General features: G+C 45.2%; 3 protein-coding genes across 4 annotated transcripts; 1 reads left to right on the top strand and 2 right to left on the bottom strand.

Moving 5' to 3' along the window:
* Window positions 1–15002: 15002 nt before the first annotated feature.
* Window positions 15003–29504, bottom strand: DARS2 (aspartyl-tRNA synthetase 2, mitochondrial). The gene is made up of 17 exons (XM_054285905.1): window positions 29330–29504; window positions 28177–28276; window positions 27372–27438; window positions 27017–27118; window positions 25834–25929; window positions 24330–24453; window positions 23088–23134; window positions 22298–22404; window positions 21479–21548; window positions 20762–20941; window positions 20307–20414; window positions 19069–19131; window positions 18748–18900; window positions 17680–17898; window positions 16637–16747; window positions 16345–16420; window positions 15003–15310 (listed from the first exon to the last, which is right to left on the bottom strand). Exons 1-17 carry the CDS (start codon window positions 29397–29399, stop codon window positions 15123–15125), a joined length of 1881 nt encoding a protein of 626 aa, XP_054141880.1. The 5' UTR covers window positions 29400–29504; the 3' UTR covers window positions 15003–15122.
* Window positions 29505–29656: 152 nt separating this feature from the next.
* On the top strand, window positions 29657–33594 carry CENPL (centromere protein L). Its single transcript, XM_054286080.1, has 4 exons — window positions 29657–29791; window positions 29910–30161; window positions 31124–31666; window positions 32550–33594. Exons 1-4 carry the CDS (start codon window positions 29657–29659, stop codon window positions 32619–32621), a joined length of 1002 nt encoding a protein of 333 aa, XP_054142055.1. The 3' UTR covers window positions 32622–33594.
* A 214-nt stretch (window positions 33595–33808) lies between these two features.
* On the bottom strand, window positions 33809–67521 carry KLHL20 (kelch like family member 20). Of its 2 annotated transcripts, XM_054285714.1 has the most exons (12): window positions 67441–67521; window positions 65471–65531; window positions 58233–58806; window positions 54054–54212; window positions 52906–53000; window positions 51604–51719; window positions 50639–50822; window positions 49223–49366; window positions 48851–48984; window positions 40994–41202; window positions 38348–38454; window positions 33809–36786 (listed from the first exon to the last, which is right to left on the bottom strand). In XM_054285714.1, exons 2-12 carry the CDS (start codon window positions 65491–65493, stop codon window positions 36702–36704), a joined length of 1830 nt encoding a protein of 609 aa, XP_054141689.1. In that variant the 5' UTR covers window positions 65494–65531; window positions 67441–67521; the 3' UTR covers window positions 33809–36701. The 2 variants fall into 2 exon arrangements, with proteins under 2 accessions (XP_054141689.1, XP_054141688.1); XM_054285713.1 differs by lacking the exons at window positions 65471–65531; window positions 67441–67521 and having other exon boundaries at window positions 58233–58838.
* Window positions 67522–70838: the final 3317 nt, after the last annotated feature.

Below are 70838 nucleotides of genomic sequence, written 5' to 3'. Positions count from 1 at the left end.
CAAGAGGAAAAGGAATGGTGGAGGCTCCTGTGGCCTCTGACTCCACATTCCCTGAGTCTGGGCCATATTCCTGGAGATTTATCCTAAAGAGCAAGGGATGAGACTTCCTGCCAGCCATTTCTGTGACATTTCTGTCCCTTTCCACTCACATTCTCTGTCCTACTTAAACCAGGTTGGAAATCCAGCAATGCCCAGCCTGGGAAATGGGAACTCCAGGGATTTTCAGACAGCCCTGCACTTCAGGGGTCTTTCAGCTCCAGAAATCACCATGTGGCACTGCTGGGAAGCAGCACAACACTGCTCCTGTTTGGCTTTGAATTTGTCACCCTGGGGCTCTGGGAAAGCCCTTTAAGGGCTGAACTGGGCTCACAAATGGCAGCAAAGTCGTTCCTGTGGGGAAATCAAAAGGCAAAGGAATTGTGGAGGCTCCTGTGGCCTCTGACTCCACTATTCCCTGAGCCTGGGGCCAAATTCCTGGACACACATCCTAAAGCAGCAAGGGATGAGACTTCCAGAAAGGATGGTGACCCAGGGCTTTGGTACCTGTAGCCAAGTGAGAGGAATGGTGGATTTGTCTTTACAGACAAGCTGTGAGTCTGCTGGGAGATAAAACCAGCACTGGGAGAGAAAAGAAACAATGGGAAGGATTCCACTGATTGATGAATGGATAAAGATATTTGCTTTTGCAAATGAACTTGAGGTTTGCTGCTAAGTGAAATTAGATGCTGAAAGATGAAAGAAACAATGGGGAAGGAAAAAAAACCCTAAATTCCATGAGAATTAAAGATTAAAAGGGAGGGTTGGAAATTAGAGGGAAATCTTTGGAATCAGGCATTCTGGGAAGTCTGAACCTCTCAAGTACCTCAGAAATGGGGAAAACCCCCTAAATTCCATAAGAATTAAAAATGAAAAGGGAGGGCTGTACATTAGAGAGAAATCTCTGGTATCAGGTGTTTTGGGAAGTCTGAACCTCTCAAATACCTCAGAAATGGAGAAAGAGAGAAGGGAAATGCAGCTGGGAAATTGGGATAAAAAGGAGGCTGCGTCCTCCAAAAATGTGAGGGACCCCAGAGGAATGCTCCATGGCCTCTCCCTTTATTGGAATAAAGTAAAAGGACTCCTCTGTCTCCTTTTTGGACACAAACCTCTGGTGTTTGTGGGTTAATTTTCCTGACATAAGGGCAGCACTGAGCACAGGCACTGGCTGCAGACAGCAGGATGACTCCTGTCCACCAGAACTCCAGCCTGGGAGGTGAGAGAGGCCACCACAGCACAGACTGAAGGCTATGACTGATATGAGGTGGTGTTTTCAAATACATGGGGACAGAAATTGGTTTTTTGAAACATGCAAGGAAATGCTCTGCAAAACACGAATCCCCTGAGAGCATGCACAGTCTCTGGAGAAGGCCTTTCTTGCTAAAACATCACATAACAGAGAAGTCTCTTGGGAAAAGACTCTCTCCTAACATAAATGCCCCTGGGAGCAACTGTCTCAGAAAAAAAAAAAATAGAAAAAGAAGTGTTCTAAGAGCTGCTATTGATTCTGTATTTACCCTCTCTGCAGCAGCAGCACACAGAGCTCAGAGGTGAGCCATCATCTCCCATGCTCCTTCCTAATCAGGGCTGAGAAGGATCCAGCAGTGATCCTGCTGCTCCCTCATTTCCTCCCCATCACTCAGACCTGCTCACTGTGAGCAGCAGCTCCACAAAATCTGTCCTGGGCTCTTCTGTGCAGCGCCACAACGGGGCCATCCCATCTGCTGCTGTTTGTTCAGCCCTCGCATTGCCAGAGGAACATCTGGGAATGCTGCTGAGCCTCTGCTCAAAGCACAGGGACACGTGGGTGTCTCCCCATGGGCTGTGTGACCCCAGCACCGTTTGGCAAAGAAGGAGAGGCCAAGAACCAAGTGGTGCCTGCTAGAATTAGCCACTCTCGTGATGCTGGCTGTGAAAAATGCGTATTTATTATTGGCTTTTCGCAAATATTCAAATGAATATTATATGTGTTGTGTTAGAAAGTCATGCTGTATTAATTCTCTTAAGTACTGTGTTAAATATAGTTTTAGGCTATAAAAATTTTTAAAATAGAAACTATGCTATGTAGGATACTTTTTTTAAAGAAAGGACTTGCACTGGGATAGCAGCCACAGGACACCTGAATCTTTCAGAGAAAAAGAATTTATTGCCCTTTTATCAGAAGAAACAAACTTCGTCCTGCCTCGAAGGCACTGTCAGGATTCAGAGGACGAAGCTGACACTGCCCAGACAGAATCCTGTGTTTGAATGGAATTTATGCATCATGTCTGAGGTGTATGAATATGCAACAGGCTGTTGCTTTTAGGGGTTAATCCTCTGTTAACGTGGGTCCTTTTTCAGGCTGGTGCTGCCCAGAAAAAGGTACCTGGATGTCTGTAACTCTTTGTATTTGTTGTCTCATATTGTCCCAATTCAAATTATCCAAATTATTATTACCCTAATTGTATTACTATTTTTATAACCATTTTATTACTATTAAACTTTTAAAATTTTAAAAACAAGTGATTGGCATTTTTCACACTGGCCACCATCCAGGCACTTGGCCAAACACAATCCAGACACTCTGACCCTGAGGATTGGCTGCCATGCCTGGAAAACCACGTGCCAGCTCTGACTAAGCACCTGCAGGTTAATTTATCTTTCACATTTCCATCGGTGTAGCTCAGCAAAACCCAGAGCCACGCTGGCAGACAGCAGAAAATTCCTGACAAACAGCCATGAGTGGGGAAGGCCTGAAAATTCTCCAGGAAATATTCATGGAGCAACTGAACACTGAGGATCTGCTGTAGGGGGCATTGGAGACCAACCCCTCTGCTGCTGGCAGGAAAGGTTCTTTGGATGTCTTTAGGAGAGGAAGGCAGAAGCATTCTAAAGCCTGGTCTAGCAGCTTGTTAAAACCTACCTGTCCTCACTGTGGTTTAAGGCATAAATCTGTATTTATTGCCCAAATTCTACATGTCCTTCAGTCCCCTTTTCCATGAGCAGATGTGTGCAAACAAGGTGACCCCCAGAGAGGGGGTTATATTTCAGGGTGTTCCATCACCAGCAGGAAAATGAGGTGTTCCTGAGACAGCAGGAGTTGATGCAGATCCAGTCTGAGCTCAGACTGATTGCAAAGACAGCATGGATGCAATTCCCAGGACTTCAGGCAACACCCACAGAACACAACAAGGTACTGTGCGAATAACATCTCCCTAAAAATCCAGTTCTGGTGACATGGTCATCCTCTGGGACTGTATGGTTAAAACCAAAATAAACAGGCAATGAGATCAAGGAAAAATTAATACTGGACTTCCTCAGCTACCTAAGCATGAGCATCTCTCTGTCTGGGAAAATAGATGGACAGAAATGGAATAGAAATGGACTAAAGAAACTAGAGTGGTCACAGAGTGTCACAGCACCTCTGAGTGGCCCAGGGCATCACCATGCACAGCACCCAAAGAAAACCCCATTTATTCACCCACATCAGTCTCTGCCTGCCCTGCTGGCAGGAGGAAGTGTCACCACATTTCTCTTCACAGAGAAAAGCAAGGCACAACTTCCCAAGAAATTCCTGAGATTCACATTCTCTGAACCTCAGGGAAAGAAAAACAAGTTCTTGTCTCATTTACTGCTTCTGTGTTTGTTCACAAGTAAAATACATTGTAAAAGATTGTTTACCTAAAAATAATTAGTAATTAGATTATTCTGGTGTGAGTATTTTGATTCAGTGACCAATTGAATCCATGTGTGCATGCTGGGACTGTCACTGACAGTCACGAGATGCTGTGCAGTACAATTGAGTGCTTGGCAGATTCAGTTTAGATCTAATATAATACAAAATAATGTAGTATAATAAAGTAATTAATTAACCTTCTAATAAGATGGAGTCCTTCTCATCATTTCTCCCTGCCACAGAGGTCAGCTTGTTCCGATAATGTGAAAAACACCAATCACTTGTTTTTAAAATTTTAAAAATGTAACAGTAATAAAACTGTTATAAAAATAGTGATACAATTAGAGTAATAATAATTTGGACTATTTGGATTAGGACAATATGAGACAATGGAGACAAAGAGTTACAGACATCCAGGTACCTTTTTCTGGAGAGCATGAGCCCTGAAAAAAGACCCACGTTAACAGAGGATTAACCCTTAAAAACAACAGCCTGTTGCATATTCATACACCTCATACATGATGCATAAATTCCATTCAAATACAGGATTCTGTCTGGTCATCAGATTCTGTCAATCCTAACAGTGCCTTCGAGGCAGGAAGAAGTTCATTTCCCCTGATAATGGAGCAATAAATTCTCTTTCTCTGAAAGATTGAGGTGTCCTGTGGCTGCTATCTCAGTGTGAGTCCTTTCTTTTAGAAAAAAGTATCCTATATAGCATAGTTTCTATTTTAACATTTTTTATAACTTAAAACTATATTTAACACACTATTTAAGAGAATTAATACAGCATGACTTTCTAACACAACACATATAATATTCCTTTGAATATTTGCAAAAAGCCAATCATAAAATACATGCATTTTTTTCACAGACAAGGAAGCAGCTTTTCTGTGCCAGGCTGCAGCCAGGCACAAGGCAGCAGTGAGCAGCTCTGCTCTGGCCCAGGAGGGACTGGGATCAGGGCAGTGTGCAGGGTCTCCTCAGGACAACAGCCCCAAAATGGGGAATTCTGTCTGAGAGCAACAGGAGGAGCCAGCAGTGCGTGTGTTTTGCTGTCTGCAGGGCAGCTCACACCCAGCGTGGTGTTTGCCTTTGCACAATGGGCTCAGTTTGTTGACTCGTGTTCAGCTTGTGACCCAGCAGCAGCAGCAGCAGCGTCTGCTGGCACAGCAGCTGATCCTGCTGGGCTGCTCCCTCTAAACCCAGCATCTCACACTCACTGAGAGCTTTCCATCACCATTTCTCAATTTATCAAAGCTCAAAACACTTCCTTAGGTTTTAGGAGAAAACCTACCTTTAGGAGGAAACCTACCTTGAGGAGGAAACTTACCTTTAGGAGGAAACCTACCTTTAGGAAGAATCCTACCTTAGGTTTTAAGTTTTTCTGTTCTGCTTTGGAGTGCAGCTTTTAGCTTTATATTCAGTGTTACTGGGATCTTTTCACAGGGTGGTGAAGACAAAACAATCCTCTTCTAGCTGGAGACTCAAGGAAAATCTCTTTAAACTTCAGGCCCAAAGCCTAAACAACGTGAGAAGAGAAGGGTGGGCAAGCAAGCAAGGAGGATGAAACTTCGTCATTTGAAGCTGTTAATTGGACAGTTAACTCCTATATGCAAATGGATTAAAACTTATAAAAATGTGAGAACTTGTGACCTCTTTTGCTTCCATCTTGGAGCCATCTGGGCAAATCCACAACCAGAGCCAGTGGCTCTGGTACTGCCAGGGTGTGACCTTTGAAGGCACTATATATATATTTTTTTTTTATATTTATATATATATTTATATTTATATTTTATATATATATTTTTATATATTTATATTTATATATCTATTTATATATTTATATAAATATATTAAAATTTATATTGTATATTTATATATTAGGTAAATATATACATATATAATTATTTAAAAAAATATATATAAATAAAGTTGAAATAGAAATTTTAAAATATACAACAAATATAATATATCAATATAATAGATTTAAAATAGTATAATATGTAAATAAAATCTATTATTTCTATATATTATATAAATATAATTATGCTTATAAATATAAATATATTTTAAAATATACTATAAATATATTATATAAATATAATATATAAATATATCTAAAATTATAATATGTTACATATAAAGAAAATATGTTATTTATATATTATATAGATATAAATCTGTAAATATAAATTAATATTTATATATAAATATATAAATGAAGTGAAGGAACTTCAATAAATATCCATTTTATTCCTCTTAACTCCATCTAGCCTTTGTTCCAGCTCCTTAAGGCATCACACTAGCCTATAGATTCTCAAATTTGTACTAGTTTGCTCACAAATATAGGAGACAACATTTTCTATTCACCATCTCAAACTGAATTAAAGGACCTGAAAATACCCATTTAATTTACCTTCTAGCAGCCTTCTAGTACCTAAAAGGGGTTTACCAGGAGCCTGGAGAGGGACTTTTCACACCAGCACTTCCCCAAAACAACCACATGGTTTTACCTGCCCAGCACCTTCCAGACCTGTGCTTTTTTTCAGTTTTTTTTTGTCCTCCTGCAAGTGAAAATTAAACTGATCTGTAATTACCCAGGTCCTCTTTTTTCCTATTAGAGCCAGGTACTGAGTGAGATTTACAGCAGTCAGGTTCCTCACCTATCCACCCAAATTTATCAGAAAGCACCATAAATTATTGTGAAATCACTTCAAAGCTCTTTATTGAAATTCCTGCCACCCAGGCAGCCTGATTTCCCAAGAGCCCTCTTGAATGTAATTTTTTTCCCCTCTATTCCAAGCAAAGCCCTCACTATTTGTCATTATCACCAGCAGTGCTACTCAGCACTTCTTTCTCTTGAACTTTCTAACAATGACAACTATGAAAAATAACCATTTTGGCCTTCCTGACATTTTTTGATAGTTCTTTGTGTCCCCAAGATTATCCCACATGGACATTAACAGCCTGAGGAGGACCTAGGGAAATGCTGACCTCGTTTGTTGTGATTAGCAGGACCACTGAAAGGAAGGGCTGTCACAGTCAGAACAAGTATTTCTTACATTAATGGATCATGATGAAGCAAAATGCATTTTTCCTGCAGGTTTAGAGAATAAAGCAAGCCCAGGGTTGCAAAGGGGAAGTGTTTTTATTCACTGAGTAGTGGCACCTTTAGGTCAGTGTCACAAAAAGCTCATTCCCAACAGCCCAACACTCCATCTATCGTGAAATGTTATATGGCAAATTTATCCAGCTCCAGGGAGGGAGAAAAACCTCCAAACAAACCTGCGTCAGTTCAAAAGGAAAGCCAAGTGAAATTCAAGCGTTGCCAAAGAGGTCGTTATTCAAATTGAGCTCACTTAGAAACATCCCAGTGTTTTTACAGCGTTAGGTTCAAGTCCTGACTGTGGACAGCAAGGTGAGTGAAGCATCTCACCCTCCTGAGCACCTAAATCCTCTTTTATGATGGACACAGCCCCCAGCAGAATTCTCCTCCTCAATTTTCCTTATCCTCCTGGTATACTTAATAAATAAATGAGCACCATACATCCACTACTACATAAAATGACATTTCCTGATTATGAATTTGTTAAAATTACTACAGTTTTCTATAACTGCATATTACATGGTGCCTTTTCTTCACTATAGGATGCATAGTAACACAGAATTTATATATTTACACACAATTTGTGTAGATTTGTAGCTTTTAGTTCCCACTTCTGTGAAAGACTAAGGAAAAAAACCAGCAACCTCTTTTAGGATTTCAAAAGGAACAGTAACCCCCAGGAAAGCACACAAAAATCTTCTGTGTCACTGGCTATTTAAAGAACAGCTTCAGTATTTCCTACTGTTGCATAATAGATTCTGATTATTTTGACACTTTTCAGTATTTTTAAATCTTTTTTAAGCTGGAGCCATGGGGAGGCAGCACGAATTAGCTGCACCTTATTTTATTCCTGTCAGCTAATTTCTAGATCATCCAAAGCTCAGTTATTTAGTCCTTTTCCTCACCAGAACTGCAGCAGCTGCTTTGGGAAGCCATGCAGTGTTCTGGGTCCAAAATCTGGTCCTGGATGAAATAATGAAAGGCTGCTCATCAGGCACCCCTCAGATGCTTTGATCAGTGCTGCCAAAGAAGCAGTGAGGAGCAGAAAAAAGGCATGGGAATGACCTTGATGTGAAGAAAAAAATGTCTGCAGGCTCCCAGCTTCAACAGCAGGTTTTTTAGGTAGCATTAACCAAATTATAAACTCACAGAAATTGCCTTTTCAGAAAGCATCATTCCAGCAGAACATTCCTGACTACAAAGCACATTAATTCAGTCAGCACAGTTATTTAACTGGTGAGTCTACATTTAATAGGTGTTTATATTCATTAATATTTATCTCATCTTCCACAAATGAAATTAGTAACAGCATGCCAGAGATTTTCTCCACATGGCTCCTGCAAATGCATTAAACCCAGCTATCTCCAGAGGCAACTGTGGGCAGAGCTTGGCCCTGTGTGTTTCTGTGGCAGCTGTGCTAAAATTATGCTCCTCCCATTAAAAGAATCCTTTTTTTTTTGCTGGATCTGGCTTCTTTAGTTATACAATATTAACAGTGAAAATAGGAGCTGAGAATTCATGGCTTCATATGCTTCCAGTTTAAATTCTATTTAGAGAATTCTCGGGATTTTATGAGACATCTTAAACATCCAAATCAAGCTCTCACCTTCCATAATTGCTTTGCTATGAATCTTTTAATAATTATTTTGTTGTTATTATTATTAATTTATTATTTTAATAATATAACCCTTTACTGTGAATATGACAGGGTAGCTTTTATATAAACTCTTGCCTCGAAAAGAAGCATGGGAGGTTAGAGATGAGTGAGATTTAAAGTACTCAGAGAAGGAAATGTATGGGTTGGGAGGGATCTTAACATCTAATCCCACCCCCTGCCATGGGCAGGACACCTTCCACTATCCCAGGTTGCTCCAATCCCCATCCAACCTGACCTTGGACACTTCCAGGGATCCAGGGGCAGCCTCACAGTGCCTCCTCACAAGGAAGAAAGTTCTGGAAGGCCACAATGAGGTCTCCTCCCCAGGCTGTTTCTGGGATGCTCCCTCTGGGACAATACCTGTGGCACCTCAAGCTGCTCAGCCTGTCATCCACCCACGTCTCCTCATGGCTCTCTGGCAGCTTTGTACAAAGCTGCAAAAAAGGCAATTCCACAGTTAGCAGGGCTGTGTCATCCTCCAGAGAACTCCTGGCTCTGGGCAGTGTTTGGCTCTGGCTGATGCCTCAGGTTTTGGGTTTTATATTTTTAAAATTCTGTACTGTTTTAGTGTGTGGGTCTGGGCTTCATATCATGGGATGGTGAAGGGATGGGGGACAAAACAATTCCTTCTCTAGCTGGGGATCAAGGACAAATGATCCAAATCTCAGCACCAAGAGCACAAACAACGTGGACTGAAGAGAGAAAAACAAGAAGGATGGGACTGCATGGGCTAAAGGTGGAATTGGACAATGAACTCCAATGTGCAAATGGAGCAGAAATTATAAAGGTGAGGGACCCTATGACCAGTGATCCATTTTTGGGTTCATCTTGGGTGTAGCCCTGGTTAGGCTGTTGTGCAGCCCAAGGTAGATCTAATAAATACCTAATAAATCTCTACTTTAGCTCTGACCAGCCTCAGTTCTAGGTCTGCCTTCCCAAGGCATCCTGGCCATTGTTGTTTTGCCACTCAGAGTGAAGTGATGCTGTGTGAAAGGAGGAGACTCACTCAGTCCTTCTCGTCAGAGCCCTGCTGCTGTAATTGCTGTCAAATTAGTTCTGTTCATGCTGCAGGAAAAAATCTATTGAAGGTTTTTCTTTCCCAGAATCAGCCTGGATGTCTTTTCTCTTTACATATAAATAAAAATAATGGCAAGGAAAATTGAATAGATGACAAACAAGGAGGCTGCATTTCAAGGGACAACATCAAGGAGCTGAGGACTTCATCTCCAATTCCCTTCAAATTGCTCAAGTAAACAATAAAATTCTCAGGACTGAGACAGGGTAATATTAAAAATCCAAGAGTACACTGTGATTGCTGTTTCAGAGAAAACTGCCACCAAACAGGCCCCTTGTACCAACTTTTCTCAGAAATGTTTTTATACTGTTCACGTGGGCAATTAGAAAGTGTTGTCCAAATCTGCTTCTTGTTTTTTCAGATAGAGTGGAGTGGGATCTTTCTGAGCACTTAAAATTTTTTAAATATGTATATATATAAATATGTGATTTAATACTAGTTTTTGCACCAAAAAATATCTAGTCACTGGAACTGAAGGTTGGTAAATACTAACAGTAGGATGTTGGGGAAAAAACCTACAAAAACAACCAACAAGAGCATTCAGCTTTGGCCATCCAGCTGTCCATGGGTATATGAAAAGTCACTGCACTGAAGTCATGCAGGGATTTCCTCAGGAAAGTAGGTGAAATTACCTAAAACTGTACAGCTTAAAATAAATGTGAATAATAAAAAAAAGAGAGGATATTAATTCATGAAGTTATAAGCAGAACAGAAAACACATAAGAAATTTGAATATCATTACTTCTATAAGCTACATGAGAAAGTGACTTGTGCAATGATCAGGTGAGAGGTTTAAATTAAGCATGAGGAAGTAGTTTTTAGAATAACACATAATTTAACAGAACTCAAGGCTATTAAAATGCAGAAGGGAGTCTGCAAGAAAGAGGGGGAGGTACTTTTTGCAAGGGCATGTAGTGACAGGACAAGGGGATAGAAGTTTAAAGTGACAGAGAGCAGGTTTAGATGGGATATTGGGAAGAAATTCTGCACTGTGAGGGTGGGCAGGCCCTGGCACAGGGTGCCCAGAGAAGCTGTGGCTGCCCCTGGATCCCTGGAAGTGTCCAAGGCCAGGCTGGATGGGGCTTAGAGCAACCTGGGATAGTGGAAAATGTCCCAGGGTGGAACTAGAGGGTCTTCAGGACCCAACCCAAATAAATTCTTGGATTCTATGACTCTATAAAATACAAATATTGTTAAAATATAACCAAATTTATGGTGGAACCATCCACAATGCTTTTCTTCAGCTCTGCAGTGAACACCAAGGCTATCAAAACATAACAAGCAAGCTGGCTCCTGATGGGTTATTAGAGAAAAATGTGACCAAGCCATCTGAACAGATCTGTCACGGAGCTCTGCTCGCTGAGAACTGTGCCTGGCACAGCTGGTGACTGCATGGAATCATCATTTTTTAATTACTGAAAACAAAGCTTCCAAAGGAACACAACAAACTGGAGCACAAGCCTGGAATCAGAGCCCAAATATTGAGATGTGAAGTCATGTGAAGCTGACATGGGGGATTTGCATCTGGCACTGTTTAGGTGGCCGTGGTTGTCTCTGCCTGTTCTGTGAGCACAGGGGCTCAAAATGCACCAAGAATGCTCCAAACACACCCCAGGACAAGCAAAGGTAAGAAATAACTGGGGGGGAAATAAAAATCCATACATCTGAGAGCATAAATTCTCTCGATCCTTCTGCTTGTAGCAATAGAGACTCATTTCTTTGGGCTGCCTGCATTCAGTGCAGCATCATTGCTCCTTTCCTCACAGTGGGAGAGGTGGAATCCAGAGCAGCAGAGGCATTCCTGGGATTGGGAATGTACAAAGCCACACCTCCTGCTCACACCCAGGATAAAAAAGCAGGTACAAATCCAGCTGCAAACAGCTGAAACCATTCTTCGAATATTTCTGACTTTTTACAAATACTAATACTTTCTGTTTTCAGCAGAATTGGGAATTCATCAGCACTCTGAACCTCTGGGTATCTGCAGCACAGGATTACACAAAGCTGCTGTGATACATTGCAATTTGGTAAATTATATTGTAATTCAGCTAAACTCAAGAGAGATACCAGGACAATACAGGATTAAACTCCATATTAAATTCTGGGAACACTTTCTGTCTTTGTGGCACTTTATACAAATAACTTGACCCAAACCACCTGGGATGGCTGAAATCAAGGGCTGCAATTTCTCCCCAGGCTTGGAAACTTTTAAGAAACAAAAAAATTTAAAATAACAACTCGCACTGTGGCTGCTGAGAATCCCCCCCTGTTCTGGAGAGGGAGGGAAATATCAGCAGAAATTGATCTCTGCTTCCACAAAAGGGTAGTATAAATCTACTAGAGGGTTGTTCTGGTCGAATCCATTGAAACATACACAGAGTAGGTTCTCCTAGAGGTGGGGAATAATCATTTTGCCAGTGTTTTGTTCAGATCCAACAGAAGAAAATCGGTAAGAGGTGGAGTCAAAGAGTGCAGAGGCTCCACAGGCAACCCTGGCTCCTGCTGGAGCACTCCTTGTACAAACCTATTGCCCACCCTGATCTTCACATCCCATCTGTGCCACTTGTGAAGTTCTCTGGAGAGGAGAGGATCGTGTCAGGGAACACTCAACCTCACATTCTTACCTAAAGAATAATTCTTAACAGAGGAGCCCAGGGTTTGGCATCTTCTAGCACAGCTGACAGAGCAGCATTTCTCCACAGGTTTGTCTGATACAGGGAAAATAACAAAGAGCAGAAGCAACAAGGGGTCTGTGATGGTTTCAACATCTCTTTTCAGGATCACAGGCTGGCATCTTCTCTCCAGCAAGCAGGAGATTCTGGTCTGCAATAGGACCAGCCTTGATTTCCATGGATTTCTTTGTACTGCCTGTCTGCTCTTGCTCCTACCAAAATATGCAGTGTGCCAAGCAGATTGTGGTTTCAGGGATTTTCTGTAGATTTGGCTTGCACAAGCCCAAGTACAATCTTATACAATGCTCCATAAAACAAAACAAAACAAAAAGTAGTATCTTAAAACAACAACAACAACAAAAAATTAGCATCTTCTCTGCACACAGCCTGGCAAACTCACACTTGGAGAGCCTTGGGAGCCACCTTCATTCCCCAATCCAATCACAAATGGTTTTCCTGGATTTGGGACACACCTTTTAACATTTAACCTAATTGTGGCAGGACAGCAGCAGCTCAGACAAGGTGTTTGGCTGCATTTTTGATTTCTACCTGCAGTGATTCCCTCATCTAGCAGTGGGTAAACAACCAGCAGCCAAAGCTGCTTGCACAATAGGGATGTGTATGGCTGGGAGACAGCTCACTCACATGTTTTAACAAGTGCTCTCAAAAAGAATGTTCCAGGCAGGGTTACATTTCTGCCTGAGCCTCCCAGAGCACCAGCTTCCCCTTGAACACTTGATAATCCTAATTTGGGACTCAGCAGAGGTAAACAGCATTTGCCTTTGCAAGCAGGTGCTAAGCAAGCAATATGCTACTCCTGATTTCACAATTAAAAAGCAAAGTTCAGCACATTTTGTTTACAGTTACTATAAATAAATAGCCTGGGGGGAGTGAAGAACTTTTGAGAGTAACTTATTTCCATGACCTCAAACAAGCCTATGACATCCCTGCTTTGGGAACACAGATGATCTTCACCAAATTCCATGCAAATCTTAATCACAGTACCAGTGAAGAAACCAAATCAGAAAATCCAGCATCCCATAAAGCAGCAGTCTGAATACAACACATAGCCTGCAGTGGCTGCACTTTGCATCACCACTGACAAGGCAGGAGAACAAAAATATCTGCTCTAACTGCCCCAGGGTGACTCTCCTCCCTGCAAAAGCAACAACAAAAATTAAATAATTGTTTTTGAAGTCACAGGATGTCCCTCAGCTGGACAGGACCCACAAGGATCATAAAGTTTCAATTGAATCTGCTTAGGGATCTGTTTTTCAGGTCAGCTTCCCTCTGAAAACTGATCCTCACTCCATTACTGACAGCTTCTACTCAAAGAAAGAAAAAAAATGGTTAACTACAGATGAATTGATTTCAAATAGAAATGAATACCCCATATGAAGAAAAAATAAAGGAATTCAGTGTTTGGCTAAAACAAATGTGAATACAAATCCAGGATTGTTCTGTTTTGTTTAAAGTAATATTTAACCAGCTCTGAGACTGAAATAACAATCATGCCAGAAATAAAGTAAGTATTTTGCTTTTACACATGTAACTCCATCATTTTATAATCTGCAAAGCAGCAGCAAGTCAGCTCTAGTGCCACTTTCTATGGATGGTATTAAAAAAAACCCCAAAATCCTCTCCTTAAGGAGAGGAGCTGCCTGCATTACTGATTCTCATCAGCAGGACAGCTCAGTATTTAAATAATAACTGTGAACACCACCATGTAGTGTTACCCCATGATGTGGAGACTGAGAGAGTGGCCAAGCCTTGGAGCAGACCAGGATGTGACAATCTGCAGGACAGGCTGGAGCTCAGTATCAGCTCAGAATCTTCCTTCTGTCCTCCAGCACCTCCTATGGCTTGTGCCTCCTGCTGTCCTTCCCAGCTGGGACACAGGAGCTCTCCCTCTTCTTCCTTTGCACCATCTTCATCAAGGAAACTCTTCCTCAGATTCTTCACCTCCACCTCTCCTCAGAACAGTCACTGTGGATGTTCTGGTGTGGGACAGGGATGATCAGTTCCCTGGGAGGAAATTGCTGCTGCCTCACCACCACTGCAGCAGCAGATTTGCAGAGCTCACAGGAGCTCAGGCTGTGCTCCCACAGATTTCTTGTCATCTCCTGGAAGGGCCAGGGGTCACAAAGCCAAACTGACAGCTTGCTGTTGTAGAGAAAACCCAAAGCTACACTCAGGCAAAACCACACTGCCAGGTAAACTTTATTTATAAACATACAAACTCCTGAATGACTGTGCTGAAAGCACCAGGACCACAGGCCCCAAAGACAGATCTAAACCTCTTGGATGAGTATTACAAGGACAACTGTTGCAAACATCATCCACACTTCTCTCCCTCTCCTTTAAAGGGAAAACACAGCTGAGTGTGAATTTCCCGTGGCAAAGTTCTGCATGATCTGTATCCTCCATCAGGAGACAAGTTGCTGGCTGAGCTGAAGTTTGGCTGTGTTCAGAGCTCCTGGTCCAGCAGTTTTATTGTCACAGTGCTCAGCTGATGTGATTTAATGAGGATCATGATTTAATTCCTGCCAGGGAAGCTGACTATCTCCTCCAGATTGTAGGGGGAATACTTTACAAGGGACATATAAAAATTGGGAAAAACCAGAACCCATCTTCCCTCCAATATGACACCCTAAAGCAAACAGTCTCAATATCCTATGCTCAAATTATATTCTTTGCTATTGCTTTTTGGCATGTCCTTCCCATTACCTCCCAAAGATGAATTCCTATCAGGAAGATCTCTTATCTACTTGCAGTCCATCTGGAAACTGCCACAGCACAGTGGAGCTGGACTGTCCTCACCCTGCCACAGCAGCTGATATTTCCTGAACTCAATCCTGGCCTTTAGAAGCTGTAACCACCTCTGGCTGATCAGATCAGCTTACACCACTGGTGTGAAGTCAGTTTTTCTTTGCTTCTTTTTCTTCAAGAGGCCAGGAAACCTGAATGTGATATGGCTCCAGCTCTTCTGGAGTGACATAGTCTGGAGCATTGCCCATCAGGTCTCGTCCCCTGAAGGATTTTGGAAAGGCAATGACGTCCCGGATACTTGGAGCGTCAACAATGAGAGAGATCAGCCTGTCCAGTCCTACAAGCAGAAAACAAATTGGTCAAACACTTGAGTTATGGCTCTGTATTACCTCCCCTGAGTCAGAAAAATCAGAAAGATTGAGGAGGTAATATCACTGAGCTTGAAGAAAAAGAGTGAAGCAAGAAGCAAGTAAGGGAGGAAAAAAATTAATCTCAGCTGGTAGCAGAGAAAGAGATTTGCCTCGAGAGCAGAAATGTCTACCAAAATAAAGCTTTTCAATATTGCAGGAAGCTCTGTAACACACCAAGGGCTGCAGGACACAGACAGCAAACCCAGCATAACAAAACTTGGGCAGCTGAATGGCAGAACACTGGCAGGGCTCTGCTTTACAGCTCAGGGCTCTGCATCAAGCAGTTTGGAAGGATTACAACTACTGAGAATTCAAGAGGAACAAAAGGCTCTGGGTGACTGGATGGAGGAAGTCAAACTGAAAGATCACAGGTTAAAAAAATAACTTCTTTCTTTGTAGGCTTTTTTATTTTGATGAGTGTAGGGAGGATGTTGTTGGTTGGTTGGGTTTTTTCCCCTCTTTCTTTAAACCATGAACTTGCATTGTTCTAGGGAAAAAACCAAACCCTTACATTTTCTGAACTAATGAGCAAAACAGGTGAAGAGAGAAGGGAAGTGAGATGGCAGCAGAGGGGAAGGGTGTGAAACACAAAGTGCCATTTCTGTCCCATGTCTCCAGACAGGCAGCACAGGGATCCTGCTCTGGCTGCACAGGAATGGGAACAAAGCTGACTCAACCTCACTGAATACAGGGTTTGCAGATCAGCAGGTAAGGACCATCCTTAGAGACCTAAACCCCACTGTAACTCTGGAGAGGAACACCCCAACTTTCTGCTCTTGGTGACCAGACCTCTGTTTCTTTCCACAAAGCTGCTGCAGAGATGGAAGCAGCAAGGCTTTTCCTAACAACCATGAGCTTGTTCCCTGGATCTAGTATTAAAAAAACCAACCAACCAAACAAACAAACAAAAAAAAAATAATCCCACTGAAGACCTGCATCTGTAGAACTACAGATCACTTACCTAAAGCAATTCCTCCATGAGGTGGAGCTCCAAATTCCAAAGCCTCAATCAGATGGGAAAGCACCTCAGAGTCCTCCTGCAAAATCACATTAAGAGGTGTCACTGGACAAGCAATGCTCCTCCTGTTAGCAACACAAGATGAAGGTACAATGAAATCATCCATTGCTCAGGGCTAGGAGTTATGCCTTTATCTGAGAAGATGAGTGTTTCTTTCAAACTATGTAATTAATATTTCAATTAATCTGTGCTTTTAAATCTCCAAGAGATCATTAGAGGCATCTGTAGGTGTTACCTTCAGCACTTTCTCCAGCACAAAACGCTGTTGTTCTGCACTGTGAATTCTGATGGAGCCACCTCCAACTTCACTGCCATTCAGCACAAGGTCGTAGTGCTGGCTACGGACCTGCAGAGAGACAGGGACAGGCACCCCTGTGAGGCTGGCCCACAGCTGCACCTAGAAACAACCTGCACAGAGATTCAAAGACACTGGGAATGAAGCCCTGGAAGCTGTAAAACTGCTCTCTCAGGGGTATATTGCAATTTAGGTATCAGTCCTGCTGGAGGTATGGGGTGCCTCTGACTGTTGTGGGAAGAGAATAAATCCTTTTGAAAGGTTTATCAAACCTGAAGCAAGAGAGATAGGTCAGAATATAAGATTTTGGTTTTCTGTCAGCTCCTTTTGCTGGGGCACATGTGAATATTTGCTATTTGCAGTAATCAGGAAGCCATCTCTTCCAGACACATGCAAGATCATAGAATCACACTAGGGTTTGGGTTGGGAGGGACCTTAAAGATCCTCTAGTTCCAACCCTCTGCCACGGGCAGGGACCCCTTCCACTACCCAAAGTTGCACCAAGCCCTGCCAGCCTGGCCTTGAACACTGCCAGGGATGGGTTAGGCACAGCTGCTCTTGGCAATCTGTGCCAGTGCCTCACAGGGAAGGTTTTTATCCTGATACCAATCTAAGTCTACCCTCTTTCCGTTTAAAACCATTTCCCCTTGTCCTATCACTGCTTGCCCCTGCAAAATATCCCTCTTCAGCTTTCTTGCAGCCTTTTTAGGCACTGGAAAGGACTCTAATGTTGCTCCTGAGCCTCCTCTTCTCCAGGATGAACAACCTCAGCTCCTTCAGCCTTAACTCACAGCAGAAGTGCTCCAACCCCTTGATCATCTTAGCAGTCACCTCTGGACTCATTCCAACAGATCTACATCTTCCTTGTGCAGTCAGTCCCATGAAACAATATCTCTTTTTACACTAAACCCAGCTGCTGCTAGCCTGGTTTTCCATGGGACCAGCTGTAAAAGAGCCAGCACAGCATGCCTGAAGCTGGTTACCTTTGTGGGATCAGAATACAGGAGGCTGACATCTGAAGGATGAGGGGCAGTGAAGGGGTGATGAGCAGATTCCAGCTCAGCGGGATTCTCAGCCTTGGGGAGGAAGAGGGGGAAATCCACCACCCAGAGGAAGTGAAAGGCTGTGGGATCACGGAGTGCCAGCCCAGCTGCCTCCAGGAGGTTGGCGCTCAACAAGCGCAAGGCTCCTAAGGCAGAGCACTGCAACAGAGAGAAGGGAGAGATCAGCCAGGGTGGCTTCACCATCAGGAACTCACTCAAACACCCACCAGGCAGAGTGTTCCATGAAGGAAGTACCACAGACAGCATCAGCTGGAATGCATTGCTGCCTTGAACACTTTAGCCTCATATTCTGACATGTATCACCCTCCTGCCAAGGCAGCAGCAGCACCAGGGTTTGATAGACACCGAGTAAGGAGCTTGGAAATCCATGTTTTTCCAGCTATTTCATCTTCAGAACTTTCTCAGACTAACCTGGGTTAACTGGGGGACCACATGTAAGATCCACACTTTGCAGACAGAGAAATGAAGGCACAGAAGTGAATACAACAAAATGTTGGCTATTGAGCAAAGCGTGACACTTTATAATAAAACAATGCTTAGTTTTATTGTTTTATTTCTCTCTGCTCTTGCCAGTAAAATCTGCTGGCAAGAATAGAGAGAAGGGTGGAAACAGAATCTCTCACCATTGCTGCTAATAAGTCATGCACTTGTGGGAGACACAATTACCTAGTTGACCTCATTTTCCAATCTGTTTGAGGCTTCAAAAATGAAGTTAAAAAAAAAGAAGGCACTGATTTGTTGCAGGGTTTTTTACATTTCAGGCTTCATTTAAGTTCCAAGTCCTGCCTAGAATTTGACTGGGGGCCATGAAAGTAATAGGCACATTTCATGCTTTATCTGCTGTTGCTATAGCTGCCGTTCCAGAGAAAGAGAAAATTAAATGATGACCTATTTTAATAACAAGAAGAATCAGACTGAGGTCAGATAACATCAAAACCATCATCAGCAACATTCAACTCACAGAGCCACCCAAGAAAAGCCTCCTACCACTTGCTTGTGCTCTCCAGCTGCCAGCAGCACCACATCACCCTCCTGCATGTTCAGTGCTTGGATGAGCTCTGACTGCTCCTTCTCACTGAGGAACTTGGTAAGCAGAGATTTCAAGCTTCCATCAGGTCTGCAGATAATTTCCATGATTTCCTAGAGAAAGGTTAAGGGTATGTTCAGTGCAGTGCTGCCCTCTCTTGACTTGAAGCATTACATGCTCAGGCTCTCTCAGCTATTAAAAACTGCTCTCCTACCTCCCTCTGCCTTTATCATGCTTTGTCACTCACCCTTCTCAAAGCCTCAGGAGAGTTTCTGTCTCACCTGGTTAAACTGGGATTTTGCTGACTCCTTCAATGATCCCAAGTCTTTATTTGTAAGATACCGCTGGGGAAAGAGCAAGAGAAGACACAGCAAAGATCAGCTTGGAAAACTCGACTAGATATCAAATCTACTGATTAAGCTGGTTGCAAACATCTCAATTCTTTGGTTTCCAGCTCAAGCTCTTATGAAGGCTGTGGAACAGGACAGAGTGCTTAGCACTGGGCTGGGTGTCTGCTCTGAGGGCTTCTGTCAGGAAAAGACCCCTCCAGATCTACACATTTTTCTCCCCCTCTCACAAATAAATGTATCTGGTCAGCAGGGTCAGGTCACTGCCTCCAACCTGCAGAAACAAGGTTACACCACCACACTGTGGATGGGGAATGCAGAGCTCAAACTGGAGGAAGAACAGAGAAAAAACAAATGGGCTGACTCTTGCATGCAAAGCCATGCAGTAAATGAGGAGCTGCATCAAGATCTTGATTATTTTTCAGCTACTCCAGTGTTTAGGGTGGGTCTAGATGACACTTTTGTGTTGCTCTAACAAACACATCTGTGCCCTCTCGTGGGAAGCCATTAACTTGCACTTTGTGCCAAACTGAAAGGAATCCCAAAGGAAACCATGGCCACAAAGCCCTGCTCCCCAGATAAAACTCAGTTTTTAGAGGACTTGTTTTTTCCATACTGCCCAAGCTACAAAGATGTCTACAGCCAGAATTAAATCTGTTTCCTTGCCAAAATGCAGGACTGTGCCAAAAGTCTTCCACATCTATTATAAACCTTGATTTTGGTCCATGACAAGACACAAATTGCACCCAAAAATGCAGCTAAAGCAAACAAGAGAAGGACATGGAACTACCTGGCCCTTCTCTGCCTATCCCAGAGCTGTGCCATACTCAGCCCCTAACCAGGACAAATCTCCTGTCACAAGGCACAATTCATTATTGAGATGGACATCAAAAAGCTGATAAAAAGCAAGGTGAGACCTGAGAGGGTTCCCTATCCTCATGGGATCTTGCTGCTCTGTTGTTTTCCTCCTCTTCCTTAGGATAAAATACTCTCCTTGTTGTCTTTTTATTCCAACACCACTCAGCCCCACCTAACATGGAGTACAACCAATCTAAAGCTCCCTTAAGAACACCAGAAATAGCAAGGAACATTTCCATACCAACAAAGGAATTCAAATTAGCATTTTATTTATTCCACACAAACCATAAACAGGATGTAAGAGCATCACTTACCACTCCCTGAGGGATACAAATGGCTCTGATAGAGCCATGTGGGTAACTGAGGGCATTCTGCACAAAATGAATGTTTGATCCTCGTAAAACATCACTGACATCCGCGATCTGACAAAGGAGAGAGCACAGGAAAAAGCACTGCTGGTAGCAATACAAAGCAAAAATTCCTGCATCTGTGTCTTAACACCTTCAACACTATTCCCTTTTAGAAGATTTTGCTTTTAAATAGTCAAGATACATTGCTCCCTGCATCACCTTTAAAATAAAGTTTTATCAGAACATATTTTTCACAGTCAACTGATTAAATCCTCTCTTTTTCAGCAGCAACAATGGAACAGGCACCTAGGGTAAATTACAGCACTCAAAACTCCAGCCAAACATGTATCCATGATCCAAAGGTTATTAAACACTGACTGAAAGGAAAAGCTGCAAGCTTCCAGTGGGCAAACCCTCACCTTCATCCCAAAGCGAGTGTCTGGTTTATCAGTCCCATACTCAGCCAGTGCCTCCTCATATGTCATGGAAGGGAAAGGAGTCACAATGGAGCCTCTTTCCTCAGGCCAGGAATGTTGCAGGAGGCCCTCTACGAGCCTCTGGATCCCAGCTTGATCTATAAATGACATCTCTATATCTATCTTAAAAGAGAGAACAAGGGGGGGAATTCCACATTAGCTACAGGTTGTGCTTTCATGGTGCTTCTTGTGAGTACATAGCCAGCAGAACAAGAAACAATACACAAAATGACATCACAGCATGACTGCATTAGGCCAGGAATGTGTTTAGGATCACCCTCCAGGCTGATGACTCAGCCAACAACCTCCTCAGAGAGTGAATGAGGTAAGGATGACAAGGACACAGAAGCAGCCTTGAGTGAACCAGGCTAACTCAGCCTGGGATTTCAAGGCTGAGGAATGGGATGTCTGACCTAGCAGGACAGGAGGAGATTGTATCATCATAGTAAAATCACTGCTGCAACGCAATTCCCACATCTGCACCTGGGGCACTGCAGCAGCCAAGGACAGGAACCACGCACTCATCCCACACCGCTTTCCAAGGCTGTGCCAGTGAAACACACACCAAAGCAGCACCAGACTGACACACACTAAGCCTCCAGAAGGGAAAACAGCTCTGAGCCACTTGGTTGAGGAGCAGCAGCAGAGGCTGGTGATTACCTGGGTGAATTCTGGCTGCCTGTCAGGCCGTGACCCCTCGTCCCTGTAGCAGCGAGCGACCTGGAAGTACCTGCAGTGACACTGTGACTTAGATCATGGTTTAAAGTATCCTCAACTCAACTGTGGCTATAGAACTGAGCACACAAAGAGAAGGAAAAAGGAAGTAAACCAGAAAGAGAGGGCTTTGTTCCCACAGCAGATGATCTCTGTTCCCATCCCTTCAAAGGAATGGAATCATAACAAGCAGTATCCATCTCCCTATCTTCCAGAGGCACTGGAGACTGCCAGGTGAGCTGTCCCCCAAGGGCAGCACAATCAACTCTTTATTCCCCCTTCACTCCACTCCAGGACTCTCCTAACAGCCATGCAAAGCTCTCAGACAAACCTGGCCTGCAGTTCACTGTGTGAACAATTGTCTGTCTCCCTGTTCATCCATTTGATTTGGAGAAGTAAGCCCAATTAAAAGCTTTGCACTTGGGCACCCTGACATGCTTTTCCTTGTCTCAGTCATGCTCAGCTGTCCAGCCTCACCTCAATTAATTTTGTAGGTTACTCCTGGAGCAGCTTTCATCACACATTAAATTTTCTGCCCTTCAGGAAGGCTCTGCTTCAGATCAGGTTTGCATTTAACAGAGCAGTAAAGATTTCAGCTTTCCAGAAGGATACATTTCATCTGACTGTAAAGTCTTAAATACTTAAGGATCTCTCTTCAAGACACAAATCCTTGCCAGTGAGGTTTTTTAGGAAAGTTTCTAAACTTCAAAGATTAAGCAATCCTAGACAGGACATGCAGAGAACAGGAGTTCAAGAAACTCTTACCTGTCCAGGCCTCCAACCATGAGGAGCTGCTTGAACTGCTGAGGACTCTGTGGCAGAGAGTAGAACTTGCCTGCTTCCCTCGAGGGCACAAGGAATTCTTTGGCTCCCTGGCATCAGAAAGAAAATTTACAGAGTTCAGCAAGTAAGTGCCCCCAGTTCCTAACAGAGCAAAAGGAAAGGACCTATTTTTCCCATTATGAAATCCCACATGTGAGGAAATGGCTCTTTGTACATTACACTTCATATCTGTTAAGCAACTTGGTCCAAAATATCTGAAAGGAGAATTCTCCACCTTCTTCTCTGAGAGCCTAATGCATAATAGACCATCCAAGACTGGGGTTTAAATGCAAGAACTCCAGGGTAGCTGCATCAACAATTCCTCAGCTACAGCTCTCTTCTCTCTGACTATTTTTGAAATGAAAGAAATGAATATAAGATCAGAAATTTAATTTACTTGAGTATGATCTCTACAATAACCTACTGGTTAAGAGATAAATGCTGAAGAGACAGTGCTTTCAAATTTTTTGGGTTTATAATCCCAGGGTAGACTTGCATTCAACATGTGCTCTACAAGGCAGACGTTTATCTTGTTCGAAGGTTCAAAATTAAGACATGAATTATCATCTCTCCCCTTTCTCTCCCTCTACTTTTAAAAGAATTTGTGGAGGATATCAGAAGTTTCACAAGCTGTTATTTAGCAAGGGAAAGGCAACGAATGCTGAGTGGCAACTGGAAATGATTCAGCCCTGACTGTGTAGCTGTAGGAGGCCAAAAAGCATCACATACATACCCCTGGGGTTCTTTTAAACAGAGTTGGAGTTTCTACATCCACGAACCCTGGGGAACAAACACAGAAAATGCTGAGAGGAGGGAGAACTAACATGACAGAGTAGGCTAGAGTAGGGTTAGTCAGCAAAATAGGTCGTGCAGCACACCATGGAGACTCTCCAAAATCAACACACTTTACTACTTCTAATAATTATTCCTGTAATGACAGATCTAAAGGCTCTGAGCTACTCTGATGTCCTGCCAGAACTGTTGATGATAGGACTCCAAACAGGCTGAAAATGTGTTAATTCTCTATCTATTCTAAACCAGGCAGATTTCCCAAAATGCACTTCCTGATTTTAAGAGAAGCAAAAGCCCTAAACAAAATCCATCCCTCTGACATGCCTCAACTGGGTGACCAAAAGAGGGCAACTACCTGCAAAGAGTCTTTTCTCATTGAAAACAGCTAATTTGAAACAGGTTGCTCAGAGCTTCATCCAGCCTAGCCTTGAACACTTCCAGGGATGGGGCAGCCACAACTTTTGTGGGCAGCTTCTTCAGGCCTGATGAAGAAGTAGCACCCACCCCACCATAAGCAGACATTTCCTTATTAAGTGTGACCACTTTGGAGCAGCAAGGTGGTTAGGAATCTCTGCCAGCACAAGAAAAAAGCAGCAGGGAGAGCTGGAATGTCTTGAGTTTGTGAGGGTCCCCAGGACAAGGTGAGAGATGAGAATCTGACCCCATGTTCTCAGAAGGCATATTAATTATATTATATTATATTATATTATATTATATTATATTATATTATATTATATTATATTATATTATATTATGCTATATTATATTATGCTATATTATGCTATACTAAAACTATACTAAGAAAAGGATATAGACAGAAGGCTTAACAAGAATGAGAATGAAAAACTCGTGACTGACTCCTCAGAGTCAGTTGATGACAGAGGACTCCAAACAGGCTGAAAATGTAATTCTCCATCCGAAATATGGAGAATAATTCTCTCGACACAGATGATGGTGATTGGTCATTAATTAAAACAATTCACATGAAACCAATCAAACATACACCTGTTGCATAAACGATCTCCAGCCACATTCCAAAGCACCAAAACAGGGAGAAGCAAATGAGATAATATTGTTTTTTCTCTGAGGAGAAGCTCTCTGAGGAGAAGCAATCCTGGTGAGGGGATTTTTCAGAAGACATGGCAGTGGCAGGAATGTTTGCTGCTCCAAGCAGCTCCCTCACCGTGCAGGTTGCAGAGGTACTCGCGCATCCTCATCACCACGCGGGAGCGCAGCCGCAGCGCCCACTGCAGCCGGGAGCTGCGCAGGTCCAGGTACCGATACTGCATCCGCAGCGCCTCCGACTTCTGGGGACGAGAGAGGGGCAGGGTTAAGGACAAAATTCAAATTGCATGGCCGGTGAAGGGATCCTAAAGCCACAGAGAAAAAGGAGAAGATAAATAAACCGGTGATGCTCCGTTGCCGCAATGCGCCCGTTACGCACAACCTACACAAATATGGCAATTGCTCGGAAAAAAACCCAAAGTGCCCACAGAAGCTGGGGCTGCCCCATCCCTGGAAGTGTTCAAGGCCAGGCTGGATGAAGCTCTGAGGAACCCTACCCATGGCAGGGGGTTTGGAAAAGGATGATCTGTAAGGTTCCTTCAAACCCAAACCATTCTGGTGTTCCACAAATCAAATAAAACAGCCTCATTTCAAACTCAAAAACCCAGCATAGCCCTACGTTGAAGATGGCAATGCAAGATGTTTTCAGTTACCATCTGTATGGTAATTGAAAACATTTGTCTTTGTCAAGTGAGCAGTTTGCTTTACCTCTCTCTTTGAGTGACCACATCCACACCTCCCTCGGGAGGGGACATTGCTGATAACAGCTATTGAATGTCCCTGCATGGCTGATAAGAACTACAGCATCCCATTGGGAGATGTGAGCCCAGAGGGAGGAGCCAAGCATTCCTACCTGGATACAATCTGAGGTTTCAAACATTCCTGCCTGGATACAATCTGAGGTTTCAAACATTCCTGCCCAGATATAATCCAGAGGTTTTTGAGACAGCAGCATGGCTTTCCCCACTGGATTTCCCAGAGGAACAGCAGCTGCCTCTCCTTCCACTGGATCTTCAGAGGAAGAATCCATCCTTCTCTGCAGATCCCCCTTGCTCCAGCAGAACCACCCTTGACACTGCAGGAGGGCTGCAGCCACAATTCCAATGGGACTGCCACCAACACCCTGACCCACAGGGTGTCAGGTTGGGTTCTGACTCTGTCAGTGTTGTCCTAGTGTACTGCATTGTTTATTTTATCCTTTATTTTTTCTTCCCTATTAAAGAACTGTTATTTCCTGCTCTCATATTTTTGCCTGAGAGCCCCTTAATTAAAAATTTACAGCAATTCAGAGGGGTGGGGAGGGTTTATATTCTCCATTTCAGGGGAGGCTCCTGCCTTCCTTAGCAGATTCCTATCTTTCCAAACCAAGACACCCCATTTCCTTCACTCTTTCCTTTGCCATCAGTGCTTCCAGAAATATGGAATCATTCAAGCCCTGTTTTCTGCTTAGCTCTAATTGGAAATAAATCCTCCCAGCAAACAAACACCACCTCTGTTTTAAATACCATCATTCCTCCCAAGTGAAGTGGGGAGAACCAGACACAGCTCTCAGATGTTTTACTATCACCCTGGGCAAATTCCCAATTTAGTGAAAAGCCACCACTTTGATAAGAAAAACACACCTTGATAAAATCCTTGATTTCAAAAGGCAGCTTCTTGCAGGAATTTAGGATCTCTGCAGTCTCTGCCTTCACTTCAATATCCCCTGTTGGCATTTTCTAGAACAAAAAGGCAAAAAAATTAAAACTCAAAACAGTTGGACAAAGGTATTTCACAGATGCTCAAAGGGAAAAAAAGAAACAATGTGATTACCCTCCCTGCCTTCTAACATCGTGTATAAATCAGAGAGTTTCTCCCAAGGACAGATTTCTTCCAGGTTTCCCTTCTGTTCAGAGAAACACAAGCCACCTCACCAAAGCAGTTTCTTTCCCACTAGCATACCGGTCAATAAACAGCAAAACCACATAGTGTAGGTTTCAGGGAACATGAGCAAAAGCAGCCCTTAATATGAGTCAAAAAAAGGCAAATTAGAGGAACTTCTCAGAACTTCCAGTTCTAAACATCAGTTCTCAGAACTGGTATTCTTTTGACTCCATCCCGAGGGAGGACAGGCAGCTCCCCTCACGTAGCACTGAGGCACAGCAAAGTTCACTTGATCCTGCAGGATTCCCACTATTTACCAAGGGAAAGGACACACAACCTTCCCAAAACAAAGAAATTAATAAAAGAAATAAAGGCATTGCTTGAAGCCTGGATTTTAAGTGGAAATCTAAAAGATAGAGCAATAAGGAGCTATGATCATAAATACAATCCTCTTTTTAGACCTGCCAGTTATATGCACAGTCCTGAAAGATCAGTCTATAGCTGATTACAATGACAGCTGAGGAATGCAGAACATTAAAAAATTATTCAACCTCTGTTCCCTATATAGAGGATTTTCCTACAGCAGAATATTCCTATTCTGCTGGGAGACCAGCAGAATCAATAAACAGGTGGAACTCGACGTGACAATATTTATTTTCAAGCAAAAGCAATTCCCACCACACTATGAAAGCCTGGAAAAGCCAGCTTTATCCTTGCAAAGGGCTGGGATCCAGTTTAATTTGTGTGTGCCTGTAATGTGCTCTGAGATTCTCCTGTTATCCGACATAGTGTGAGGTGACATCAGTGCTATCTGAGGATGGGCTGTCACACAAGCAGAATCTGCGACAATGCTCTGACACAACGCCCACCATAATCCCACCATCCAGGGGTGTTTCCTTCAAGGAATAAAAACTCTGGGAGTCTCCCTCACCCCATCCTCACCGGATTCTCCTGCCCCTGGGGCCGAGGGGACACTGTCCCAGTAACTCTGACCACAGACTCCAGTGGGGCATTGGACAGCAGCTCCTTCACATGGGAATGTGCCTGCAGGGAGAGGATACAACCTCAGAGGAACTCAAAGAACAGCACAAAGGCACTGAGGCCAAGCAATTAAACCCAAAATCACTCTTAAGGCAGGGGGAACAGCATTGATGCTTCTGTTGCAGGGTCAGGTCAGGGCTCTCACGACACTGCAATCTATTTGTGAGTCAGAGCACTCAGTTTGGCAAAGTGGCTGCTGAAGCCAAGCTACCAAAGGAAAAATAAAAACACAGATTCATGTTTTGGTAGCACTTACCTCATCCTGAGGAATGATGACCTGGGTGAGTCCCTGGAAATCCCTCAAAACCAGAAACAGGCCTTGTCTGATCCATGAAAAGCACAAAAGGAAGAACATTTTATTCACAGATTTAGTAGTTTCTACTTTTAAAAGCATATGGCAACCGGCTACACTTTCAGTACCCTGCAACTCATCCCAAAGCACTCACGAGTACTGAATGATGGACACTTTTCCCACACCTGAACAATTCATTTCACCTTGTGATCAGCCTCACACAACATACAAATAACCAGGAGAAGCAGAATTTTAACTTGAGCTTTCATGCATACAGAGCTGGGGTTCTGGACATGTGAATTTTCCTGCTGGAAAACATCATTCAGCTAAAAACAAATGAGCAAAAAAACCTAAAGTTCATGTGGAATAAAAACAACAACAACAAAATCCAATCATCAGTCAAGAAGGGGAACCACTCGTCCCATAAAAAGTTCCACGTGAATAAGCCACACTGCCAGCCCCAGAACCATAAACCTTGATTTGTTCAAGCTGCAGCAGGGACAGCTGCCACTGTGCTTTATCCATCAAAAAACTGCCCAATGGGACATGGTCTGCTGTCTTTAAAAACAAGAGCACCATGACCACATTGCAATAATCCTAACTCCTTTTCCTGGGTCTCCATCTACAACTGCTTAAAGATGAGACACTCAGGACCCCCTAAAACCAAAAAACTTTTTAACCCATCACTGGAGAGCAATGGTGCATGAAACACAGCTTAGAGTGGATGTGACAAATAATCATCTCCATTTTCACCATGGTTTGCACTTACCTTTGATATTGAACCCATCCATACAGAGTCACCTTCTGTCCCACGTGAGCAGCACGCAGCTCTCCACATGTGTTGGTCCGAGTGACAAAACTGTTGAAGTCTTAAATAAATTTAAAAAAATAAAATAAAAAATATATATTTTATATATATACATAATCTCTCATAGCTTTTGTAGACGAAACAGAATAAATGGAGTTTTCCCTCCCAGTAGAATTTGTACATATATGGAGAAGTTACTTCTAATCTAGATCCGGACTATGTTTATGTCATAAACACGAAATTAAGCTAATCTAAATGTAACTTAAACAGGGATTTTTTCTGTTTCTCAGTTCATAAAGATACTTGAACATAGCCTTGCTGCAAACTGTTTCCCTGCACATTTTAGGAGCAAGAGAAGCGAAAGTCACAGGTCAATCCTAAGGGGTGCTGACAATTCCACATTTAAATCAAGAATCATAGAATAGTTTGGGTTTCCAGGACCTTAAAGCTCATCTTATTCTACCCCCCTGCCATGGGCAGGGACACTTTCCACTATCCCAGGTTGTTCAGAGCCCCATCCAGCCTGGCCTTGGATATTTCCAGGGATGTGGCAGTTCCTCTCAGCAAGACCAGGACCTCACCACCCTCACAGGGAAGAATTTCTTCCAATATCCAACCCAAACCTGCCCTCCTTCAGCTCAAAGCCATTCCCCCTTGTCCTGCCGCTGCAGTTCCTAGCAGCGACACAGCACAACCGGGCTTAACAAACCAAGAATTCAACACACACGGAGGACACTCACCATGGAGGTGTAAATTTAATAGCTCCTGCCTGAAACAACTGGAAGAAGGCCTCAACAATGGTTACAGAAAGGTTTGCACAGACCCCCGTGTGCCTGTAATTATGGCCTAACTCACAGATCCATTCACCACCACTTACACAATGTGCAAGAGGCTCGGTTTGCAAGGAGAAGCCTGAAGGATACCAATACCTGGTCTTATATAAATAATTCTTCATGAGCGCCTTTAGAATTAAAAGAGATTTACAAGACACTTAGTAAACTGATACAGGGAAAATAACTTGTGATATTAATCGATTCTGGGGACTATCCTGACCTGTACCCCGGGAGAAAAAGGCCCCAAACCTCGAGGGGACGGGACCAGCGCTCCTCCTCACCTGGAGCCGCAGGTGCGGCGGCAGCGGCCGCCCGGTGCAGCGCTCGCACCAGCAGCCGGGGCAGCGCCATCCCCAGCCGCCCCCCAGCCTGAAACACGGGGAGGAGCGCCGCGGACCTGCGCGAAGCGAAAAACGTGAGCTCCGGAGGGGAAAAAAGGGAAACCGCAGCCACCTCCTTCCCTCAGCGCCGCCCGCCCCAAAGATGGCGGAGGGGCGCGCCCCCCGCGCTGGGGCTGACGGGAAGAAGTTCGAACGGCGGAGGCGGGCGGGTCGTGGCGCGCCGGCGGCGCGGGTGGGCCGAGGAGCGCGGGCGCCGCGGCGGGCGTCATGGCGGAGGAAGCGCCCGAGGACGCGCCCGAGGACGGCGCGGCGCGGACCCTGCCCAGCCTCAGGCGGCTCTCCCGGGCTCTGCCCTTCGGACGGAGCCATGGCCGCCTCATTGTGCCAGCGCTGTGCTCTCAGGTACGGGGAGGCACGGGTGGTGGCACCTTCGTGTTCCCTCCGTGTCCCCTGAGCCGCGCTGCGCCGCCCGGGAAAGTCAAACTTGAACCTTATTCCTTTTGTTTTGTTTCCCCGCTAGGAAAAGGCGGACCCGCAGAAAACAGCGCTCCTGCTGCGGAAAGCCTGGACGCTGTACAGCGTGACCCCTCTGTACGGCTTCCGCCGCGCCCGCCTCAGGGACTACGCGCGGCTGCTGGGCGCCTTCATCGCCGCCGAGAAGCAGAAGGGGCTGGCGGTGGAGGTGGGCGTCGAGCTGGACGTCAAGGTGGCCCTGTCCAGCCTTGCCGACATCAGGGGCAGCGAGCTGGACCAGGCTGCCCTCCTCGTGCAGGTGAGGGCGCTGGTTTTGTTGTGATGGAACGTTCTGTCTTGAAAGGAAGCCCCGGAGTTGAACCTTAGCTGTGTGGAATAGCTAGTGAGGCATCCACTGTGGTTTAATGAAACTGAATCGTGTCTATTTTTAAGTGAAACTGAACACTTATAGGCTTAAGCTGTGCCAGGGCAGGTTTAGGTTGGACATTAGGAAGAATTTCTTTACAGAAAGGATGATTAGACATCGGAATTGGCTGCCCTGGGAGGTGGTGGCATCACCGTCCCTAGAGGTGTTTAAGTTAAGACTGGATGTGACACAGTCAAAAGCCTGATCTAATGACAAGGTTGAGCTTGGTCACAGGCTGGACTTGATGGCCTCAGAGGTCTTTTTCAGCCTAATTGATTCTGTGATCTCCCCTAAGCAATGCATACAATAAAGAGCAAGTTTGAGTTCAACTTTTTAACAGCATCTATATAGTTAAACAGCAGAAATATCTATCTATATTATACAGTACAACTATACATAGCAATCTCTGTCTGATGTTTTAGCTCAGCAGTCAATTTACTGCCAGGACTTGGATGGGTTATTTTTCTTCCTGGATAAAGCATAATCCCACTTCCTAGCCGAACTTAATATTTCTGAAATGCTTTGCTTCAAGTGGAATGTGCTACTGAAATGTCAGGTTCATTGCGGCAACGGTTGTAGGATGTACCATGGGAGTTAAGCAGCAGAAACTCAGATCTCAGGACTGTTCCTAAGGAATTTAAAAGTGCTTTTTCTGCTGTTTTCAACATAATTGCATTCAGCTTTTAGAGATGTCATGGATAGACTGAATAATTGTACGTGTTTGACACAAGGCAAAAAAAACCACTTGTAAAAAAGTCCTAAAACTTTAAATCAGTATCTGTTTTTAGCTGATGAAAAAAAAAAAAAGCCATACTTGCTTTGCAGCATTGCAATGCTTCTTCTCCCCATCGCAGCTCTCCTCGAGGTCACGAAGCTCCTCCAGGAACTCTGAGGACAAACCCGTGTGGTTGGGCTGGTTCTGCTCCGTGTTTGGAGACGAGCTTTCCGAGAGCGTGCCCGAGCACTTCACCTGCCTGCCCCTGTTCCTGAGCCACGGCGCCGAGAGCTACACGGCCCTGGTGGGCAGCTGGTTCCAGAAGACTTTCGACTGCTGCTTCCGCCGCCTGGCCATCAGCCCCCTGAACCTCAGCTGGATGGTGGCCATGTGGGCTGGCTGCAAGCTGGACAGAGCTGCCTCTGCCGTGGAACTCGTCTTCTCCGTGCCCCGCCTGGCGCAGCCGCTGGATATTTCCTACGCCATCCACCCGGAGGACGCCAAAGCTCTGTGGGACACGGTGCAAAAAACGCCAGGAGAGATCACCCACGAGGAGGTGGATGTCTTCATGGACTGCCTCTATGCTCACTTCCACAGGCACTTCAAGATCCACTTGTCAGCTGCGAAGCTGGTGAAGATTTCCACAGCCGTTGCCTCGGCACACTGTGATGGGATTGTAAAGGTGAGGCCCTTAGTAGCAGGTTGTTCTAATGCTGGCCAAATTAAACAGCTGTACCTGAAAGTCTCATGGTTCTTTTGCATGATTTCCTACAAGGAATCGTTACACCCTCAGCTTTTACTAGTCATACTTAGCTTTAGAGGGGGGGCAGCTGCCAGCACAGTGTTATATTACTGTGTTGCAGCAGAAGCTATGTGCCTGGGGCAGAAATAGGTGTATTAGCTGTGGTATGAACAGGAAAGTTTCTTAGGCCATAAAAAAGTCATTTTGGACTTAAAAAGATCCCAAACTTCACAAAAAGTTCCTAGCTTTCTAGTATTGTAGTTATTAAGACATAGGCAGAAACCTCCTTCACATGTAAACCTTTTCATAAAGGTGCTGGTCTTTCTACAGAGGTTATCTCCAATATCCTTCAAACCACAGAATATTAATTCTTCAAGCAATACAGTATTTTCTTCTGGGTTAAAGAACAGTTTGTGTAAATGCAGTTGTTTAAAATTAACCTATGATGGCACTTGACACATTGTGCAAATGCAGTTGTTTAAATTTACCCTATGATGAGGAGCACATTGCTTGCTTTTATCTGTAATAGCTTAAAACTGCCTGAAACAACTTTTCCTGTTGCAGTTAAGTACACAGAGATATCTCAGGCTTTCTGAAGGGTGCTCCTGTGGAATGTGTGCTGTGTAAATTCAGATATGGCTTTTCATAATGGGATAGGATTCAAGTCATATGCAGTATGGGAGAAGTAAAGCAACAACAGAGCAGCTGAATAAACACACAGAACACTTGGTAGTTTCCTTCCAAGCAGGGCTTCAGAGTGTGGAAATCTGGCAAATGCAATTGTTGCTTTGACAGGCTTTTTTCTCTTTTTTTTTTTTTGCAGATTCTACACAGCCAGTACCTGCCTGGAGTGCTGATGCTACTGACTGAACTTGCAATCTCTCAGATACAGTGAGAGCCATTTCAGTAGCTCTTCATACTCAAAAGGCTTTCTGTTTGGACAGTCTGTGCTGAGAAACCCCCAGCCTCACTCCTGCAGCATCTTCTTTCCTCTCATTCTGGCTGACTTTGGACAGACTGTAACTCCAGTACTTGGCTGTGTAATTCCATGCACAGCAAAGTCAAGCAGACATTTGGCCCTGAAGAAGGGCTGCAGTGCAAACTTGTGGCAGCTTCCTGAGCAGCTTTGTTTTCTCACCGTCACTGATTTCATTTATGAGCAGGTATCAGCCCAGAGACAAACAGTGCAAGTTCTTGGTGCAACTCCCTGGCAGGTATTTCTGTTGTTTCCAAGTTGGTTTTCACTGGACAGCCTAAGCTATGCAGACCTTGCCTAAACTGTGACTACTCTTGGGCTACCCTAAATGGAAAGTTCAGCACACCTGAGAAAGGGTGCATGCTGTACAATCCAGGGCAGAAAAATCCAGGTTTCTAACTCCGTTTTTAGCTTGTTAAGGGTACTTGGTAATGGTGATAGTGTTCATTTATGTTCCAGTTGGGCATGAAATTGGACATGAGGCACTTGTCAGCCTGCTGGTCCTCCCCGGCACATTGATAGATAGGAAAGTGAGGATAGGAAAGTGTGGATAAACTTGATAGTTACTGGGCTTTGTCCTGATGTTTGTAACCTTGGATATAATCCTGTAGGCCAGAGAGCACTCAGGGTTGGAGCTGTGTGCTAGAATTTGATGTTGGATCCCCCCCTTCTGAAGCAGGTAAGAGGTCAGAGGGACATTTAAGGAACAGAAAGTAGCACCTGCTGAGAGATTTTTGTAATACAGTACTAAATAAAGAAAATCTTCTCCATCTTTTTTCTCAAGGAAAGACCACCACTGTCTAATTAAATATATCCTTGCATGGAGCTTATTTCCAATTACAGCTTACCTGACCAAACCACCCTTTGTTACTTATTAAATGCTTCTGGGAGCTGATTTGTACCATGACCTTCTCCTAAATAGGGGTGCAAGTTTCCTTTCTCTTCCCAGTGTAAAACTGCCTAACACATGACATAACTGCATGCCTAGTTCCCAACCTGTTTCCAGAATAAAACAAAGAAACATGCACTTGGTTTCAGATTCTTTACTAGTTGAAGATGGATTTTTTTTGCATGATAAGTCTGTAATTCTTACCCTGGTAAAAGCAGCTAAGTGATCTTCTGAAGGTCCTGACAGCTCAATAGCTACTTAAACTATCACTTCTGGTGCTTTAGTTTTCTTATTAGAAATATCTCAGACAAAGTTTGCTCTCTGGAGTCAGAAGAGCACTAGACAAAGGAGTAGAAGGTCTGGAAATAACTGGCACCTGGATTTGGTTTGAAAATAGGACTGTTACACCCAGGGCTAAGTTTTAAATCTAATGCTCAGCTCTTTCCAACAAATTTGCATAAATAATCTCTAAAAACCTAAATTCTTATAGCCTCTTTTAACCCCTTCCTTTTGTTATCCTCATCGTTAAATGAGCAGAGATGAGATTTAGCAGATAGCACAGATACTTCCTTCCACAAAAAGCTGGCTCAGAGTGATGTGAAGGGTAACAAGAAACAGCAGAGTTTTAAGCCTGTTTTACTGGAATTTATCTAGGGAAAAAACCTCCTCCAGCATCTCTGTCCATATAAACCACAGAAAAACACCTCCCACTGCTTTCCTTCACCCCAAGGAACAAACCAAGAACAGCGTAGAAGAAATTTATTAAGATAGCACTATTTATACAAGTTACTCATGCTAGAAAAAAGCATAAATGATACATGTAAACATTTGTTTACAGAATACTTGTTTTCCTTGTAAAGGTGCAAATGATCTCCATATGTAAACACAATAATACCGACCTTTAGGGGGGAAGGGGTTTTTATAAAAGTTTTAATGTCCCATTTATGACTGTAGTGTATTTTTTACTATATTCAAGCACATTAAAGTCTGAGTCACATGAATCAAACGATGAAGTTAAAGAACTTAAGGTGTCAGCACTGCCTTTTTCATCTCAAGAATTTACAGTCCTCTTTTTCAAAATGAAATTTAGTAAAGGTCCACAGTTAGATCAGGTGCAAAAGGTCATTCTTCCATACTCAATAGAAATTACAGTAAAAACAGAACTGTTGAGTCTTGAGTTCTTCCCTGCTCTCTCCCCACTCCTGGGTGACCCCACAGTTATTCACAGTGCCAGAAAACAGCCCTTCCCCTCCAAACTCTTAAAAATGAGCCTCACACCTTTCCCTGCTCTAACCACACACAGGCAAAGTGCACAAAAACCACTCAAAGAGAGGGATCCATCCATCAGGGTCAGGAATTCTACAGACACAGACAAGAGGGCAGCTGAGCTGAGGCTGGTCTGAGGTTTTTTTTCCCCAGCAGGAAGGAGCTGGCTGTGGGTCTGCCCTTCCAGCAAGAACACAAGAAGTGGGTATCAGAATGAACAGATGATACCTGCACCCTGCTTCAGACAAGAACTGATATCAAACAGGCAACAGGAGGAAAAAGGCTTTTAAAAGTGAGCTAGATTTAAGTTCTGTCAGTGGTTGCAGGATAAAGTACCAGTGTGGGTGTAGCCAAACTGTATTCCACACCCAGCTGCATTATTTGACATTATTCCTGGGAGTGGTGGGTCCTTGGTAACAGCTGGGAGCTGGGTGCAATGTTCTGTCCTCACAAAGTGACAGCTGCACCCAGCCTAAGGGGGGGTCATGTCTGCCAGTGGGCAGAGCCCTATCAGGGACTCCCCAAACATCCTATGACTCAGGATTCCATCATTTCACTGGGAAATCCCTCGCTCTGGGGGAGGGATTCAACATTCCTGCCTGGATTTGAGGGTCCATGATCTAGGGGTTTGGGGACCTGGACACAACAACCACCACTGGACATCCAAAGAAGGACCAGGCCTTTCCACAGGACCAGTGCTTTTAACAAGACCTCATCCATCACTCTAACAGGACTGCAACCACTGCTTAATCAGGACTGGTTTTAAGCCACTCTTTGTGTATTCATTGCATTTATCGTCATCTCTCTATTGAATTGCAACTCTGACTTGAAATCTCTCACAAGGTCTTTCTGTGGGGTTAATTCCTCCCCTGCTGGTTCACCTTCAAACCAGCACAGGTTCACACACAGGGGAGAGGAGAGGAGAGAAAAGCTGAATTTTTGTACAGTAAAAAGGCAGTGCTTGAAATCCTTTTCCTCTCACCCTTTTTGGGCACTTCACCGATTCAGCTGAGCGATGAGAGTTCCAGTTCTGAAAAGATACTCAGGGCAGCCATCCTCACAGCTCTCCTGTCCTCTAAGAGACCCCAAATCATACCACAAGGGTTGGAACCACAGCAGCTGGCAGGACACAGCCCTGCCCAAACCACCAGCTGGTCGAAATGCAAGTCACACATATACATATATATATATAAAATACATATATATATGCACAGACAGATGTATATAAAAAGCTGAAATCATCGCTGTGAGCAATACAAAGGAAATACATGATACAAATCAAATGAAAAAATAAATATACTCTGTGCACAGAAAAGCTTCTGTGCAAAGGTGGCACCTTGCAGGTCAAGTAATTTTTTTTTTTTGAAGCTCTCTGTAAATAAGGCAAAAGCAATGTTTTCTGTATCACTTTTTTTCCTCTTTCGCCCACCAAACAGCTGCCACATCCACTGCTCCCACAGCAGGAGGGACAGCAGGAATCCCTCCTCCTGGCCAGACTCCCAGTACAAAGTGTATAGGCTCTACATCAGCATCCTTTTAGGCTACAACAACTGTTACAGTTTGGTTTATTCCAAAAATGTAGAACTATTTAGAAAAAATACGGACATAAGCAACACTTCTACTTTTGTCCAGTGGTTCCCTGGAGTCTGACAACGTGGTCTCCCGCGGGGCACACTCTCACAGAAGTCAGTTTTTGTAATTCCATAGAAAGAGTTCACCGACAAAGAGTTACATTGGAGCTAGACCGTGCATACTAGAGCTGCAAAGAGGTCCAGTGTCAACAAGTCTCTTCAGTTTGTTTTTTCTAGGAATGAGAAGGCAGGGGACTCCCTCCCTCTGGAAGCTTACCATATATGAGATTCACAGTGTGTCATTTTGATAACTCCCACGCCTCCGCCCAGCCGCCGGTAGTTCATCCCGCCGTACAACCTGCAGAGACAACATTCCAGAGTCACACATCCTGCTCCATGGGGACACCAACCTCTGGGAGCTGCCATGGCAAACGCTGAACCATCTTTAATGTCTGCTTAAAGTGAAGAAGAGCTTGTGGAGCACCCATCTCACACACTTCATAAGTAAACAGCTGTATCTGCTCGTGCCTTCCTCTCAGAACAGAAACTGCTGCTTGATTTAACACCAAATTTCTGTTAAATAAATACTTCCTGCTCCCTGTCTGGTAAGAAAAAGAAATTTGTAAACTGTAGCTGACCTTAAGCTAGGTTTTGGGTGTCACAGGACTAGGCTTAGTCCTCCTAATTCAACTAATTTAATTTGTATGTCTAAACCCCTACATTCAGCTGAGCCAACTGAGATATAACACATCCCAAGCACCATCTGCTGACTGCAATGGTGTCTGCATTTCACAGGGATACCAGATCCCTACAGATTGCAGCTGCCTGTTCCCCTCTATGCCACTGGAGTCTGCTGGCAGGAACAGGAGAAGCAAGTTCTCCAAACAGCTTTGTTAAAGCCAAATTGTAGCAGAATTGTTTCTCAGTCAAGCTGCACAAATAAAAAATATCTTCAAGATACAAAAGAAAGGGGTGACCACGGAAGCTGGTCACCTATATTGAGTTCAGTGGAGGAAAAAACTGATAGTTTTTTCAAGCTAATAATACCTTGAATAATCTCCCAAGCTGTGTGAATGCCTTCCAGGCAGTCACTCCTAACTCTGGACTCACAGGGAGCAGCTGAAACCATTCCACCAAGGAATCTGATGTATGTACCACTCTCTCCTCAACTGGTTTCCTCAGCAGTTCAAAAGGTCCTGTGGGCCCATGGCTCACCAAACCAAGGGAAATTCCTCCATTGCTGCTATGACAGCCATTCTTATCAGTGAAGGGTTAAATTACTATAATCACTAGTAAGAATAAGGACATTGATTTATTTCTATTCCCCACCCTTGCCAGATCACCACAGCAGCAAAAATAGCCACAGGTGCTTGATACTTCATGCTAATTACATTTGGGAATAAATACACAAGCAATTGTTTTCAAGTATAGTTATGACTAGAAAGGCTATTTTTCCTCTTTCTTTTCTGCTCAGCATATATTTTGATCAACAACTTCATATTATTTGTCTCAGCTTGGAGATTCTTCCAGTGGCTGAATCCTGCTGATTTAAAGGGGAATAACATCATGTGCTTGAAGTGTTTCAGCTCCTCCAGAAGGATTCAGAAATCACTGCCTCACACTGAAAGCAAGAAGTGATCAGGCCAAATTCTACATGGTGGCTGTGAATTCCTTCTGCTAAGGACAAGCTCAGTTTTACTGGGATGCAGGAGAGACTCAGCCCAAAATGAACAGAAGGGGCATGGTGAGATATTTTTCAAAATGTGGTTCTTTCTTGCAAGGCAAGAATCCAGAATGGGAATGCTGTGATGGCTCTACCCCACACAAGTTCTCTGTTATGGTGTGTACCACATTCCTAATTTTCCTGGGACAGCTCCAGCTGGATTTCACTGTCTGATTGTCACACAAACTCAAGTTACCTCCACGTGTTGGCATCTGGATCAAACACCTCAATGGTCTTCAGGTACGTTGTGCCATCAAAGCCCCCCACTGCCATCAGCTGTCCATTCACCACAGCCAGGCCAACCTGCAAAACAGCCACTACTTAGCTGGGATGTACTCAAAAGAAGGTTTAAAATGAAAATATTAATGAAAGTATTTAATAACCGTGTTTGGTGAAAGGCAGTCTGCAGGAGAGGGTTGGGATTTTTTTTCTTTAGGGCATGGCACAAATTAAATACCCTAAAAAATGAGACATGGAAAGTTAAATGTGTATCTCAGATTAGAGAATCTCTCAAAGAAACAGCAGAGGGTTCCCCTTAGTGCCAGCTACAAGAAGTAGAACCATCTGAGTGATGATAAATACATGAGAATCTAAACCTTTTCCATACAAAACTTATGTTCTGGACTGAAATTTTTCCCCAAGAAAGAATATCTACCAGCCCACAACACTTGGTTAAAGTAGCAGAATCACAGGAAAGCCCCTGGTCCCAAACCTCTCAGGTTAGGGCTTGGACCATCTGTAAGCACTTTGGCCTCCAGACTTTCTATTTAATCTTTGAAATCACTGAAACATCAAAACGTGGAGTATAACAAAGTGGAAAATGTGGAGTATAACAGAAAAAAGGGAAGGTACACATTGTAAAATGGTCCCTGTTTGGCTTTGAGGAAGTCAGGTGAGCTGCAGACACAGGTGCATGTGTTTAGCAGTTTCTGTAGAAAGCAAATACAGAAGCAGCTGATAAAAAGTCACTGTCTAATGAGAAACTAAAGTGCACAGTGTTGGACAGCTCACTCTGTGCTTGGAGAACAGAAATAAATATGTGTTCCCTGCCTCAAAAACCAGTGGTTGCTCAAACTGTGATTCATACCTGCCTCACCAGACACTGAACACTAACTCACAGACAGAACTCATCCTCTCCTTACCACATAATCCAATATCTAATGATAAACACCCAGATCATTTCCATCTCCCAGCCATGATGGCTGCTGAAAACACTGCATAACCTGTTGTTCACAAGAAATCACCACGATCAGCAGTGGATGGGAACTTGCTGTCACTCACAGCACTGAGGAGGAGAGGCACAGCCCAAGTGAAAGCCCAGGAGCCCTGTTCCCACACATGCCTCAAGGCAATGACAGTCTGCTGGGAATGTGTATCTGAACACAGGCTAACCCAGTTTCCCAGCTTTTTCCTCTCAGCAAGTGGGTGTTTTCACTTCCTAATTCATCCAGAGACATCCAGGTACTAATTTGATAGTGTTCTTTGATGGTATTTCATACCAGGTACAGCTATGTCACCTAAAAGCTCCTCTGCTTCAGGCTTAGTTGACTGCATACAAGCCCCAAAAATATTTAAAAACACCCTCAAATGTCTCATTTCCCCATCCTAAACAGCTGTGTGTGGCATGACTTGGCTATCTCTGCACCCTCTAGAGAGTTTTTTGCAAACTTTTTCCCTCACAGAAAAGAGGTGAAGATGCAGAGGAGGAAGCAGGAGAGTCTCATGAGAAGACTGACACTTCACCGTGTGCTCTCCCCACAACAACAGTGACAATGACACCCTGCCCTGTGCCCTCTGTCCCCACATGGTGACAGGTGGCAAGGATGAGCCCACCAAGCCCCACCTGATGCCTGGAGGGGCTGCCTAGAACAGAGGGTAGGCAGTGTTAAAGGAGTAAAGTAGGGATTTATTAAAGAAATAAAGTAGGGATTTGTTAAAGGCCTTCAAAGGATACACCTTGGGCAGTACAAGAGCCCAAAAGTGGCTCTACCAAAGATGGACCCTGGGTCATCAGTTTTCCCACTTTTGTAAGTTTTGGTCTATTTCCATCTTGGGGTTCATTGTCCAATTCTAGCTCCAGGTGATGCAGTCCCATCCTCCCAGTTTGCTCTCCTCAATTTGCTGTTTACACTTTTTGGGCCTGCAACGGTATCCTTGGTTCTGGGGCTGGAAAATGATTGTTTTGTTTAAACTGTGAGGAGAACTTACCAACACTTTATCTGGAGTTCAGAGTTATAAATTAACACAGTGCAGAATCTGGAAAATGTGTGTGAGAAAAACAGAAATTTCTACAGACACTGAAGGATCTGATCTGCAGCCTTGGAAGAAGCTTGGATTGATGTAAAAGTACAATACACAGACATTAAGCAGAAAAATCACAAACTTATGTTTCTGTAGTTGTAAGAGTACGCTTTAAATAAATGAGAAACTGTATTGATAAGATGGTGAAGGGTTTGTAATGTAAGGGTGTGGTTGTATAGAATAAACTAAGAGCTTAGAAGTTATGAGAATGTGCAAGTGAGACAGAAGCTCTTGGATAAAAGTATCTACAGTGCAGGAGAAGTAAATAAAGAAGTAAATAAAGGTGATAGGTTAGAAAAGCAAAATAAATTCTGTGGCAACTGTCTATTGGGTTAGAAAGTTCTATATTGCTTGTAACAAAGAACCTGTGACTATTCTTGGCACATGGCAAATGCTTCCTCCTCTAAAACCTCATGGGCTCTGAGACGGATGTTTATCTGAGCAATAAATCATTCTTAGCTTGAAAATAGCCCCATCCCTTCATTTCTAAAGGCAACAATGACAGGAAAACATGGAATGTAAAACCTGAGGCATCACTCACCCCGCTGCGCCGGGATGTCATGGCCACCACGGGGGACCACTGGTTGGTGCGTGGGTTGTACCTCTCAGCACTGCTGAGCTCTGTGGTGTCATCCCTGCCTCCCACAGCATAGATCATGTCCTGGTACACAGCACAGCCCAGGTGCTTCCTCCTGGTGCCCATGGGGGCTATGGTGTGCCAGCGGTTCTCCTGGGGGTTGTAGCGTTCCACTGCCGAGGGAGGAAAGGGGTGCGGTCAGCAGGGTTGGCAGGCAGTGGGGAGAGCACTTTGGACCTGATTTCCACACACCAAAAATGCCATAAACCCATTTGTTCTCTCTTTTCCAAAGCCATGAACCCATTGTTCTCTTTTCCTCCAAAGCCATGAACCCATTTGTTTTCTCTTTCCTTCCAAAGCCATGAACCCATTTGTTCTCTTTTCCAAAATCATGAACCCATTTATTCTCTTTTTTCTTCAGAGCCATTGTCATGGGATGACCGCTTTTATCCCAATATCGTGTATTATGTCTGGCAGCTGTGTTTTTTTCTCTCTCTCTCTCTCTTTTCACCCCCCCCCCCCCCCGGCCGTCTTGCCGCGGCGGGGCGGGGAGGGAGGAGGGAGGGGGACTGGGTGTACTTTGGCTTTTTGCTTTTGGCTTTTGGCTGCTTGGCTGGCTGGCCTGCTTGCTTCTGCTTGCTACTTCGCTTGCTTGCTGCTGCCTTAGCCCTAGCTGATAGCTGCCTTTTTTCCCTTTGCTGCTTTCTGCGCTGTTTTTTTTTCCCTTTTCTTTCGTCCTCTCTTTCTTACCCTCCCCTGAAGATACTGGACCGGCTCCGGACCTGACCTGGGACGTCCGGCGGGACCTCCGGAGCCTGCGAGAGACACTCGGCACCCTCCACAACACTGACTGGTTTTCTTTTCTTTTCTTGTGTTGGGGAGTGTTCTTTTGTTATTTGCCAATAAATAGGTTTTGTTTTCCACTTTGCTCCTCCAAGGAATTCCTTCCCGAACCCGGTATTGGGGGGGGAGGGGTGGTTGGAGATTTCCCCTAATTTGTCCTAAACCAGGACATCCTTCTTGGTGCATTGGCCGGGAAAGAAGGCCAAAGACAGTGGAAAACAAACCTATAACAATAATATTTTGGTTTTGGTTGTTTGGTGGGCATATTGGTAATTCAGAATGTCATTTGGGGTGGAAGCTTGCCGGTATTTCTGGTCCCTAGGGGTTTTTGAAGCTTTAATATCTTTGTGGTCCCTAGGGTTATTTCCTTACCCAAAAATAGCTCTTGTGTTGTCCCTAATAAGTAGCTTTTGTAAGCGGGGGGCACTAACCAGAATAGTCATTGGGCTGGTCTTATGTGTGTGGATTTGTCGGATAAAAATGCTGGACTTTGTTTCAGGAATGTATGGATTGTTGTCATGGCTGTGTACTCAGTTTGTTTGGGGAGAAGAAGGCGAAGGGGCTTCTCAGCTTTTGTCTTCCTTCTCCTCCAAATTGTTGACGTCTCTATTAGGAAATGTTGAATTTCCCCTGAGTTTAAAAGAAACCATCTTTCTGGCATTTAATTTATTAAGCCTTTTCTATACTGTCTGGAGTGTATATAAAATGAAAGCCGAGATTTCTAGAGGGGTTAGAGAGACTCCTGATTCAGGAGTAAAACAAAGCAGGAAAAATCTTGACTGGAGTGGGAAATGGGAGGATATGGGCCAGACTTTAAAGGAATTCTCTGATCCTATAGACTGGGACTTTCCATCCGATCAAATTCAGAACCCAGTCGAGGTGGCAAAGTATTTGAGGGAGAAGTGCCATGGTAATACTAAGGAGGAAAGGATTACTGCAGTGAGCTGGGCCTTGGCGTTTGTTTACCGTACTCTGCTAGATACTGTGGAGCAGCAGATAGCAGAAAGGGAACAGGGAGATAAGTTAGTTACTATCCCAGTGACCCAGGCTGCAGCTAACATCCCAGGCTCCAGGCTAGCAGCTGGATCAGACAATAGGCCCCAACCCATGGCTGTTGCAGCTAATACAAGAGGTGGAAAGTGTAAAGACAAGACCGATCGAAAGGTGGAAGATGATGATGATGATGCAGGAGAAGGACCCTCACCAAAATCAGAGGCCACATCAAGGGGCACAGATTCTGGAGCTAATACTGACTCCTTTTCTCTGAAGGACCTCAGAGGCCTAAGAAAGGATTACAGACGACAACCTGACGAATCTATAATTAGTTGGTTAGTCCGCCTCTGGGATGCTGCAGGGGAGGTTACGATTTTGGATGGTACTGAAGCGAGGCATTTGGGATCCCTGTCGCATGATACTGTCATCGATCAAGGTATGATGAGCAGGGCTAGCCCTCACAGCCTCTGGGAACGGGTCCTGGAGAGTGTAGCACAAAGATACTTATGTGCCGATGATCTCTATATGCAGCAGACACGGTGGAAGACCATAGAACAGGGGATCCAACGCCTGAGAGAGATGGCGGTGGCAGAGCTCATTTTCTCAGATGATATAACAACTAGGAATCCGGACCTGGTACCATGCACACCTGTAATGTGGAGGAAACTTGTGCGACTTGGGCCACCTGAATACGCTTCTGTCCTAGCAATAATGAAGCGGGATGATACATATGAGACTGTGCTTGATATGGCGAAGAAGCTTCGAGTGTATGCAGATGCTGTGCATGGACCAACTCATGCCAGAATTGCAGCAGTGGAAACCCAACTGCGAAAACTAGAGGACAAAATAGAGGAGAATCATAAGAAACTCCGGGAAGAGATTAAGGAGGACCTTATTCAAATCTCGGCTGTGCAAATTAGAGGCCCTGGTATCCAACGCTGGCGCTCCTTTGATGGGGAGAGAAGGTACACCCCACGGGCTGAGTTATGGGCCTTTCTGCGTGAGTCTGGAGAAGACATGAGGAGATGGGATGGAGAACCCACCGCTGCTTTGGCACAACGGGTGCGTGATTTGAAGAGAAGAGGAAGTATCACCAAAAAGAGGGCAGCTCCGGTTGCTCGCAGCCGAGATGTTGAGTATGACGATGACCTGTCCGATCCACTTGAAGGAACTTCTAAGGCATACGTCCAAGGAAAGAAGGACAATCTGGCTTAGAGGGGCCCTGCCTCTAGCCAGGAAGAGGCACGGGAAAATCGGGTTTTTTGGAAGGTGTGGATCAGATGGCCTGGCACATCAGAGCCACAAAACTATGAAGCATTGGTTGACACTGGATCACAGTGTACCTTAATGCCATCAGAACACGTGGGGACAGAACCTGTTTCCATTGCTGGAGTGACGGGGGGATCACAACAGTTGACTTTGTTGGAAGCTGAGGTGAGCTTGACTGGGAAGGAGTGGCAGGAACATCCGATTGTGACTGGTCCAGAGGCTCCGTGTATTTTGGGCATAGACTTCCTCCGGAACAGCTATTACAAAGATCCTAAGGGATTCAGGTGGGCTTTTGGAATAGCTGCAGTGGAGATAGAGGGTATTAAACAATTGAATACCTTGTCTGGACTATCAGAGAGCCCATCTGCAGTAGGACTCTTGAAGGTAGAGGAGCAACGAGTACCAATTGCCACTTCGACAGTGCACCGCAGGCAGTACCGGACAAATCGAGATGCCGTGATCCCCATCCACAAGATGATTCGAGAGCTGGAGAGCCAAGGGGTGGTCAGTAAAACCCACTCACCCTTTAACAGCCCTATCTGGCCCGTGCGAAAATCTGACGGAGAATGGAGATTGACTGTGGACTATCGTGCCTTGAATGAAGTGACCCCACCACTGAGTGCGGCTGTACCGGACATACTGGAACTGCAGTACGAGCTGGAGTCCAAGGCAGCAAAGTGGTACGCGACCATCGATATTGCTAACGCGTTTTTCTCCATCCCTCTGGCAACAGAATGCAGGCCTCAGTTTGCTTTTACATGGAGGGGAGTGCAGTATACCTGGAACCGACTGCCCCAGGGGTGGAAACACAGTCCTACCATCTGTCATGGACTGATCCAGACTGCACTAGAAGAGGGTGAGGCTCCAGAACATTTGCAATATATTGATGATATCATTGTTTGGGGGAACACGGCAATGGAAGTGTTCGAGAAAGGAGAGAAGATCATTCATATTCTCCTGAAAGCTGGATTTGCCATTAAGAAGAGCAAAGTCAAGGGACCTGCCCGAGAAATTCAGTTCTTGGGGGTGAAGTGGCAAGACGGACGGCGTCAGATTCCTGCGGATGTTATTAACAAAATCACTGCTATGTCCCCACCAACTGATAAGAAGGAAACACAAGCCTTCTTAGGTGCTATAGGTTTCTGGAGGATGCACATCCCTGAGTATAGTCAGATTGTGAGACCCCTTTATCTGGTTACCCGCAAGAAGAACGACTTCCATTGGGGCCCTGAGCAGCAGCAAGCATTTGTCCAAATCAAGCAGGAGATCGCTCATGCTGTAGCCCTTGGTCCAGTTAGGACGGGACCAGATGTGAAGAACGTGCTCTACTCTGCGGCCGGGAGCCATGGTCTGTCCTGGAGCCTTTGGCAGAAGGTGCCTGGCGAGACCCGAGGCCGACCATTGGGATTTTGGAGTCGGAGCTACAGGGGGTCTGAAGATAACTATACCCCAACAGAAAAAGAAATCTTGGCCGCCTATGAAGGAGTCCAAGCCGCCTCGGAGGTGATTGGTACAGAGGGACAACTTCTTCTGGCACCCCGACTACCGGTGCTGGGATGGATGTTCAGAGGAAAGGTTCCCTCTACCCATCATGCCACCAATGCTACTTGGAGTAAGTGGATTGCCCTCATTACGCAGCGCGCTCGAATTGGGAAGTTAAATCGCCCTGGGATCCTGGAAATAATTACAAATTGGCCCGAAGGTGAGAGCTTCAGTGTCGCGGATGAGGAACAAGAGCCAGTGACTCGGGTTGAGGAAGCTCCGCCATACAATCAGTTGCCAGCAGAAGAAACACGTTACGCTTTATTCACCGATGGTTCTTGTCGCGTCATAGGGATGAAACGGAGGTGGAAAGCAGCTGTATGGAGTCCCACTCGACGGGTTGCGGAGGCTACTGAAGGAGAAGGTGAATCCAGTCAATTTGCTGAAATCAAAGCTATTCAACTGGCCCTAGGTATTGCAGAGAGAGAGAAGTGGCCAAGGCTCTATTTGTATACCGATTCTTGGATGGTAGCCAACGCTCTATGGGGATGGCTGAAGAGATGGAAAGAGGCGAACTGGCAGCGCAGAGGAAAACCAATTTGGGCTGCGGAAGAGTGGAAAGATATCGCTACTCGGTTAGAGAAGTTACCTGTGAAGGTTCGGCATGTAGATGCCCATGTCCCCAGAAGTAGAGCTAATGAAGAGCAGCGAAACAACCAGCAAGTACATCAGGCTGCAAAGATAGGGGAGTTGAAGATAGACCTCGACTGGGAGCATAAGGGAGAGTTATTCTTGGCACGATGGGCCCATGATGCCTCAGGCCACCAGGGTAGAGATGCCACCTATAAATGGGCACGAGACCGAGGGGTGGATCTAACCATGGACAGTATCTCTCAGGTTATTCGTGACTGTGAGACGTGTGCTGCCATTAAGCAGGCCAAACGGGTGAAGCCCCTCTGGTACGGTGGGCGGTGGTCTAAGTACAAATATGGGGAGGCCTGGCAGATTGATTACATCACGCTGCCTCAAACCCGCCAAGGCAAGCGCTATGTACTGACCATGGTAGAAGCCACCACGGGATGGTTGGAAACCTACCCTGTGTCTCATGCCACAGCTCGTAACACTATCTTGGGCCTTGAAAAGCAGGTCCTTTGGAGGCACGGTACTCCTGAGAGAATTGAGTCGGATAATGGAACTCATTTTAAAAACAATCTTATTAATACTTGGGCTAGGGAACATGGCATCGAGTGGGTGTACCATATCCCCTATCATGCACCAGCTGCAGGGAAAGTGGAAAGGTATAACGGATTGTTAAAAACCACCTTAAAAGCGTTGGGTGGGGGGTCTTTAAAAAACTGGGAGCAGCATTTGGCGAAGGCTACCTGGTTAGTTAACACTCGAGGTTCCACCAACCGAGCGGGTCCTGCTCAGTCTGAGCTCCTTAATATAGTAGATGGGGATAAAGCCCCAGTGGCCCATGTCAGAGGTTTGTTGGGAAAGACAGTATGGATCAACCCTGCCTCGAGTGCAGACAAACCCATCCGTGGGATTGTCTTTGCTCAAGGACCAGGTTATACATGGTGGGTAATGCAGAAAGATGGAACAACACGGTGTGTACCTCAGGGAGACCTGATTGTGGGATAAGGCTCATATATGAATGTCATTGTTTGCTGAATGTGAGACAGAAGGAAACTGTAAGTGTCAAAGGTCTGAGCAAGTAAGATGAGAGGAATGCATAAGTGTCAAAGGTGTGAGTAAGTGAAATGAAAGTTTTTATTGTATGTTCACGATATGGGATAAGGGGTGGAGTGTCATGGGATGACCGCTTTTATCCCAATATCGTGTATTATGTCTGGCAGCTGTGTTTTTTTCTCTCTCTCTCTCTCTCTTTTCACCCCCCCCCCCCCCGGCCGTCTTGCCGCGGCGGGGCGGGGAGGGAGGAGGGAGGGGGACTGGGTGTACTTTGGCTTTTTGCTTTTGGCTTTTGGCTGCTTGGCTGGCTGGCCTGCTTGCTTCTGCTTGCTACTTCGCTTGCTTGCTGCTGCCTTAGCCCTAGCTGATAGCTGCCTTTTTTCCCTTTGCTGCTTTCTGCGCTGTTTTTTTTTCCCTTTTCTTTCGTCCTCTCTTTCTTACCCTCCCCTGAAGATACTGGACCGGCTCCGGACCTGACCTGGGACGTCCGGCGGGACCTCCGGAGCCTGCGAGAGACGCTCGGCACCCTCCACAACACTGACTGGTTTTCTTTTCTTTTCTTGTGTTGGGGAGTGTTCTTTTGTTATTTGCCAATAAATAGGTTTTGTTTTCCACTTTGCTCCTCCAAGGAATTCCTTCCCGAACCCGGTATTGGGGGGGGAGGGGTGGTTGGAGATTTCCCCTAATTTGTCCTAAACCAGGACAGCCATGAACCCCTTTGTTTTCTTTTCTTTCAAAGCCATGAACCCCTTTGTTCTCTCTTTTCCAAAGCCATGAACCCCTTTGTTTTCTCTTTTCTTCCAAAGCCATGAACCCACTGTTCTCTTTTCCAAAATCATGAACCCATTTATTCTCTCTTTTCTTCAGAGCCATGAACCCCTTTGTTTTCTCTTTTCTTCCAAAGCCATGAACCCATTTGTTCTCTCTTTCCTTCCAAAGCCATGAACCCATTGTTCTCTTTTCCTCCAAAGCCATGAACCCATTTGTTCTCTCTTTTCCAAAATCATGAACCCATTTATTCTCTCTTTTCTTCAGAGCCATGAACCCCTTTGTTTTCTTTTCTTCCAAAGCCATGAACCCATTTGTTCTCTCTTTTCTTCCAAAGCCACGAACCCCTTTGTTCTCTCTTTTCTTCCCAAAAACTCTTGCTAGTATCTCTCCTGTCTCCACACTCAGAGGGAGCTAGCAGTGCTACAAACTGACCTGCAGCAGTTTTACCTTTGGCACCTTCTTTCCTACAGCAAAAATGGCTGCAGGAATTCAAAAGAAAAAAAACTGCTTGCAACTCCTATGCAAATGATCAAATCATTGTATTAAGGACATACTGCCAAATGGAGCACTGAGAAAGTAAAAAGTATGACACTCAACTAGGTAATAGGGCCTCACAAGTCTGGAGAGTGAGTTATTGTATGGAAAAATAATATTTAAAGAAAAAACTCCACAAACTGATCACTGAGATATTCAACAGCTATCTGGGTACATGACAGGCTCCCAGGACCAGGACAAGCAGTGACTGGGATGAAGGGACAGCAAAAGGCATACCAGTATTGAGAGGAGATGTGCCATCAGAGCCTCCCACAGCATAGAGGAAGCCTCCCAGCACAGCCACGGCCACTCCCAGGCGCCTGGTGCTCATGGAAGCCACTCGAGTCCATTTGTTTTCTTTGGGATCATACCTGGCACAAGAATAAACAGCAGAGCTGAGGGAAGTGCTGACATCTTCACTAAGGGGCAGGAAGACTGACTTTATTCTCCCCAAACAAAAATCCCTGTAAGATTTGTACAGTTCCTATCTCCTCTCTCACCCTCACACTCTTAGAGGGTGCAGCTTTTCTGCATCAGCTGCACCCTCTAAGAGATCCTCTTTCTTGCTGTGCCCCACTTTTTTGGGTTTTTTTTGTAATTAAAAAGTACCTCTCCACAATGTTGAGACAAGAGACACCATCCTGGCCACCCACAGCATAGAGGTAACCTCCAAGAACTGCTACTCCAACACTGGTCCTGCAGGTGCTGGTGGGAGCCACATCACTGCTCCACTGATTGGTCTTTGGATCATACCTGGAAAAAAAAAAAAAACACACCCAACAGCAAAATTTATCTGCCTAGGTTTGTTTCAGACTCTCCCATGCTTGGGAGCTCTACAAGGCTGTGAAACTTGCCTATCCTGAGCTTCAACTGCAGCACAGCTCTTTGTAAGCTGGATAAAAGCCCTGAAGTGATACAATGCATCCCCTACATGTTATTCCAGGGATGTTCAAACTGCAGGTTGGGATGAATCAAGCTGGAGATCAAAGGTTCAGGCTCCTGAGAGAGACTGGCTGGCATGTGGGAACTTGCAGCAGAGTTAACTCTGCTCTGCTCCCTGCAGCTCACACAGGAACTCAGCCAGCACTGGGACTTCCAGATAAAACATGGATGGACTTGGGAATCCAGAGAAAAAGAAATACAGTGCATAGCAAGGAAGTGCAGGATGTGGGAGATACAATGATTTGGGAGTTTGGGAGCATTCAAAGAGATAGGTGGGAAGAAGGGGAGGCTCAAGGTGGGAGGAGGTATTTTTACAGCTCATTGGGTTTGTTACAGGGCCAAGATATAGAGTAGTAGGAGAGCTTGACTCATGCAGCTTTCAGGCAAGGGAATTGCCCTATGCAGCTCCCAGAAACAGGAAGCTTGGTAAAACTTGTTTGACTTTAATCTTTCACAGGCCCAAAACTGACCTATTTTCCTTCTTCTGCCTATGTGCCAAGGTTCCTTAACTCTCAAATTGTCACTTCACAAAAAAAATAATTGTCACTTCACAAAAAGAATAATCCAGGATCTTTCCCTCAGCATCTAAGAAATGCTCACTGTAACCCCACCTTCCCCAACAACACTAAAAACAAACCCTCAATTGCAAGGAAGGTTAACTAGGATCACCACTCCTCCCAACACACCCAGACCCATCTCCTAGAGATTCCTTCCTTATGCCAGAGGTATGGTTTGTCCCATTAAGTTGGGGATAATGTGGCACAATTGCACCAGGGGTGTGCAAGGCAGGAGGAAACGGCAAAATGAACAGAATTCCTAACAGGCTGCACCCAGGGTGCAGGTGAGCTGCAGACACAGCTGCATGTGTTTAGCAGTTTCTACAGAAAGCAAATACAGAAGCAGCTGATAAAAAGTCACTGTCTAATGAGAAATTAAAGTGGACAGTGTTGGGCAGCTCACTCTGTGCTTGGAGAACAGAAATAAATATGTTCTCTGCCTTCAAAAGCAGTGGTTGCTCAAACTGTGATTCATACATGAACATTCACAGCTGAAATTCTGCACAGGGGCCTTATGGAGACCTACCTTTCCACACTGTTCAGATAAGAGGAGCCATCATGGCCTCCCACAGCATAGAGGAGGTCGTCCAGGACGCTGACCCCAACTCCACAGCGCCTCTTGCTCATGGAAGCCACCATCCTCCACTCGTTGGTCTGGGGGTCATAGCGCTCCACGCTGGAAATGGCATCCCCGCTGCACCAGCCCCCCACTGCAGCAAACACCAAAACAGGGTCACAAAACACTCACTGAGCTCACACACTGCCTGTGCTCCTGGCACAAAACCCCCCTTTGGGCTCGTCTCTAAGTTGCTTCTTCTGAGGTTTGTAGTTATAAAATAGAAGGAGATTTTCAAGAGCATGAACTGAAGTTTGGAAATGCTGTGGCTTGCACAGCACCAAATAAATCATGTGAGTAAGAAACATAAGTTAACTCAAACTTTCAAATATTAATGCACAGGTCACATCAGAAATAGGTTGTGAAGACTTTATGGGAACACCACCACCACAAAATCCTGCCTGGAGTCTCCTGGCCTAAGCCAGTGGGAAAAATGCATTGATTCAGAAAATCCTGAGTTGGAAGGATCAAAGTCCAACTCCTGGCCTGGCACAGGATAGCCCCAAGAATCCCACCACGTGCCTGGGTGTGCTGTCCAAATGCTTCTTGAGCTCTGTCAGGCCTGGTGCTGCGACCACTGCCTTGGGAAGTCAGTTCCAGTGCCAGACTCTACTGTGGGTGTAAGAATCTTTATCCAATATCCAATTTAAGCCTCCTCTGACACAGCCCCAGGCCTTTCCCTCAAGTTCTGTTGCTGGATACAGAGAGCTCAGATCAGTGCCAGCCTCTCCTCTCCCGTCACAAGGAAGCTGTAAACCATGATGAGCTCTCCTCTCAAGGCAGCACAGACCAAGTGACCTCAGCCACTCAGATGGCCCCTGTAGCCCCTCCAGCACGTCCTGCTGACACACAGACACAGCTGCAGGGACACACACCTGCAAAGAGCACCTCTCCACAGCGGATGGGTTTGCGTGGCCTCGTCCGCGGTCCCTGCATCAGCGGCCGCTCCTGGGGCAGCAGCAGGTAGTTCTTGGCTTCATCCACCAGATCCCTGTGCAAGACAGGAAAACGTGAATCCTCAGAGGTCAGGCTTGGGAGAAAGGGCCAATCAGAAGTGATGGGAAGAGCAGGCAGCACTAGTCATGCACCTCAGGTATTGCCAAGTCACAGGAGAAGAGCGTGAGCAGCTCCGGTTAAACGCGCGCTGTCACCTCAATGCTCATCGGTTGTTTACAAGCCACTGACACAGTGACAGCAGCAAACCAGCACCAGTGCTTGGCCACAGTTCATAATAGATACAGCTTGCTATAAAAAGACTGATAAAAAAATATATATGACAAGAGATTTGTCAGGCTTACTGTGCAGAAAAGAAAAATCCAGCCTGCCTCAAGCTAAAACTGAACAGTCACTGGTTTTGCCTCGGAAGAGAACAGGAGTTGGAAAGCACACAAATACATAATTCACACATGACCAATAGATGGAGATAGTACCCTTCTGATGAGTATTTTCTCCAGCTCACACTGTCCATCCATTCATGACTTGCCACCTGGACTAATCTTAATATTCCAAACCCTTGAATAAAACAAAAAAGAACAAAAAGTCCTCCTTCCCTCTACAAATGTGGAATTCCTCCAGTATGAATGCTTATTTAGGAAGAGAATAATTTAGCCTGGGCCCTGAACTTCTTTACAATATGCACAGGATAGATCATGTGCTTTGTGGATGATACAGAAATCTGCAGAACCAGAAAGGTGAGACTCATACCATAAAAAGAGGAAATGAAAACTTCCCTGCATTATCCTTGTGGGAAAGAGCAGACTCTAATCCCAGAGTTCAATTCTGCTATCAAAGTGCAGACATTCCACATAGAAAAACTACTTTAGATCCCACAGAGATCATCATGAAAGCCATGCAAGAGCTAGGCTGCAATAAGAGGCCATGACTAGAGGGGGTGAAAAAAAAAAAGGCAAAATGAAAACCAATACACTGAAAGGTCTTTTACCAACAGACAAACTGCACACTCAAATTTGCCATTTCACTGAAAACCTGAAAGAACAAAACAACTTCTAGGGTGCACCAGTGACTATTATGCAAATAGAAAACAATTTTTCTTGCTTTTCCTATCCTGCCAGTTGCCAAAGATGAAATTGTGAGGCATCACCCATTTATCGGTGACAAATGAGCACAGTTTCAGAGGACAACATAATTCAATCCTGTAAATGGCTGAGGAGATTTACCTGCATTCCTCATCACTCTTAATGAGTGGATCAGAGCCCACTGTACCCACAAGAAACTTGGGACTCAGCAGGGGCAGGCGGACGTGCTGCAGGACCTGAAACACAAACCAGAACACCTATGGTGAAATCACAGGTACCCACAGAGATGCAAAAAGCCAAATGGAAAACAAGAGAATTTTAGCTGAATGCAGCTTGTCTCACAGCACATTTGCCTTTTCAATACCCCAGTTTAGATACCCAGCAGAAAATCAGTTTTCAGAAAGGGACAATCCGCTGGATGCATCAACAGCTGAAAGATGACAGCTGGAAACCTTTAGAAAATTACAAATGTCAAGACATCTGCCTGAATACTAGTTAAGTTAGTGGTTTTATCAAGGATTTAGCTCTCTTAAACCTGAGTGGTATTGCAGAGTAAATGAACAACGAGAAACAACACATCTTTCAGAAGAGTTGAGAATTTGAAGGCCCAAGCACATATAGACAGAGGCAAACAGTTATAAAAGCATTAAAAGCTGCCTTGAGAAGAGCAGCTTTTTCCAGTTTGGTTTGTTTACTTAAAACCATTTTCAAAAGCTTTCCAGTAAATAAAGTTGCATTTAACATCTCTTTCCAAAGCAGAAACAGTGAGGCAGGCAGATGCTCACCTCTTTTGATCATCCAGCCCAGACTTCAGAGGCTTTGGGCTGACAGCTTTGTCAGAATGAGTTCTGCTCTGTGAAATGCCTTGGCTTAGATGAAGCATCACATTCCAACAAAGCCATTCTGACAAGCTCCACTGTAACATGGTGAGGGCTGAGGCACAAATCAAGCAGCAGAGCTAAAAGAAGCACTGCAAAGTGAGACAAGGCTTCCCCTCTCCACTGTGGTGTTGATATGACTCTCGAAGCAGTGCAGGCAGGTTTGTCTGGACAGACTGCTGGAGTGAGCTCGTTTGGCAAGTCCTAGCTGGGAACAATCCAACAAATCCCCTAATGAAGGCTCTGGCCAGCCTAGATGAAGGGACAGTGCAAGCCACCTAACACAGGTGGGAGCCAGAGAGAATTTTGGTGGCTTTACAACATTCAGAAGCGCTCTGGCACCACTCTACCATCCCTCCTTCCTCTCTCCCTGGATAAAGCAGCCGGGAATGCCTCTGTGGCCAAGATTACCTGTGGCAGCTGGGGTCTCCTCTCCTGGATGCTGTACTTCACCCAGGCCATCACAGCATTGAACACCTGCTCCTCGCTGCGCACGTTTAACTCGTCACTGGATATGATGTCTATGAGCTGGTTGGCAGGAAGCAGCATGAACTCCTCACTCTCCATCACCTGGGAAAGGCAGAGGAAAAAAGGAAGGGAGTAAGGACAAAGCATCAGAGCCATTCACCACTCCAGCACTTCATGGACTGAGCCAGTAAAAAGCCAAATCCCCATCAGTTCCAAGAACAACACACATAAAAGGGTTTGCTGCACTGGGCAGAACACAGCCCCCAGGAACACAACAAGACACTTATGGATGGGCATGCCTTTTACACCCTTTAACACTTTTAAAGGGTTAAACCACACTGATCAGGTTTGAAAATTCAGGAAAAACAAAGCCTTTCTTTAAAATCAGCCTCCTAATTTGCCGTGTCTAATACATAAAACAGAAATGAAACCGCAATAAATACGTGACTAAAAAGCAGCACTGGAGCACAGAGATTTCCACAAGGAAAGCAAAACAGCACAAAAATAAGAGTCTCAAACAAGTTACCAGAGGCATTGCAGAGAACACAGAAAGCCTGATTTGTGGCAGAACAGAAAATATTTCAGGAGACTCATCTGATCCTGCCTCTTTCATTTGCTCTAAATATACACATGGAGTGTGCAGTAGTCGAGATGCACTAAAGAGGGAATCAGAGCCTCCAGAGCCCCTAAGGACTGATCTCCTGTGAAAGTCAAGCCACTGACAAACACATTAATTCCTTCAGCATCCAAGATAGCAACCAAGTTTCTCAGGAGGCCTTGGCTGCTGCTGGGGGACTGCTCACACAGCCCGAGTCACTCAGACTGCCCTGGGAGCTCACACACCACCACAGCTCCTGCACAGACACCAGACAGATGGGGAAAGGTACAAGAATCAAAATTCAAACTGCAGAAATGGCCTGACTGATAACTGCCAGCTCACTTTCCCTGCAAGCATTCCCAGTCTGCAGCTGGGAATTTCCAAAAGGTTCAGGGACAGAAAATAACTGAATGCTGGCTTGCCCTTATCATCTGTGACCACATTAGAATTCCATGACTTATTTCACAATTTGCTGCATAAATTAAAGAAAAACACTCTTTGACACGATCATCTCAACAGCAGTCAGCTGTGCAGTCCTTCTAATTACCTGAAGAAGTTATTTAAGGGCACTGAAAAAATATCCAGTTACTGACAACAGAAAATATTGTTAAAAAAAGAACAAAGAGGACAATGAGATCAGTTACCACACTTGGTTCTTGGGCACCCTGAGCTTTAGGGGACAGTAAAGGCCACAGCAAGGTTGGCCCAGAGACTCCTTCAGCCTTTAAGTAGGAACTGGGTTGGTCATTAAAGATCTTTATCAGCTTTTTTCCATAGTCTCCCTTCCTCCTACAAAGCTTATGTGTAAACTTTACTCTGATGGTTTTAAATGCAGCTTCTGCAGAGTCTGGGAACAGCAGCTGTGGAAATTCCTGAGTTAAAGATGCTCATCCAGCCTCTCCCTTTGACCCTAGGGACATCCAGCTGCATTGATGGCCTCACAAAATTCAAAGCACTTCTTTAAACCAAATTATTACTACTGTGCAACTTGTTAGTTTACATAGTAAAACAAATCATTATTTAAAATGCTTTGGCTTTTTTTTGGCTTAATTATAAGGACACTCATAATTACCTGACTAATAGTAATGATCTATTTCACTGACTTGCTTAGTGGACAAGAATTGGCTGGATTTCATTTCCTCTGCAGCATTCCTGAACATCAGTGCTTTTATAAACAGAGAGAATTCATGTCAGACTATACAATATGGAGTGCAATTTTTGTCTGTTGATAAAAGTGCAACTTGTCCACCCAAAAATATATTTTTTCCCTACACACGAATGTCAAGAGACAAAAAAAAAATTACAAAGGCTGTTCTTGTACAGTGGAGTTGCTAATAGAACCATTTCACATTAGATGCACAAAATCCACTAGGGGTTATAGGCAACAAATTAAATTGGGAGGAATGGAAAAAACTGAAAAAACATTTTACCAAGAAGTTAATGATGTAATGCAGCAACACACATAAAAATTTAATAGAAGCAGAGGTTAGCACAGCAGAGGACATGAAGCAATTCAAACTGCATTCAAAGTAACTGCATGGGTTGGCCCGGTGCCTGCTGCTTAATATTTCACCTTGGCACCCAGGAAATTCCCAGCTCACGTTCCTTTCTGCCAGCTTGGAGGAACAATGACCACACAGCCTCTGCACAGGAAGGCAAATTTTTTTTTATCAGCTTTTTATTTCTTTTTTATCAGTTTTCAACCTCCACAGTGGATGATGGTCAAACAGACAAGTGCCTGGCTTCCCCCAGGGATCACCAAGCCACTCCCCAGATGGGAAATGCTGCCAGAATGGAATGCAATCCCAAGGAGCAGCACCACTCACACTGTCTGCAGAGAAACAGTGGAAGCAAAAGAAGTGATGATTAGGGATGAAGAGCTGCACAACTCCTGGAGCACTGAACTGGACACCAAAACCTGCCCAGGCCAAAGAAACAGTGCTCTAATCTAAGCCTCACTTTTCCAGAGGCTGTGTTTAACTCAAGTCAATTATAATTTGCATCATCTTCGAGGAAGAGCGCGCTCCTCTCTTTTTCCTCCTTGTGCTTTAACAGGGATAAGGAAGACAGAAAGTTGTCTTCAAGGGACAGCAAAAGAAAAGAAGCCCATAGCAAGCAGCTCCTAACAGCCAGCTGCATTTATTAATACTAAAACATTTTAAAACAAAACTGTCAAGCTGTTAAAATGTTATTTAGAGGCTTGTAAGCATGCCCTACTCTTGTAATAACAAGATCTAATAGCCAGTAAAACAACCAAGCACTGAAAATAAACAACCATCTGGATAGCATCTTGCTCCCCCACCTCCCAAAAATAAAAAACAAAACCAAACAAATCCAGAAGAAAAGAAGTGCAGAGCAAGCACAGAGGATATGAAGTGGCCAGCTAAAATGTAGGGCTTTGGGAAACCACCAAGTTCTACAAAAAAAAAAAACCTCTCATCTTACCAGCAAATTCTGTTTGGTTAGAAAAGATGTATTTAATTGCAGTTTTTATAGTAAACTGATGTTTTGGATACCAAGAATTGTCTTCACTGTGTCCAACAGTTGTGTTCTGTTGTGTTGGTCCTGCCCAGATTTTTCTCAAGTACTACCTGACTGAAATTAATCCAATTCCAACCTGCTTCTTGCACGTTAGAAGGGAAAAAAAGAGACAAGCTGCCATCACTCACAGCACTTCCATACTGCTGCTTCTCTGGGGAAACTAAATTAGCACCAGGAGTTCCTGGAGTTCCTCCCTTTGGAAAGGATCTCCCTGTGAAGCTGGTGGGAAGAGGAGATTTTTCTGCAGCAGTTCAGTAAAGACCCACTTTTCTCTATTGCTCACACAATCCTTAATTATTATGTTGATCCTTCTCTGAACCAGCTGCTGGCATTTTTTTTTTCACCAAAAAATCATCTAGGCAGAATTAACAAAGGATGAGAAACTTGAGTTTATAAAGGTCAGCTACAATATTACACATCTGAATTACTTTCAGACAGCTTCTGCTGAATAATAGATGCAAAACTCTAGTTCTGCTACAACCAGGGATTTGAAGACTCCCCTGAGGCGGCCTCATGCTCCCTCAAACACCCACTTTGCCAATCCCAGAGCTTAACATCAAATTCCTTGGGTTCTATTGATGTGTCGTCCTTACTTTTAACACCTTCCCCCTCTCCAATCATGAAGAATCCAGAATATTTCTGAAAGAGGAGTGGAATATGCAAGCAGGACAGATTCAATGCCAAATCCACCTGCACCCACAGCCTTGCCACCCACACAGCACACACCACACACCTTTCAGGGAAGAAATGCTGTGCATCAACCACTGGTACAAGACAGTCCTGCTACCTCTCTCCTCTTTCCTCCCCACTTAACATCTGGCACGCATCACTATGGGTCCCATCACCGGCACCCATCACTATCAGGGCACAGAGCAGGTGTAAAGGCAGGATTTGGAAAAAAGGACAAAATGAGAGTTGCTGAAAGCTCTCACAGGCCACGTTGATGCATTTTACAGCACAATTCCAGCACACCAGCTCCTTACCTCCTGGAAGTTGTGCTGTGTGAATTTGTCGGCGATCCTCAGCAGCTCGCGGCACGAGTGAGTGTCAGCAAAAGCCCGGATGCCCAGGCAATTGGAAGGGTCCAACTGTCTCTTGAGGAACTCACAGCAAGCCTCCTGGATCTCGGCCAGCTGGAGAAGACAAGCAGCTGGCAGCAAGGTCTGGACATTCCCCTCTTCCACGGTGATCTGCGAGGTGTAGGCGAAGTCAATGAGCAGCTCCATGGCGCGCTCGTCGATGTCCCTGATCACCACCTCGGTTTGCCGCGACTCCGCCAGCTCCCCGGTGAACATGGCTCGGAAATAGGGGCTGCAGGCCGACAGGATCACCCTGTGGGCGTAGATCTTCTTGGCCCCCACTACCAGCACCACATCACAGAGCTCCCTGTGCTTCCTGAGCAGGTTGATGACCTCCAGGGTCTGCCGGGGGTGCTTGTCAGAGATGTAGGGCATGCGCGCGGGCTGCGGCACCCCCTCGGGCAGTTTGTTGGGGTCTCCGAGGGTGCAGCGGCTGGTCACGTCCATTCCGGTCTCTCCTGGGCGAGTGCTGGCACACCTGCAGCGCAGGAGACACAGATACAGCACCATGGTCAGGGATCCCAGAGCCAGCTGGGAGCTGGAGCTCCACAGCTCGCGCCGAGCACGAGCCTGAGGGACACAGACACGAGCCGTGCCCGTAAGTCCATGGCGGGACACGAAAACAAGCACATGACCACATGAAAGAGGAATCCATCTCCAAGCAAAGCTAGCTTAGAAGTAAACAAATGCCAACTTGCAGCAGGCTTCTATTTATTGCTATTTTTATAGGCTTTCGATGACACACGGCTCTAATATCCAGCTACATGTACATATTTATGAGCTGAACGTCGCCACAGCCTCGTGTGGTAAAGGCACATTATCCCCATTTCACAGAGTGACTCAAAGCACAGATTAGCTGGCTTGCCCACTGTCAAATGCTGCAGTTTTCTTTGACAGAGGTGGAGATGGATTTCCAGCTCTGTGATTTAACCAAACTTCTCTGTTCTACCTATGTTTTTAACAGGGTCACTCATCACTGTAATGTCTGAACACACTAAACTGTCACACAAACTTCAGGAGCTCAAGATGGCCTGCAGAGTACCATGAGCATCTTTCAGGTTTACAGAATACCCATTTTAATCATCACCTCTTCAATTATTTTTGAGCTGTGGAGTCTCCTGACTCAACCCACCCTCCCTGACACGTGTCAAAAGAAGGTTAATCTTCCTCAAGAATGGCAGAAGGCAGGCAAAACCAAACCAAACAGGAAAAAGATAAAACAAGTATCCACCACTATCAACCTACCAGAAAAGGAAGAATAAAAAGTCAGGATAGTAACTTTAGAGCTGAAGAATCACTTAAGAATACATAAACTAAGTTACTGGCACAGAGAAGAAACACAGTCTCTTCCCAGTTTCAGAGGCAATTAGGAAAAACCAGGAAACTGCTGCTTGTTCCCACATCAAAGGAAAAGCATCACTTAGAGCAATTAAAGGACATTGAGCAAAATATCAGAATATTGATGGTTTATCACCACTGAAGATGTACTGAAAGACCCAAAACATGCTGGCCACTACCAGTTTTTCCCTGATCCACTGGCATTTGTGAGCTGTCATTACCCCAGTGCTCATATTAAGAGTTAAAATGAAATCAAGCTTGGCTTTGCCATGGCTCAACGTAATTTGCAGCAGGCTTGAAGGAAAGAATTAAAAAAAAAAAAACACCTCACATGTTTTCCCCTCATTATTATGTCAAATGCACTTTCTAAGCACTGGGAAACCAGTCTCTGCAGCAGTTCAAATTATTTACTTGCATCTTAGCCTGTTTCCCATTCCCTCCACACCCTCTCCTTGATCATCATATTCAGATGTTTTAGACCACTACCTCCTCCTCCTCCTATCTTGGTTACACAGATCCAGCTGGGGCTCCCCTCTGGGTTTTGCTGCTTGCTCCTGCTCAGCCTCTGCACCTTAAATGCCTTGGATTTTTATCCCTGCTCCATCTTTTTTTACATCCATCACTGTTCTGCTTCCCTGACACCTCTGACAAATCCTCCTGCTCTTACACTGCCTCACACTCTCCTCCACCCACTCCTGTCCCTCACAACCCAAATTCACCTTTGGAGGGGTTTGACAATCATTCTCAAAGCTCTGCCAAGTTCCTCACAAATAATGCACAAACTAAATTGCCCTTGCAGCAACACATACCAACCACAATTAATGGTACCCCTGCAAAAACCCCAAGAAACCTGGGCTGAAGATTAATTTACCTAATTGGCTTATTTTCCCAGTCCTTAGCAGCCAAGGCCAGAAGGCAAGTAATTTAATCCCTCTACCAAAAGATGGAGAAAGGTGGTGACAAACATTTCTCTGTAGAGTTTGGCTCTTGCTAAGCAAGCTGAGTTGATTTTATTGTGCATGAAGTGTTTTGAACTATGTCAAACCAACCCTTGGAAGGAAAAGAACACAGTAAGAGCTCTTTAAGACACATGCTACTACAGTTCTGGACAGTTTGTCTTGACCAGGCTGTCAGTCAAAGAACAGAAGAAGCATTTTTCAAATAAAAACCCATTTCATGTAGCTACAGCACAGAGGAGACGGTGCACATCCAGGACAGGGCATCCTTTTGGAAAGCACACAACCCCTCTGTAACAGATTTAGGCAGTAGCCCTTGTCTTTCCTAGCCAGGATAGAACAGGATTTTTCTGCCCAAATAAGGCCCTGCTGAACACATCTTTAACTCATTGAAAAGGTGTCTGGTTAGCAAGAACTGAAATCATTCCTGCATTGTTCCCACCAGCATTTATCTGAGAGCCTGCATTGTACTCAGCCTCCTTACTCCTGGGGAGAAAGTGCTGGTTAATGATTAAAGAAGACTGAATAGATGGAAAAAGGAGTAACAACCAAACATTCCTGATTCACCCACAACTTATCTCTGGGTGGTACAGAAGCCAGTGATCAATTGGTTTAAGAATTTCCAAGCTAGATCAACCCAGATGCTTGATGTGAAGCTCGGTGGGTTGCTGCTACACACAGGCACAAAAGTGTGAATTTAAAGGACACCTCTGCTGGCTTGTGTCTCCACAGAGCTTGTAATTCCACTGCATTCTGTGTGCATTATGCATAAATATGCACAGAGAATGAAATGATGAGTCAGTAGCTTAGAGGTGTGAAAGACAGAAGGCAGCACTTGATTCTCACATGGCAGGGGAGCTGCCTCCCCCCACACAGAACTCAGAGCTGCTCCTGAACAGCCAGGGTGATTAAGGAGGGCTGAGGATCCAGAGGAAATGTGCGTGTGCCTGGATAAAAACATTCACACCCAGCTATGCAGATATTCTGGGATTAGCTTCCATCAAAATGCAGGGCTGGGGAAATCAGCAAATACAATGGGATTAAGAAAGGGCTGACAAAGGATCAGTTTTTGTAGCACACTGCTGAGAAGTACAAATGGGAACACAGGCAGTCTGCAACACTAAGTCAGCTAAATAAACAGGCTGCTCTGCCTCCATTTTATTCCACTAGTGCCCAAAATTTCATTCATTAACAGAGGCATGTATGAGACATCCATCTTTACAGCAGCTCCTCCCAAAGTTAAAAAAATACCTAATAACACACACCTAGGGAAAATTCCCTCCCATGCTGTCATAAGGGCACCTTAACTTTCAAACCTGCAATTTTTTAAGATAATATGTGTTTTAGCACAAGATTACAAAAAGGCTTTAACACAGTTCAGCAGAAAACAACAGGCTGACCTAAAGCTTATGAAACACACATTTCAGGCTAAAAACATCAATTGAAATCCAAAAATCACGTATTGCTGGAGTGGATTTCAGTGGCAAGAGATTTTAGTAGCAAATAAAAATAACAAAGCAAACTGGTAGTGATTTCTGTCAACGCCTTGATTTGAAATTAAGAAACATTTCCTATACTCCTTACAGAGCTGCAAGAACAAGGGTCACTGACTTGGCCCAGCCTTTGGCAAGAAAAGTCACCACCACAACATGCCAACCAAGTAAATGGAAATGCTTTATTGTGGCATCAGTACCCTAGGCATCAAGTTAGCTAGAAGTCTGATTATCAGGAAAAATACCACTGATTCATTTTCTTGGCCAGCTAGCAAGGTTCCAGTAAGTTTCCTCAACAAAGTTATGCAGACAAGCACATAAACATGACTGAAATACTATTTGACATTACACAAAAGGAAACCAATAAGGACCTGGTGTATTTGCCCCTATTTATACTGCCTGGTTTGAATTTTACTGACCAAGAATAGAAAATTCAATTTCACTCTGACTGAGGAAAATGTGACATCGTGCTGAACTACTGTGACATCCTAGCCAGGTTGAAACTGAGGGTGCCCATACTCTGGAAGAAGAGGTTGTTACTGGAGCCTTCCAAAACCTTCCTGAGCCTTTTGTAGCTTGTTGGATAACTCATGAGTGCATGACCAGGATCTGAAGCCTCCTCCCTCCTGCTGGGTCTGGCTGCTCTGATCCAGCACTGCTGTAAGCTGGGAAAAGGCTGCCAGGAAAAAGCTGGGTGAGGAAGAGCTGGGAGAGCTTCCCCAGTTTGTTTGGGAGCTGCTCAAGCCCTCGTGCCTGAGCTGTGTTGAAGATATGTCTGCAGCTGACTGTGCACCCACCCATCCTGAGCTGATTTCCCTGCTTCCTTCCTCACCCCTGCTTGCCCAAGGGCTCCAGGACTCCTGCCTGGCCCTGGCCATCAGATCTGCTCTGCCCTCCTTGTCTGGGTGCTGTGGGACCATGCCCTTCACTCAGAGGTCCCTGCTGCCTTGTTTTTCCCCTCAGCAAAGCCACATTCGCTTGCTGAGAGTGAGCAAGAACAGCCTGCCCCAGCCACCCCTTCATTCCTAATGCAGGGTAAATCCTGTTTGCAGCAGCAATTCTGTGTTCCCTGCTATAATCTTGACAGGAATAGCTGGAATTCCTTGTCTGTTCAAGCTGTTCCTCCTCCCCTCTGAATGCTGTACACATTTGATACCATCTCAGTGTGTTTATTAACCCATTACTGGTCAAGCCCCACTCCCCTCTTTGACACAGGGTCTCTCACTTTTATAAGTTTTGGTCTATTAGTGTATTGGAGTTAATGGCTTAATTACAGCTTTAGTCCGTGAAGTCCCACTTTTCTTGTTTTTCTCTCTTCAGCCCATGTTGTTTATACTCTTGGGCCTGAGATTTGGATCATTTGTCCAGCTGGAGCAGGAATTGTTTTGTCTCCCTGCTCTGTGCACAGAGCTCATAGGAAGCCCAGACTCACACACTAAAGCAGCCCAGAATCTGAAAAACATTAAAAGCTCAAACCTGAGGCACCGCCTGGGCAGGCAGAGCTGTGGATCATTATTTCTCCTTTATGCCCCACCTCACGTGGGGGTGTAAAATTGGCTTCAGAGCCCTGAGTTAAAGGATAAAAGAAAGTGCTCTGCTATCTGCATAACTGGAGTTCATAGGAAGATCTGTGCTCAAAATCCAGTCAGGAACATTTTATCATTTTCTGCTAAGACAGGCAATAGGAGGAGAACAAACAGAGATTTAAACAAGCCACACTGAAGCCCTTAAAACAGGCAAGTGTACTCCAGAACTGGAGTCCACAGCTCACAGCAGAGATGTGCTTGTCAGGCCAGGCTGCAGCAATAATAAAAAACCTCCACTTCTTCACCTCTGTGCTGCTGCCCACCACAAAAACTAAAACTGAGTGGCAGCCAGAACTTCCACAATAGCAAATCCAAGGCCACAAACCCACAAACAGACACACCAACTCCAGCACGTGAATTCTCTGCCTCAGTGTGACACAGAAAAGAGCAGGCACAGAAACAACTTTAGAACCTCAATTTCCCCATCAGGAACACAAAAAGGAGGGAGAAAGCAAGAACACAAGCCAAGCCAGTCATCAATTTTATGTCATTCTGCAAAAATATCTTGATAAATGGAGCACAACATCAAAACCTAAAAAACTGGTTAAGATTTAAACAATCTCTACTGAAGAAGGCTACAATAAAAGAAAGCTCATCTGCTATTTAATCCATCCTGGAGGAAAAGGAATTCACTGTAAAAGTCACATACAGCTCCTCACTAACCAAACCACATTTCTTATCTTGGCAAAAATGCAGCACAATACCCAGGCTCAGCCTCTGTCATGTCCCAGGTTTACTCACTGCTGAACTGCAGCAGCGGCACAGCAAATTAAATTCATTAAAATGCATTTAATTAAAACGGCATTGTGCCATTCTTCAAGGGTTTAAGTGGCTCCTTACTTCTTGCCTCCTTACACAGAACCCAGGCTAATGGTTTCTGTGGCTAAGAATGCTCTATAGATTCATCTATGGTTAAAAGCCTTGCCTTCCCTTACATGAATGTTTACAGATTTACCCACAATAGAGTTTTCCTTCTTTCAACATCCCAAAGAGCACAAACAGACCAAGCAAGCTGCCTGAGTTCCCTTCAATCCATTTAGAGCTGAAGAACTTCAGGCAACTTTGCTTCCACACAGCCTGTATCCTGTACAGAAATGCATCTGCTGCTAAATTTTGCTGTGGGACTGCCATCAAGCAAGGAAAATCAACAAGAACTAGCAGGGAACCATGTTTGCAAACCTGTCATCATGCTGAACTACTGTGACAACTTTTCCCTCTATGAGAGAGAATGTTTTTGACACAGCCACAGCAAGAACACCCCTGAATTAAACTTCAGCTGCATCTCCAGCTCATTAGAACTGAGGCAGCTGGCATCCATAATTAGAAAAGGAAATCTCCTTTTCACCCAAGACCTCACCAAACTCCCTTTCTTAAGGGAAAAATAATACCCCTTGGAAATCAAGTTTAAATTTATTCCTGGCAGTCTATTTTTTCTATTTTCCACAGCTTTGATGCCTAAGTAATTAAATACTGAATTTTAAAGATTATAGTAAATGGGGGAAAGGAAAAAGGGGATGGAGAATTACAGAATTACAGTAACTTGTCTTCCATACTCTTCCTTAAAGACATCTGGCCATGTAAACACTGAAAACTAAATACATTTAAGAAAGGACTAAAGAGGAATGATTTATTTCCCAATTCCCCATAGCCAGGCTTTAAAAGAAAAAATCCAAGACCACACAAGATTTTACATTCCAGGCACACAGCAAACCAACTCACATGATTTATCCTGTTTGGGGAAGAGAAGAACAATTGTTTTTGTGTCTTACCTGCGCATTGGCTTTCCGTCCATGCACCGTGAAGAGAAACCTTCACCCTACACTTCAAGACCTGATCCAACAGGAGAAAAAGAAGAGAAAAAAAGGTGATTTCATATGAGTTGCTTTTAGTTTTTGGGGGAATGCTTTGCTAGGCTCTGTCTCCACAAATGAGCTGATATCTTTTTGGTATTCTGATAGAACGGCGTTAAGTTTTACATCTCTTGTGTCTCACTATTCATCGAGACTGAAAATAGAATAAAATCTTTTAAAACATCTCTCAGTTTCCCTGTCTCTGCAAAAACTAAGAAAACCAACAATTTCCAAGTGAAAATAACCTTCCTTCCCCTCTTCAGTCCTAATGTGCCTTTGAGCTCTTGTCCAGTTATAAATTCACATCCCAGATTAACAACACCGGGACCGCAGAGAATAAAGCAGAAGAAAACATCACCAGCATTAAAAACATTTCCACCACAGCTGCACAAAGATTCCTCACCAAACAGAACACACACATTATAAAGTCAGCACACTGCCTGCCTCCCTGAATCCTTAAAACTGTTCCACCAAAGGGAAAAATATCTGAAGTGACAGGGTGCTCACTGTCACTCCTTGCTCGGAGCCAGGAGGTATCTCTCCCTCACACATTTAGCAGAGATTTAAGGCAGGCTGGCACCTAATAAACAGCACGGCGCTGCTCACCAGCTACACTGCAGAGCCAGGATTTGATAGAAGATAAAACTTGTGTCTGGAAATTGAAGATAACTGTGCCCCAGAGGTAAGAGGGATGCTAATAATGCTACTACATCTGCAAAGATGAATGATGCTGCCTGACGTTCGCTATACTTCCACTCCAAATATTCATTTTCTGAGAGTAATAACAGTTGCAAACTGCACAGGCCTTTCATATTCAGCCACTAACTTCTAATTCTAATGTAAATTAACCCTTTTTACAAGGGCATCGCTTCACCCAATTTCATTTTTGATAGCTATTCACTTAGGAATACATTTAATTCAATTATTATTCAAAGCAATAAGCCTAACTTTTTTGTAAAAATCTATTAAAAGAACAGAAAGGTGTTCTGCTTCCACACTGATAGTCACAGTCACCTCTCCAGAAATGAGCAACCACTGAACTATGGGAAAAGCAATGACAGAATGAGAATGAATTAAACCTTAAAATAAACACAAGTAGCATTCACAAGAGGGAAAAAAATATAATTAAATTTAGGAAAAAAAAGATCATTTTTGGAAGACTGAGACTGTCAGACTGGAACCTTATTTCACAGGCAGCACTCTCAAGGAGCATTATCCCAGACACACCAGCGGAGCTGGCTAATGAAGAATAAGCTCAGACTTGCTGTCTGCCACACTTGCAAATTACTCAGGTTCGCAGCTCCCTGCAAATACAGACAGGCGATTCCTCCCGGTTAGGGCCCCGCATACCGACTCCGAGGGGAGCTCGGGGCTGCCGGGGCACCGAGCACCGCTTCATCCCGCCGGGGCACCGAGCACGGCCGCGTCCCGCCGGGGCTGTCCCGTGAGCCGGCAGCGCCGAGCGGCCCCCGGAGCACCCCGCACACGCGAGGGAACGTGCAGTAGGCTATTCTTAGCCCCCCGATTGCATCAGATTTAATCCCCTTAAACCCACGTTGAAAGCCGGGGAGGAGGGGAAATCACACACACGCAGATACAAGCAAAATAAAGGCATTTAAACCGCGCTGTCCGCGCGGCAGCAACAGGCTCAGGGGCGGCTCTGCCAGCACAGCCCGGCCCTGCAGCCCCCGCGGCACAACGCGGCTCGGCCGGCGGCAGCTCCTGCGGGACGGGCACCGCACCTCTCCGCCGGGCCGGGCCGAAGGGCCACGCCGAGCCCAGCCGTACCGAGCCGAGCCGAACCGCGGATCACACGCTGCCCCAACCTGCCCAGGAAGCGCTGCCCAGCCCACCCCGCGCCCCCCGGCCCGCAAAGCCACCTCACTCACGCCGGGCGCGGGCTCCTCGCCACCGCCGAGCCGCGGTCCCGCAGCGCCGCCCGAGCGCCTCCTCAGCCGCAGGAAGCGGCCCGGCCCCCGCCAACCGCCGCCGAGCCGCGCCCGCCCCTTCCGCCCCCGGAGCCACCGCCTCAGCGCGGCCCGGCCCCCAGGCCGTGAGAGGGAGCCCCCAGCGAGGGGCAGAGCCGCCGCAGGCACCGGGCTCCGCGGGTGCTGGCGGAGAATCAGGACGGTCAGCGTTGGGAGAGAGATTTAAAATGACACCGGGCCCGGGCGTGCGCCCTGCGCGGCCGTTGGAAGCGCCAAAGCAGCGCCAGGTCCAGACGCCTCCTAAACAGCGACTCCAGCACCTCCCTGGGCAGCCTGTTCAATGCCTGACCACCCTGACAGTGGTTTTTATTTTCTGGTCTCTAAGCTGAACTGCCCTGTCTCAGCTGGGCAGTTCTTGTTCTCCCAGCAGCAGAGACCGAGCCCAGCTGGCTGTGCCCTCCTGTCAGGTGGCGATAGCGATGAGCTCCTCCCTGAGCCTCCTCTTCTCCAGGCTGAACACCCCCAGCCGCTCCTCAGGTGTTTTCCAGACCCTTCACCAACCTTGTCCCCCTTCTCCCGGCACACTCCAGCACCTCAATGTCCTTTTTAAATTGAGGGACCCAGAACTGAATGCAGCCTCACCAATGAAGAGTACAAAGGGATGATCGCTTCCCTGGGCCGCCTATCCCTCCGTAATTCCAGATTAACACCAGTTCTCATGCGCTGTGGGTGATGCATTTCTCAATGTGCCCCAACTTGGCACACGGTGTGATTCTGGGGTTGCCCTGTGCATGAGGAGACCTCATTCATGTGTATAAATATCCAAAGGGGAGATGCCAAGATGCTCTTAGAGGTGCCGGCCACTGGGAGGAGATCCACAGAAAGTTCCACATGAATACAAGGAAGAACTTTACTGTGCAGTGATCAAGCACTGGAACAGATTGCCCAGAGAGGTTGTGGAGTCTCCCTGGGCAGATATCCCAGACCTGCCTGGTTACAAAGCAAGGCCATGTTCTGAAATGGCCCTGCTTGAGCAGAGAGGTGGGACCAGATGACCCTCTGTGCTCCCTTCCAACCCCACCCATTCTGCTATTCTGTGCAGGGCCATGAGCTGGATTTGGATGATCCTTGTGGATCCATTCCAACTCAGGATATTCTGTAATTCTGTGAACTTCTGGCTTTCCTCTTAACATGGATGACCATGTGTCCCTGTAAGGTGACAGTGCCCAGTGCCTGCCCATGGCCTGCTGGGTTCCTTAGTCCTTAGAACCTCCAAGGCTGGCAGGATCTCAACTGGAAGAGGAGCAGATATTTGGAAGTAACTGGATAACAATGCCAGCTGGAGTGTTTTCATCCAGACAGCAGTGAATTCCCTTCAGAATGACAACCAGCCACAAGGTGCCTCAGCCCACCAAAGGCTCCTGTGGCTCTTCCACTGCCTATGCCCTCTTCTTCTTGCCTGCCACCCTCCCAGAGGTGTTCCCAGGCATCCCAAAGGCCAGGAATCTGTCTCCTTAAACATGACAGAGCATGCCCGTGCATCAGATGTGTCACTGACACTCAGCAAAATTCCTGCTAGGAGCAGCCAACTTTTGGAATCTTCTTAAATGAATTTTATTGTTCCTGAGGCACGTGCCCTTTTGGTAGGAAGGGCATCCAAGGAAGGAGCAGCAAGGAGGGCAGGGGTGTCAGCCAGGCTGCTGTCTGTGAGCTTCTAGAATGTGTGTGTGCTATGGGAGAATTGGGATGGCAGAGAGCACAGGTGCCACAATCCAGGAGGAGGCCAACGTTCCTGGGGCACAAAAACCTCCACTCCTTGTCCTTGCCCAGGTGGACATGTCCTGGAAAACTCTGGGCATGCTGGGCCTGGCTCATATTGCCCCCAGCATCTGGAGAAATGTGCAGAAAAACCAGAGATGGGCAAGCAATCTAAACCAGTCCCACAGGAAGGGATGGGTTTGTGGGGTGCAGGTAAGGCCTGGCCCTGTCATTTCCAGGGATGGGGACAGCCAGCTTCACATTCCACAAGGACAGACTGCCAAAGTGCACCTTGCCATGTTCCCAGCTGCACAAGATGAGGGCCAAAGCCATGGTGATGCTCAGGACCAAAACCATGATGCTGATGTTTGGGGGTTTTTTTTATCACCTTTACCTGCAGGAGCTCCAGCACCAGCACTAGCAGAGGAAAAGGGCAGGAGGAGTTTGGAAATCCCCTTGAGGAGGGACATAGCTTAGAGCCAAACTCAGGAGAAGGGATAAAGCTCTTCTCCCAGCTGGGAAATATTTCAAATTCACAGACTGGCTGGGGTTGGAAGGCTCCTGGCAGCTTAGTTTGTCCAAGCCCATGCTCAGCTGCGGTTGTCTCAAAGCAGTTGCCCATAAACTTCTGCAGTTTTGATATCTCCAAGAAAGAAACTCCACAACCCCTCTGAACAAGCCATTCAGAAAGGTGCCAGTGCTCCATTACTCCCCCAGCAGATGTTTCCTGATGATCAGAGGGAGCCCCTTCTTTTTCAGGTTGTGTCCATGTCCAACCACTGGCTGTCTTTTCACCCTCCCTCCTGCTATTTTTATACATTAATAGGATTCCCCCTCTGCCTCCTCCAGCCTGAACAATCCTACATGTCCTAATCTTTCCCCACAGGAGAGATCTTCCAATCCTTTCATCATCAATGGACTCTCACCAGTAGCTCCTGTACTGGAGAGCCCAGAACTGGACACAGCACTCAGGTGTGGCTTCCTCTGAACAGAGGGGAAGGATCACCCTAACCCAAAACTTCCCCTAAAGCAGCCCAGGATGCCATTAACCCTCTGCTAATGGACAACCAGGACCCTCACAGCTTTCCCTGTGCATTCCAGGTGTCCCAGCACGTACTGGCACGTGGGATCATTCTTCCCCAAGTGCAGGACTTTGCAATTCCCTTTGCTGAACATCAAAAGGTTTGTGTCAGCCCATTTCTCCATCATGCAGGTCTTCAGTGAAGGTGTCAGATGGGCTGGACCTAGTGACATGAGCTACTGGTGTTCCACCAGACCTCACACCACTCATCACCACAGTCTGGGATCAGTCTTTTAGCCAGTTTTCCATCTACCTCTGGGTTTTTCCAGCCTGTACATCACCACTACCAGGAGGTTACAGGAGATCCTACCAAATGCCTGACTCAAGGCAAGGCAGACACCATGCCCTGCTCTTCCCTCACCCACCCAGGCAGTCATTCCTTCAGAGGGTTATCAAGTCCTTTAAGCCTGACTTCCCCTCTTTGCATTCATGCTGACATCAAGTGTTTTGCCACAAATCCCTTTGCCAAAAGTGTCCCCTTGCCTGACACCCTGCTGGTGCTAATGCCACCCTGCCTGTG

The sequence above is a fragment of the Melozone crissalis genome, unplaced genomic scaffold (genome assembly GCF_028551555.1).
Source record: "Melozone crissalis strain CALT ecotype California unplaced genomic scaffold, PUWL_Pcris_2 ptg000045l_1, whole genome shotgun sequence".
Lineage (NCBI taxonomy): Eukaryota > Metazoa > Chordata > Aves > Passeriformes > Passerellidae > Melozone > Melozone crissalis.
This window is presented reverse-complemented; position numbering and strand designations above follow the sequence as displayed.

Bases quoted from the DNA above. Each gene is read 5' to 3' on its own strand.
- DARS2 (XM_054285905.1), bottom strand. From the start codon at position 29,399: ATGGCGCTGCCCCGGCTGCTGGTGCGAGCGCTGCACCGGGCGGCCGCT. The intron at 28,277-29,329 runs GTGAGGAGGAGC...AATTTATTTAAG, and splicing joins CGCCGCACCTGCGGCTCCAG to ACTTCAACAGTTTTGTCACT. The intron at 17,899-18,747 runs GTAGGAGGCTTT...TCTCTGTTGCAG, and splicing joins CTGGAGAGCACAAGCAAGTG to TGCTCTGCCTTAGGAGCCTT.
- CENPL (XM_054286080.1), top strand. From the start codon at position 29,657: ATGGCGGAGGAAGCGCCCGAGGACGCGCCCGAGGACGGCGCGGCGCGG. The intron at 29,792-29,909 runs GTACGGGGAGGC...TTTCCCCGCTAG, and splicing joins TGCCAGCGCTGTGCTCTCAG to GAAAAGGCGGACCCGCAGAA. The intron at 31,667-32,549 runs GTGAGGCCCTTA...TTTTTTTTGCAG, and splicing joins ACTGTGATGGGATTGTAAAG to ATTCTACACAGCCAGTACCT.
- KLHL20 (XM_054285713.1), bottom strand. From the start codon at position 58,838: ATGGTGCTGTATCTGTGTCTCCTGCGCTGCAGGTGTGCCAGCACTCGC. The intron at 53,001-54,053 runs GTAATCTTGGCC...TTTGTGTTTCAG, and splicing joins GGAGACCCCAGCTGCCACAG to GTCCTGCAGCACGTCCGCCT. The intron at 38,455-40,993 runs GTGAGTGATGCC...GCTGTTTTGCAG, and splicing joins TGACATCCCGGCGCAGCGGG to GTTGGCCTGGCTGTGGTGAA.